We start from the raw sequence: 72,089 nt of genomic DNA on the forward strand, positions 1-72,089 counted from the left end.
ATGGCTGTAATCTGACACGTAAGGTCATGCCGTTTAAAAATGAGGACAGTTTTTAATGATGAAATGAAAAAGAATTGTCAGGTGGAAGGTCAGAGTGGAAAGAACCAGTCCCCTGAATGGTTATATCTTGTCCTTAATGCGGTTATGAGATGCCCAGACACCAGAGTGTCTGTCCACACACCAGAGTAACAGCCTGGTTTCTGTGATCTGTTTAAGCTAGTCTAAGTTCACATGGCCACTGAGAGATGGTTGTCATCTTCTCCCCTACCTGTTCTGGTAGATGCACCTGTGTTCTCAACTGGATCAGGGAGCTTGTTTCATCAAAACCTAATTGATTTATTATTGGTTGTGGCTGGATTCATTTTTTTCCTCTCCTTCTGAGCTGGTTTTCAGCCAGTTCAGTTTTCAAACCCAGATGAAGGCATGCCCAAGTAACCATGCTCTTGCCAGCAGTAGGGAGACAGTGGAATCATGCAAGCAGGGGAAGTAAGGGCTCCTATTTTCAGCAGCAGCATTAATATAGGTTAATTGTAACCCATTTTGATGCTGTACATTAAATTAAACCAAAACAGATATTTTACATATCTGCTTAATGCAACAGGTGAAGGCGGGAATACCATTATTTTGATATTTATCACAACCTTTACTGCATATGGACCAGGCCTTAGATGACGTTTCATTAATTTGTACAGCTTTTGTATATATTGCTTATCTGTGATGTATGGTTAGAAAAAATCCATTTACTTTACATATTTCAAGACATTAAAATCACTACACTATATTCAGTACTAAAATGACTATATGAAGTGACATCAATACTTTGTGTTCTGTCTACAAGTACATAAGGAATTTTTAGGAACTTGTTTTTTTAAAGAGAATAATATATGAACTGTAGGGAGCTGTAATGACACAGTTTCATCAGAAGATCCAGTAATCTTTGGTATATTTTGCCACTAAAGACTAAGGATGGAATTAATTTTGTCTAACTTGTACTAGTCCATTGTGTTGTTTCCCTGTGCTTTTGCAAATGGATTTGAGACAGATTTCAAGTTCCAAGGCATTTAAAACTGATAAAATATTTACCAGCACAACAAACATCTAAAAAGCTTGCAATTATTATACTGATTCTGGACAAAATCCTACAAACTATTGAAAAAGCATGACTTGGAGCCAGTTGAAAATGGCCTTCTGAATAGTACAGCAAAGGCAAATGTTTTAAATGGGTCTTGATCATCTTACGGAAATTTAAGTGTATAACCAGAAGAGAACATTTCTGACGCAAGAAATTCAGTTTGTGTTGTGGGTCCCTGGTTATCTGACTTTGTTTTCCCTTGGATCTATTAAAGAGAGAGGTTATCTTCCTGAATAGAAATGTCATCTTCCTTGAAAGAAGTCTGGATAACTGGGTTTTTTTGAGGATTTAAACTGTATTACTCCTATGCACCAGGGCATCCTGATGTTTTTCTGTGGATCAGGAGGGATTTTTCCTGCCCCTTTCTCTTCTTGCCCTGTGATCCACAGTGCTGTTGCAGCTGGTGGCTGTCTTGAGGCTTATTTCGTTTCCCTTCCGTTTGTTGTCCCCTGAATCAGCTAGACTGGTTGCAACTAGAGAGAAGCTAAAATTGGGGTATATGGGTGCTCCTCATGACACCGAATTGTCAAGTACCTGGTTGGTGTGCTTTTGTTTAGACTGTCATTGGTTTATTTGCGCTCAGCAGGAAATTTGCTCTGAGAATGGTATGGCTGATTTTTTTGTTTGATTTTCATGGATTTTTTGATTTGGTTTGGTTTTTTTGGCTGATTGGTTTGATTTTTGCAGTGCTCTGTAATATGAGTCATGAACCTTTTCAGATCTGCTCAAAGTGTTATCTAAATAATCCAGTGCCATTTCAGGGAATTTAGTCTCTTCTCTCTTCCTATGGCACATTAAATTTCTATGGTTTGTGTGTGTGTGTTTTACTGAAAGACATGATTTATGGTGCTGTGTGGAACAGATGTTGTGAATAAGACATCTCTAGTTCTGTTGCCTGTGATTGTGGGAATGTAGTCTCAGTGGCCACAGGGATCATTCCCAACCTATTACAAGAGATTCGTCTGAGTAAAATTTACATGCTATAGACATTGAACACTATCACCTCTCCTTACCCTTGTACAAGAAAGAAAGATGAGCCTGTTCTGCATGGAGTTTGGAGATAAAAGCTATTTCCTTCCACCACCTGCCTTCCTCCCCATCCTCTGTTAGTTCCTCCAACAGGAGGGGAATCTTTGGGGGAAAAAAGGGTATTAATTTAGAGGCAAACGTTGGGTCACACACCCGCTTCTCCTCTCTGACTTGTATGTGCTGAGATTCCTTGAAGAAACTGGCATAAATTTATGCTATGTTAATTTTTTTGGCGGGGTCTCCACCACAGCCATAAGAATCGGACGTCATGGGGGAGCTTTGCCCTGAGATCCCTTCTGGGTTGGGAGTTACCTTGGTATCCTACACGGTGCTTTGAGGAAGGCACAGGGGAAGAAAGCTACAGGAGGATTTTTCCAAACAGCTTCCAGCAGGTTTAACTGTGATAGGGGATAATCAGTGGCTGTTAAAGTCTGAATGCAGAAAAACTCTGGCTGAGATTTGACATCTTCTTTCTGAATGGGGGCTAAACAGAGAATACCAGCTTTGATCTTATAAAAATATGGAGGTTGTTTTTTAACTGAAGGCATTCAAACTATAATTCCCCAAATACTTGTGTAGTAGACACTTGTCACTTTATAAAAGTGGTATATAATCCTATTATGTGCAATAGTTGAATATACAAAGGCTGAGTTAGGGACCTAATTCAAACCTGTTTATTCAGAAAAGCACAAACTGTATTTTGAAACAAAGTCTGCACAAACTGCGGTCTGAATCCATAGAAACAGATACTGCATACTAGAGTGAGCACAGCTTCTGTTGAATCATACTGTATGTATCACATACTGAACAGAGCACATTGTATAAGGAGTTGTATATTCAGTGGTTACCAGTCAGTTTATAGCCCCATCAGGGGCTTCCTAGAGTAAGTGAACCTTATTTGAGACACTTGTTTTTTCTTAGATACAAAGTACAGCAAGAATATTAGATTAAATTGTGGCATAAAATACTTTAAAGTTTGGAAGTTATTCTAGTCCTTTTTAAAATTTCTAAGCCATCCTTGCTCCCTAAACTGCTTTGCAGTGATTGATGGCAGGTGGCATGGGGCTGTAGGTTGATGGAGTCCTTAAATAGAACACCAGACAGCTTCAGATATACCTGACATTGGGAGGCAGGGCTTATCAGCAGCTCTGTCTTGTTTTCTGGGAAGAGAGCATAGGAAGTATAGTACAGGAAGCAGAGACATTAGAAAGTTTCATTTTTTACCTGTGTAACTGTCAGACCCGAACAAACTGTGAACACAGATGGGAATCCAGTCCCAATTGTTTAAACAGAGACAGATGATAGTCTAAAATTATGTGTATAGTCAAAAATGTCCAGATAATCAAAGGCATGGAGCGCGTACAGTGTTGATTTACTCACTTCACCAGTACTCAAAATTGCCTCTGATTTAGTAAGTTTAATATGAAATTAAACCACTTTGTTTTGCTAGAATTTCTTTTGGGCCATTCTTTGTGCCTTTTTGATTAGTCACACTTTTCTTCTTTGTCTGTTTGTCCTTCGTTATGTTTTTATGCTTTGTTTTGGTTTTTATATTTGGGTGGTCCTTCGTGTCTTGTGGCTTTTTAATGTCTTGATAAGGTAACATAGGTCCATTATTTTATCTCAGTTTTCATCTTTTGTCTGCCTTTGCAGCCACCATCATCTGTCTCTTCTTTTTTCTCTCCTGATTCTTTGTCAGTTTTGATGCAATATGGACTAAAATGGTAATGATAGACAAAAGATAATTTGTTTTATTATCCAGAAGAAACAGCAGGTACTGGTAATCACCCATAACACTTGAGATTAGCACTTGGTTGAAGAAAAAGAGACTGACAGTGAATTCCAGAAAAAGTAAGATGATAAGGGTGGAGAAAGGAAGTCGCGCAGCACTCGCATATAGCATTTCCGACATTTCCACTTTGTCCTGGTTCCATCAGGGAAGTTCAGTCATGGTAATTTTCATATTCATGACCAGGGCTTCAAAGCTTACAGAAGGTATGGTAAGTCCAAAATGCCATGCACCACCTTTTCCATGATGCAAACTGACAAAATCCCATGCTGTATTAGTTTCTCTCTTCATTCCACTTCTATTGAGTTACAGGTTGAATTCAAGGTTTTGGCCTTGCGCTTAATTTAAAATTAATTGGATTCATAAAGAACGTCATGAACAGTATCATTATGTCAACTATATTCCATCTGAAGAATGGAAGTGATAAGTGTTGAAGTGAAAATAGTGTTTGTGGGAGATGGATGAAGTCCTCTGGGGTGTGATCAGAGTACTTATAAACTTTTGTGTTTAAACCTACATCTCTGTCTGCCTTTCCTGTGATACTAACACAGACTATTTAGCCACAGCGATACTACTTCACTTACTCCTTAGCTTTGTCCGTGCCAGTCCAGTGTCCAGACCATGATCAGTTCTTTTTACACATTATATTTATCCATGGAGGGTCATTCTATTAATAACCACATTGCCAGTTGGGTTAGATTTTGAATAAAAATTACTGTGGAGTCTTCTGCTGAGCTTTGTAAAGGTGAACGGGTTTCAGTGGTGGAACAACCCCTGAGGTAGAGCCAATTTCTGCATTGTTGTAGCAGAACAGAGCAGTCATTCCTGGGGAGGATACTTTTTGTCTGCTTTCTGCAGTCGGTTGAACAGAGGTCAGATTTGTTGGAAGCTGCTTAATTGTACAGGCAGCACTGCTCAGACCATGGAGCACAGCTTCATGCTGTTCTCTCAGCTGTCTGCTCCTTCTGCAATGATTGGCTCTGCTTCTTTTCAACTGCTAACATCTCACTACAGGCCTTCCTGTGAACGTGCTGCCTTATGGCTTGAGACCAATGTGTGGGCACTAATCACCATCTGGAGAGAGAACGAGATTGAGGGCCAGCTGAACTTGGCTGTAAGTAGCGTTCGAAGTGGGGCATGGGAGGCTATATACCAGGCCACTGCTCTTTTATCCTGAAAAGCTTTGTCCAACACTGTTCCCTAGCAGGAGGTGGCTCTCCAAGTGCCTGCAGGAGCCGTGGGAGCAGCTCACTTGTACTGGGGCAGGATCAGCTTGTACTGATCAGCCGCTCCAAGCAGGGCAGGCCTTCCTGCTTCAGCTGATTCCTTGGGGATGGTGTGGAGCAAACTGGTGTGGGATGGGAACAGCCCCTGCACAGAGGAGTGAGACACCATAAGTAAGCAAGAAGCTTTTGCCTCACTAGGAGGCCTGGTGGGCTATATTTTGCCACCAAAACAGACAGTGCTCCTGCTGAATTTGGGATTGTGTCCCCATCCAAAATACACATATCAATAGAATACAGGCTTCAGAAAACATATTAATGTATGGCAGAGTGTCTTAGTGCCTTTGAGTAGAATGGTTAATTTCCCCATTGCTCTCAGTTGGGGATGAGGGCTAGTATCACATGCTTGTGATTTTTTTTAATCCTACTCTGAATGCTTCCATAACTTAGAAAGGAAAATAAAATTGTATCACATATCATACCACTATTTTCCATCTGTTAAAGATATACTTCTACATCAGGAATAACTTACTGCCCAATGGCTTGTCTTACAATCTGCCTGTTTTCCTTTGCTTAACTGGGTCCAAGAGTATTTGCAGGGGAGAGGCAGGAAAGGAATGCAACTCTTAAGCTCCTTATAGCCCACATCACTGCCTGGCAGCATTCTCCAGCTGTTAAGATGGATGTTTTATGTACATGGAAGTAGAGGTGGATTGTTTTTTGTGTGAGATGTATGGTTTTATTAGAAAATGCATGTGTCTCATTATGTGAAGTTATATGCATTTCTGAACAGAAGCATTTGAATTATGTTCTAACAACCCATCATATATCGTGTTTGTTCTGATTTCAGTTAAGTTGTGATAATCTAATAGGATGTTTTTCTGAGTACCAGAGTTATTGGCACCATCCGTATTTTTCATACAGCTTAGATATATACCTGAAGAGTCATTTGTTTACAAGAGTTAAGAATATCTGTACACTTGATAAATCTATCATGAACAGCAGTGAATAAACTGCATAAATTTTTGATTGATTCTGATATGGATATTTTATCAGACTTATGGATAAGCCTTGTTCTCTTTTGCACACGCGCTCTCTCTCTTAAAATTTATTCCACAAGGTGCTTCATTATTACTACCTGGGTTTTCTTCTAAGGTATAAGGTGCAGTGCTACTCCAGAAACAGAATGAAATCACTTGAATGGAAAGCAAAGGTACCTTGTGTCACCTCTGATGAAATTCCAAAGTAACTAAGTTTGGGGTACATCAAAACATGCCTTTCTGTTTTCCTAAATTTGATTTCTTAATTATTGTAGATTAGGTAAAATGTTTAATCTGTTATAGGTTGTACCACTGGCAAAATCTGTGATTATGTTTTCTGTAGAAAGATCTGTATTCTAGCATTTTTAGTTTTGTGAAACTTGCACCCCTCAAACTGAAGTTAGCATAAGTTTAGTCTGCCCCTAATGTCCCTGAATATGTGCAGTCCCAGGATTACACTGTTGATCAGAACTTCTCCTGCAATTGCTGCTTGCATATACTGGGATTCATGCCAACTGTGAAAGTACGGAAGGAAGTGATACTTGAGAGCATATTTCCCCTAAAACCTCAGGCATTTGGAAAATGCTGAAGAATTCTTAATTTTAACATCCTCTACTATTAGCAAATGGCTATGAAAACTAGTTTGAAGGTCTGTGTTCCAAATACCCTTACGACTTGGTCCTCCTGAGCAATAATGGCCTGCTACCTCTGCGGCTTCATTAATTCAAGTGGCAGAAGCTTATAGTAAAATATATCTAGAGCTCTCAGTATTATGTATTGTTCTGCCTAAATACATTTGTTTTAAAAGCCCAGGCACTTTTAAGTGTAATTTCATACATTAAAACAATGCAAATGTTGCAAAAGTTAGGTAGTCAAAAGTTAAGAAATGCTGCAGTCAGTACTGTGCTATAATGCACTATTTTATTACATGCTTTTTTCCTCCAAAAAGCTCCAGCCTCATTAAGTGCATTGAATGGAAGTTGCTTAGTTCATTGTTGCAGAAACGAGAAGGTGTGTGGTGAAAGGATGAGAGGTTTGTTAGAATGGTGTCACAGATAAAGCAAATAAATGCCATTCCTATCCCTTGTAGTCTATTCCTGTATCTGCTACAAAATAACCTGGAGAAGTTTCTTAAATTTTGTTAAGTAGTCACTTTTTGTAGGTCTTATTTTCTACAAACCTAACTCAGTGCTGTAGAAGTGCTGAGCTCTCACAACCGCAGCTGATGTCTAGCGGAGTTTTGCTTTGAAATCCAAAGTGCTTTAAAAGGCTGTATAATCGGATAAATGAAACTTTGTGTTTCAGTTTAGACCATGAATTCTTGTGTTTTTCACTTCCACTGTACCTTGGTTCCCATGTCTGAAAAATGGGGATGGTAACAAAATTGACTGGAATAGCTGAAGGGATCAGGGGAGAATACTGTTGAAACACTCAGGAGAAAATCAGCAACTCTATAGTCAGCATAGCAAAGTCTATTGTGTAGCTAATAAGGCCAAGGGCCAAAATTTGAGTGAGCGTAACCGAGAGGTTATAATAACTCACTCTCTGAACTCTGTCTGTCCTGAGTGCTGAATGAGACAGGAATCCAGCTGAAAAACTGTATGCATATAATTAATAATGATATCATAACCTCTCTGTAGAGTGGAGCTGAATTAAGACTTCTGTTATTGCCTGTTCTGAACTCTTGACTCTTCAACTTGATGGCCTTTTTCACTTTAGACATTTTATTTCCTCTAATAAAAACTTTGTACGTATAAAGCAAGAGAATATATAAGTATACATCTGAATATATATTCCCTCAAATTTTTATGGGTACCTCTTACATGTAAAATATATGCTGGGTAGACATATAGATGGTCTTTATTTCAAAGGAAGTTCCCATTGGATAGCTTTGTTACTGTTAATAACCAGGTTGCATCCATACTGACTGAGCAGCTGCAAAGAATCGGGATATTGGAGATGATGCTTCCCTCTGGGTTGCTACAATAAACTCTTGTTTTGGTGCTTTGATTTAAAGCACTGAAAATCTCCAAAGGAATGTGTCAGGATGCTGGAGTATTCTTTTCCATTTGCAGTACAATGGAGAAAATATTCTCAGGCTCTCCTAAGAGATAAATATGAAATTGCAATACATTTAACTGTATTTAAAATGAAATCATGTTGAAAGCACTCTATTGAATATTAAGTAGATCCTATTATAATATACCTCAGATCAGAGTATAGTATTTTCCACTAATACTTTGAAAGCCACTGCTTATCTTAACTACAGAAGACACGCTATACTAAGGCTCATTTGGGGTATAGATTCAAGGATCCTAGGTCTGATATGCCCTGTAGGATGACTGAGCTGCAGTAGTACTTGCTGAATGATTCATTGAGCAGTGCTCACATCAGCTTCAAAGAAAAATACTTTTCCTTTCTGCTCACTGAACAGAAGGAGCTGCTGTGAATATGGGCATTGACAAGAGGCTAAAGGAATCAAATGGATAATGTGTAAAGGGAAGAGAAAGCACATCTATCATGTGCATGCAGTAGGTAATAAGTAATATTGCTGTAATACTTACTTTTCCAAGTGAAAATTGTTTACATTTATATATACCTCATACCCAGACTGAACCCCAAATATTTTTTTTTAATTCATAAACAGTATAGGAACTGTACGTGTAAGCAGAGAAAACATAGGTAGCAAAGTCAGGAACACAGAAATCTGAATGCCAGAAATGGACTTTGCAAATTCATGTATCACATGCCAACCAAATGAAGCACTTTCTAAATAACTGAATAAATACTATTTTAATGTACCATTATGACACATTATATGCTCCATAGGATTTGAATCCAAAGCTTCAGTGCTAGATTCACAGCCTTTGTTATTTTGTGTTGATGATGTTACTATTAGACTGCAACCAGTGTTGCTTTCCCTGATGGTAGCAGCAGTAAACCGTTACTCTGTGTGGAGTGTCATAATGGAGAGCCATACAGCATCGCAGCGGGGACACCTATTCTGCAGGTAGTACAGAGAAGCATTTGGATTTGGGAACTGGAAAATAAACGAATTCAGATGTTCTGAACTGCCATGTTAGCATCAATGGAGGGGAAGCTGTGCAGTGTAAATGGAATGTAGAAAAAAAGAAATTACTTACTAAGAGCTTCAGCATATCTAAAACTGGGTGTTTCATGTGTTTGAATTAGGCCAAATTTGGACACATTTTAATGGCACCAGAAAATGCACATAATCTTTTTCAGGATTACTAAATGTTAAGATCCTCCTATGCCAACATTCCATAAAGACCAAATCACTGAACTATCACTGACATTGTAGGCTTGAGCATCTCCAAGGTAGATTCATTAGGCCAGGTGCTCCTGCCTGCCATCTAGAAGAGAGCAGACATCATGACATCCATTACAAATAATCTTAACCAATATCAATTTTCTATTATGTTTGTGTTGGCTTTTGATTGTTCTCCATAGTAGCTCCTTTTCTTCTACTGAGCGGAGGTGGGAAAACTGCAACTTGTATGACCTCCAGCACTACCGCCAGCACTCAGTTGTAAAAGTGCCAGACCTTTATCCAGGAATTGAGGCAGCTCAGAGTTTCAAGGCTCTGTAACTGTCTCTTTTCTAGATTAGACTTTCACAGCATAGCTGACTGTTATTCAGTAACCTTCTCTCAGACACACTAATTTTCACCCTTTATATCAAGCCTTAGTGACCCACTCTGTGGAAGCTCATCCCCTTTATACAGTCTTCCAGTTATTATGCCTGAGGCCAGCAAAGTCAAATGATGAATGTTGCAGGCAGTCATCTAATCAGAGTGATTTGTAGGCACTCTGAGAGGAACCAAAGTCCAACTGGTGCCCCGGTGATAAAAGCCCACTGATTAATCCCAAGGCTACACTTTGCTGTGATTTGCCATTTGTGCAGAATAAATAAAACATGATCCATTTCACGGTAGGCTGCTGGAAAACAGTTGCTTGTTAAATTCTTTCACTCACAAAAATGAGAGAGAAAAAGAGAACTTGTCTGGGACTCTACCCTAGCCTTTTTTCCCCAACTAAGATTGTTAATGGGTGTTCCTAATGAGTACATGATTTAATATAGTAGATGGTGGTGGATTGACTTCATTATTTTTTTTTTTTTAAATTGGTTTAGACAGGATTATATACCCATCCATGAATAGCTTTACATGCATGACAAGCATATCAAAGGACTGGCTGGCAAAGAGAAAGCAATCTTTCTGGAAGCCTAAAAACTAGAAAACTCAGAATGTGACTTGTTGCATAAGCTACTGATTTCTGTCTATGAGTGTTTGTCTGTTGTGGGGCCTTTCTTTTTTTCTTGAGAGTTCTTTTGCCAAAGGAGAAACAAAATATTTACTCAGATACATTTAAATTCTTTTTTTTTTCTTGCTAGTTTATTTATAATCTTATTGTATTATAAGTAGGGCTTAAAAAATGTCTCCTGGGAATAGATGCGATGTCTTACATAGTCCCGCTTGTATTGCACTACAACATGGTTGTAGTCCTTTGGCCTAAGAATCAGACGTTCTTTTCTCTACAATAACCACTAATGAAATTGAAGAGGGTAATTTGCATAGGTAATTGAAGAAAGAGACTAGTTTGCATCACTTTTCCTAATTATTGTGCCTGAACTTCACATGAATTTTTTTTTTATGTGGGCATAAAGCAACAGAACAGTACTTACTGGATCCTGAGTGAGAAATACATTGTAGAGGAAAAGCAGTCCATTACTTTGGTGTGCTTTTTATGCAAACAATTTTTTTGCAGAATCTAGTTTGCTATTAAGCTGCCTTCATGGTTCAGTGAGAGTTGACATCCTGAATCCAGGATGCTGGTGAGAGATTATAGAGCGCTCTCAGGATACTCTTACAGTCAAACATGAGTTCTTTTGCTGCAAAGGGAACTGGCTTTTCATGAACAGTAGGAGTAGAGCTACTAAAAGGACTTCTGTGCTGGGCAACCACATGACTGAATGATATGAAAGGCAATGTTATGGTTGGAGGAAAGAGTGCAGAAATGGCATGTCATTTTATAGCCTGAAGTTAGGATGAGGCTCTGTCGTAGAATACAGTATTTCCCGTACAAACTAGAGCTGCTGGTGGGTATTGCTGCCCAATGGAACTCTTTAACTGCTGACTGCAAGCCATGACTAGGTGTGCCGCAAAGAAAGAAGTGAGAAATAGAAAAGCATTTTGTTCCACTAAGTGATTTAGTAGAAAGGTAGGTGGAGAAAATAATCAAAAGACCATTGTCCTAAGAACTGTAAGAAAACAGGCTTTAGTTTTAGTGTACTCTGAATTAGCTGTTTCTGTTTTCCCTAAGTAGTGCTGTGTTTCAGAAATAAATGTCTGTAACAGTTAGTTACATTTGACACTCTAGCTTAGTGTTGTAGCATGAAAGAATTGCCTATTTAAGTGGTGGGGATTTTTGGTCTTGGATTTCTGGTTTGTGTTCAAGCTAGTTTTGTTGCGCAATTTTATTAAGGGCACCTAGGTATTGAATTAGTCCTTTGTTCCTGTCAACAGCATGTGACAGAAGAGTTAGAAAGAAGGAGTCATTCTTAGTTCTGAAGAGACACTAACACAACCGTCTCCAGAAGACATGAGCACCTCAGTCTCTAAATCAGCCCAAGAGAGTTCCAGATGCTCAGGTTGAAACTAAAGACTAAAGTACTCTTATCAGTTTTCATGTCCAAAAAGATTTGCCTTCTCTGTGCCAGGGTAGACTGTAGGATCGATTCAGAACTGTAGGGGTCCTTTTCTCTCTCCCATTTTTCTCTCTGCTCAGTAGCTAGAGCAGTAGGTAACTCATCATCCAAAGCTAGCAGCATTCATGCTAATAGTGGTATGTCATTTTAGAGGAACAGAATGCTTTGTTGACAGCATAGCTTTTTGCTTTATTGTTTTAGTATGTTACGTGCAACAAGATGTATGTAGTGATGTCATGAAGGTCTTACAAGAGCTTTACCTACGTTTGTGACAGCTGTCAGAAATTGTCTGTCGTCAAACTCATACCCACATTTTATCTTTCTTAAGAGCGGTTCAGTCCAGTCTTTTATAGATCTTTACATATTTTTGTAACACCATGTTAATACTTCTCAGCTAGGAATTTTTGAAAATTAAAACCCCTGACCCTTTCCCTCTACAAGTATCTCTACATTCAGCAGTTCTTTGTTTCATACAAAGGAGGAATATTAAGGAAAAAATAAGTTTTTCAGGGTTTTTGATTTTGTCATTAAAAAGAAGAATCTGATTTTTCAGTTAATTCTTGGGGCTGCTTGGGCACCTGTACACCAAATTACTGTTACTAAAAAAACTTTTATTGAAGATAAATCCTTTGCTGTGTCCTGCAACACAATGTTAATAATACATAGCCTTGCTGGAAAAAAGCCTGCCAGTATGAGTTTGGTAAGCGTTAGTATCATCTTTCTACTTTTCCAGTTCACTACCAATAACGTATTTCTTGCGATGGAAAATTTTCCTCTTTTAATGAGCACAACTGTTGCAGTCTTTCCAGGTTTTCCTCCTAGTGAGATTAATGGCACTGAACTGTCCAAGAATGACAGGGCACTGCAGCCCCAGTCTGCCATCACAGAAGTAGCAAAGATCATCATTCAGAAAGAAAAAGGGATTTTACCTTTTCGTAAGGTCCTTCCTATTGACACACACAAATGAAACTCTCCATACAGAGAGGACAGAGAAAATGTCTAGCTTTTATCAATTAGACTTCATGTTTGTTTTTTTTTTTATTTCCCTGCACAGATGTTTGTTGACTCCCAGGTTAGAATACATTACTTTTTTTTTTTTTTTTTTTTTAAGTTTTACTCTCTATATTGTTAGCAGCGGTTAAAAATCCACTAGAAAGACTAAGCAATTGAGCTTTACAGAAATGGTACAGTTTATACATGGTAGTTCTGAATTACTAATTTAATCTGCAAAATATAGGTTTCTCTATTAGTTTGGTAACTAATTGGCAACTATTTCTGGCCAGCATCCCCAAATACATTTTTTAAAATGTATTCCTACCAACTACTGACAAGTTAGCCTTCCCCTTTCCCCTGATACCATATGCTTCTGCAGTGATATTGAACTTGGCATCAATGTTCTTAGTGGGAAAAACCTTTGAATCTGTATAAACGTTTTCCCTTTTTGTTTGTCCATGAAAACATCTTTCTGGAGAGCCATTAGCTGGGAAAGTGAACATAATTGAGGCAGTAATCGCACATTCTCTTAAACCTTTTGTAAGGACAAAATCAGATTCCGAAATAATTCTGAATTCTTACTAAATGTAGCATCAGGGTTTCTCCTAAGTGAAACTACTAATCTGCCTGTGTTTTCATTTGTTTTCTGAGCTGCACATCTCCATCTATGACTGCTTTCCATGCTTGAAATGAGGTTTGCTTTGTCTGGGTTGTACTAGCAGTGCAAGATGCTTTAGGAACTCGTATTTTTGAGTTTGTTGCCAACTGGTTAAGGAACCATCTGTTCCAACATGGCAGGTTCCTCCCTGGATGACCGATTGTGTGAAAAGGCATTATGAGATAGCTGGGAAGGAGCATCCTGCTCACTCAGCCAGAACTGAAGCAGCACTGATGGCATCCTTGCAGAATGCACCCATAGCTACCGTGTGAGCTCTGCTCATGCTTTTATTACACACAGTGCTCTTGCTGAAACTTTGCAGTGATGCTGCTTCTGGGAGGTCAGATCATCAGATCTTCGGTCTTTATTCTTCCTAGGAATTCTGCTATCCTGTAGGTAAATGCCGGGATACTGCTTGAAATCAGACACAGTATAAATGTATATATAGAAAAACACCTCAAGGAAAAAGATGTTCATGGGGGGATTTGTCATGGTCATGTGTCTACTTATATGTTCACTTCTTCACTGCTACTCCCTTTTATAGGATCACATACTCTATGCTTAATTAACCATGGCTTCAGATAAGCTATCGATACTGCTAGAGTAAAAAGTCTCTGTCTTCCAGGGTTTGCATTGCGGTGCATCCATAATGTGAATACAGTAAACAGTACACATCAAAGAACAAGGGCAGGCAAATAACCCTTCCTTTTAATAACTACCTTTGTTCTGAAAGTGTAAAAGCTGGATTTTCCTTTTTGTAGGAAGTTTCATGCCTTTAAAGTCTGTCTTGTTTCAAAGCAAAAACAGGAATGAAAAATTTGGAGAAAAACAAATAATGTGAAATGCCTTCCCAAAGCAGTGTCATTATGGAGAAACTAGTTTAATTTTAACAAAAATGTTAATGAAATTTTAAATTTGTCTTTATTTTGAATAACTGTTTTGTAAACAGGACTGTTTGTGGTGGAATCTGTGTATTTTCCCAAAACTGAGTACTACTTTAAAAAGATTAAATTTCAGCAAACAGGTATTTTCTAGTGGGGGAAAAACCCCAAACAAACCCCTAGTTGGGAATTTTTGAAAAGTCCTAGTTTTATGCAAGAGACATTGTGTCTTGTAACTTGTTCTTGGGCTCCACTAAGGGCTGATTGCAAAACATCAGCATGGTACATATCACAGAATCACACAGAATCACAGAATTTTCAGAGTTGGAAGGGACCTCTAGAGATCATCTAGTCCAACTCCCCTGCTAAAGCAGGATTGCCCAGAGCAGATTACTCAGGACTGCATCCAGGCGGGTCTTGAAAATCTCCAGAGAAGGAGACTCCACAACCTCCCTGGGCAGCCTGTCCCAGTGCTCTGTCACCCTCACCATAAAGAAGTGTTTCCGTGTATTTGAATGGAACTTCCTGTGTTCTAACTTGTGCCCATTGCCCCTTGTCCTGTCACTTGGAACCATTGAAAAGAGCCTGGCTCCATCCTCCTTCAACCCACCCTTTAGATACTTGTACGCCATAATAAGGTCTCCCCTCAGCCTTCTCTTCTCCAGGCTAAAGAGTCCCAGCTCTCTCAGCCTTTCCTCATAAGGGAGGTGCTCCAAGCCCTTAATTGTCTTAGTTGCCCTTCGCTGGACTCGCTCCAGCAGTTCCCTGTCCCTCTTGAACTGGGGAGCCCAAAACTGGACACAGTATTCCAGTTGTGGCCTCACCAGTGCAGAGTAGAGGGGGACAATGACCTCCCTCGACCTACTGGCCACACTCTTCCCTATGCAGCCCAGGATTCCATTGGCCTTTTTGGCAACAAGGGCACATTGCTGGGCCATGGATAATTTACTGTCTACCACAACCCCCAGATCCTTCTCCTCCAAGCTACTTCCCAGCAGGTCCGCCCCTAACCTGTACTGGTACCTAGCATTCTTCCTCCCCAGGTGCAGGACCTTGCACTTGGTTTTGTTGAACCTCATTAGGTTCTTCTCTGCCCAGCTCTCCAGCCTGTCCAGGTCACGCTGGATGGCAGCACGGCCCTCTGGGGTGTCAGCCACCCCACCCAGTTTGGTATCATCAGCAAACTTGCTGAGGATACACTCTGTCCCCTCATCCAGGTCATTAATGAATATATTGAACAAAATTGGACTGAGTATTGACCCCTGGGGGACACCACTGGTTACAGGCCTCCAACTAGACTCTGTGCCGCTGATCACAACCCTCTGAGTTCTGTCCCGCAGCCAACTCTCAATCCACCTCACTGTCACCTCATCTAGCCCATACTTCCTCAGCTTCCTAATGAGGATGTCATGGGAGACAGTGTCAAAAGCCTTGCTAAAGTCAAGGTAGATGACATCCACGACTCTCCCCTCATCCAGCCAACCAGCTATAACATCATAGAAAGCTATCAGATTGGTCAAGCATGATTTACCCTTGGTAAATCCATGTTGACCACTTCCAATAACTTCCTGTTCCTCAACGTGTTTGGAGATGACATCCAGAATGAGTCACTCCATTACCTTAGGTGAGACTAACCGGTCTGTAGTTCCCTGGGTCCTCCTTCTTGCCTTTTTTGAAAAGGACATGAGGAGGTCTGGAATCCCCAGAGCAGCCAGTGGTGAGAACACACATAAATCACACAGCTCCTAGACTGGAGGGGAGGAGAAATGGCACTGCTGGAGTTACAAATGAGAAATCTTAGCTAGGTTAAGTAAATGACATCCTAACTTCTTCCTGTCAATATAACGGAGCAAGAGGCAAAAAGAAAGGTTACTTACAGGAGTTGGCCAGCAAGGTAGAATTTTCTGAAGATTTGCATTACTTCATTACTATGTTTAAGACTTCCAAATTGGGCTTTTTTTTAATGAGACGCCTCTTATCTTTTTAAGCTCCTTGAGTCTATGCGATAATTTATTTTTTAACACAAGTAGTTAGCCTTTAACCTTTGAGAGAAATCAGATGGATTTGGTGAGCTGATTTAGAACTTATGCTTTTGGATGCCTCATTTGCTACACAGAATTGTAGGCAGAGGCTTTTTTTAATTCTCCCAAACTCTACCTGCATGTGTTCTAATGTCTCCTCTTATCTGCTTGAATGATCCTCTCTAGTGCTGTTTTATGCAAACCACAGCACAGCCAAACTCTTCTCAGAGATTGAGTGACTGACAGTACATATTTTCAAGGTACACTAAATGAGAAATGTGCAATTTAAGCAAAGCATTCACGCATTTGAATGAAAGACTGCAACTGTTGAAACTGCAGCTGCTGACAGGAAATTGATGTACCAGTTGCTATTTACCTAGCAGAAATTAGTTCTCTGCAATCAGTTTTATTAAACTGGATGGAAAAAGCAAGCATTCCCTTAAGAGGGTTAAAAATATGTTCCCTTCAAAGTTAAGAGTTAAACGTGCTTCTTCCCTCTGTCATTACTATTTTCTCATCATGTCCCTTGTTGGGTTTTTTCCTGAAAAATACCACTTTGAAATAGACTAATAAGCTTTCCTACTTGACATTTAACCCCATCCGGAGCCTCTCCTTGCACTTTGGGAACAGCTGGTCAGTGACAGGAGCGCCTCTAAGAGGAGTTTCTTCAGTCAGAACATTCCCCTTTGGGGCACAGGCAAATGCACTGGGGCTCCACCTCTCATTTGCTAAGCACACGGGCCAGACACCCTGCAGTAGAGCATAAAGTTAGGTCTGAATAAAAATGTTATTCCCTATTCCAAACTGGTAACTTTTTCCTAAATTGGACAAGTCCCTAGGAAATCTCACTGTCACAAAGAGGTCCAGGTGGTTTCACACTCAAATGCTTTCAGGGCTGTTTGATCTGTCAGAGTTTTCCCTACTGTGGGGATGCAAATTAATATTAATTATTAATATAGTACTGCAGTGTGCAAGATGCACCCCACTTGTTAACTTTGCCATGTTAATCTGTGCCTCAAAGCATTTGTTTCTAGAAGGGAGAAGATCTGCATGTGTCAGTTTTTTTGGAACACGAAGGGATAAAAGAAGTTCTTAAATCTGAGGCTGGGATAAGGTTTTTAGGAAAAAGAGCACAGACCCCGTGTATAGTCCAAAGTAATGGCAACCACTCCCCTTCCTATAAGCAATCAAGCATAGTGGGCTGGAGCCATAGTTTTGCTGAATGGGAATCCAGTGGTTGCAGCTTTTCCTAATTGTGCCCAGGCTCTCATACACATGTGAGGGTAGATACATGATAATTGAATGATAAAAAGTGCCTCATGTTAGTATGAAAGACCAGAGTGGATCTATATTATTTAAGGCCAAGATGGCTGTTACATGGGAGATGTTACAGAGTCCATTATTTTTGCAGAGTGAGGGCTCTTCAGTAGTTCACTAAACCAGCTTTATCTTAACTGTCTACTTTCCTAGTAAAATGTAAAGCAGATGGATTTTTGTTTTTTGTCTAGCTGCAGTAAATCTATCTGGGAACTAACCCTGGAACTAATCACTTGTATTTTTCAAGTCTGCATGCCTAAAATTAAACGTCTGCATCCACATCAGTCACTTCAGGCACTGGAAGGAAAAAATGCGTCTTACTTTTCAGAGCAGTTAATTCAGTGATGGGACTTGCAAGTACCAGGGTAACAATTAATGACAGATGAAAGTACTCAGCACTTACAAAATTCAGGATTCTAGGCAAACTTTTAACAGCCATTTTTGAATGTTTGGGCCACTGTATTTCTTTATTATAAAGATTTTCCTCCTTTTTATTTTTTCCCACCACTTATTTTAGGGATTTTTCCTTCCTTTCAGTCTTTATTTGAGTTGTCTGGGTTATTGTTAGTAAATCACAGGAGAACAGAATAATGGAAATATGGCTGGAAGGGTTATTGAGAGATTGCCTAGCCCATCAGTTCTTCCTAGTGAAGAGCACTGATAGTAAACCTGAAAACTGCAACAGAACACAAACTAAAAGGCTCTTCCTGCTGTGTTAGCTTGGGCTGTGTACCCATGACCGTACTGTCAGAGGAAGGCAGTGCTACCAGGAGATAACAAAGGGATGCAGTCTGAAAAAAAAACAATTTGAAGCAGCAGGGTATCTTTTTCCAAACCAAGGAGGCCTCAGCATCAACTCTAATTTTTTTTTTTTTTTTCTCATAGTCCTACCTCAGTTTTAAGGCACTGCTGTGAGGAGGTAGCTGCAGGGCTTCAGGAGAACATGGAGATACAGGGTCTGCAGGTTGTACATGAGGCTGAGGATGCATGAACTCAGAGAGAAGGTAGAGATAATGGAGGCAGGCAGAGCAGGAGATAAGGAGTGATGAGGAAAGCAGAGCTAACTGTCAAGGAGCTGATGGTGGTTACTCTGGAACTTTCCCCAGGAAACGTTGGAGACAGCGGTTTTGTTTATTTTTTCTCTGCTCCATAACAGGATCAACTTTATCTAAGTATTCTTGAAAGATGTTTGCCTGTGTGTCCTGGTTTTAGCTGGCATAGAGTTAATTTTCTTACTAGCAGCTGCTCCAGTGCTGTGGTTTGGATTTAGGATGGGAATAATGTTGATAGCAACAACTAAAATATTAGTGTGTTAAGCAGTCAAGGACTTTTCAGCTTCTCATACTGGCCTGCTAACAGGAAGGCTGGGGGCACCCCAGAAGCTGGGAAGGGGACACAGCTGGGACAGCTGACCCCAACTAACCAAAGGGGATATTCCATACCATATGATGTCATGCCTAGTATGTAAAGCTGGGGGAAGAACGAGGAAGGGGGGTGGGCATTCGGAGTGATGGTGCTTTTGTCTTTTCAAGTAATGATTAGGGATGCTGGAGCCCTGCTTTCCTGGAGATGGCTGAACACCTGCCTGCCAATGGGAAATAGTGAATGAGTTCCTTGTTTTGCTTTGCTTATGTGTGCAGATTTTGCTGTACTTACTAAACTGTCTTTATCTCAAACCACGAGTGTTTTCACTGTTACTCTTCTGATTCTCTCCCCCATCCCACCAGGGGTGAGTGAGCGAGTGGCTGTGTGGTGCTTAGTTGCTGGCTGGAGTTAAACCATGACACTATGGAAACAGCGTAGTAGTTGTAGGCATTTAAGAACAGTTTAGGCAACCTATTCCTTACTTTACTATCCTTAGTATTCAGAAAGTTTTCTCAGATAAGCCTGTCTGTCCACAGCCTGTCTCCTGTTACTGCTATTGCCTTCTGAAATAAGTGTTTTATTTCTGTAATGGTAGTCAGAACTCAGCACACTTGCTTTGTTTGCAATGTTTCAGCATCTCACCCAACTCATTCTTGTCTTTGACAGTGTCTTTGATGTGTATGGGCACGATTTTAATGGGCCCAGTTGTCTCTGGCATTGTGACAAATGAACCTATGAACCTAATTTTTCAAACCGTTACAGTTTCTAAAGCTGGATTACATGTTTCCAAGAACATCTAGAATCTTAGAACAAATATTAATTTTATTAATTCAAAGTAATAAACAGCTGAAGAGTATTTTTTTAATGTACTTGCCATAAAGTATCACTAAATAGATATGTGCACAGCTCATTCACAGCTCACGATTATGAGACTTTTCAGCATTGCTTGAAACCTTATGAAAATAAAACATAAATTTAAGCCACCAGTACACAGGTAAGGGAGCAATTGAAAGTGCTGGTTAGTTGCTGTTGTTACCTGTTGGCCAACAAAAGGGGCAGGCACTGCCATAAATGTTTTCGTGGTTCGTATCATGCTGGTCAGGTAGCTGAATTCCTTATGCTCAACTGTGCTGCTAAGCAATGGGTCAAGGTTGGTGGTGTGAATGGGCAAGTGTAAGCTTGTTTCTGAACAGATGTGTAAACAAGTAGTGCCCTGTCTGTTTCCTAAATGGCATTTTTTATTTCCTATGCAGACCAGTTACTTCAAAAGCACTTCATTCCATCCCTTCAAATAATGGTAAACATGCTCTTTTTAAACAGCAAAACATGGTCAAAGCAAATGTGGCAAACCCTGTTTTGGAAAACAGCTGTGAACTCCATTGGGTGCTGATACTACTGTTTTGGAACTGCTGCTCTCTTAGTTCTGTCACTGAAGATAGAAACAGGTATTTTTCAAAAATGCAGTGGAGATTGCCAGAAAAATGTGCAGATGTATGTTTTAGGAAAAGCTTAGTATATGTAGTTGTCAGCTAGCTGCAAGTGAAACTGAGGATAAGGCCAATACTAGGGGCAATAAAAGGCACCGCAGGCTTGCTTTCATTCGTTCCAGGACACAAAGAACATGAAACTAAGAACAACTTTTAGCGCACAGCAGCAGAACAAAGGCATCTAGAGAGTACACTGAGCAGACACACTCCCTAACAGTTTCCTCTACTTTTTAAAGGAGCCCAGAGTCTCAGACCAAAGAAATTCTGCTTAGAGGTAGCATCCTCACAGGTTGAATTTCTCCTGGCTACTGTTGTGGACAAGCAGCTTGACCAGGGCCATAGGCAAGGCAGGGCTGTATGAGAACAGAAAGAAATGCAGCTTTTGAACAGCAGCTACAACCTGACAGACTCCAGGCAGATACGCCTTAGGTGAGAAGCAACAAATATTGGAAAACAGAGTTGTTCCATCAGCATGCTTTAGTCCCTTATATTTGTGAGAAGTTGTCAATTCATATCGTTGATGGACTGTGGGAGAGAACATTGAACACAGTCTGGTACTCCAGGATGCTGAGCCCTCTACGCTTGACAAACAGTCCTGAGGCTTAATGCAGGAGTAAGACACTAGGGAGAGGAAGTGGATGGTATAGATATGTATGTCTGTCATACAAGGTTTGAAAGCAAACCAGATGAATGTCGTACTTGTAATTCAAAGGGTGCAAGGGAAGGTCCCAAGACAGAGAGCTGATGACAAGCTCCCAAGGACGAGGCAACAGTGTCGGTCAGGAAACACTCACCCACCCACAGGATTCTCTGAAAAGTGAAGAAGGAGTTGTGTCCTAGAGGGTGACGTGCTGAGTAAACTATTTTACCATTCTTATTGACACCATGAATCAGAAGCACAGAGACTCTTTAGGGAAGGGTGGTTTAGGATCCAGATGCAGAGCTGTTACCTTTGAGGTGTTAGTTTTGTTCCTTGTTTTGCTGCAAGTACTTTGTGAAGCTCAATTATTTTTGTATTGGTTTGCCCATCCATAATCCAAAGATTAATAGTATTTTGTGCTTTACAGAAATTTGCAGATACTAATGAATTAAATTGCTTAGCCATCTGTAGGTTGCTTGTGATCTAGAAGCAAAACATTTTGTTCTACAAAGCCTGAGAAAGTTTCTTTCATGGGAACAAACTTATCATCCCACTGTAAGATGTAAAAAGTATGAAAAAGGATGTTGTTTACTAAATAATACTCTAAAAGTTGTCACCCAGGTGAGACTGTAGAGGAAGAGGGTTTGACCAACCTTTTAAAAAGTGTTTGAGTCAGGGATATAAATTAGCTTTGGGAAATTACTAATTCTCATCTAAATTAAACACATTTCCTTCCTATTATTGCCAGGAGCATCAAGGCCAGAGCCAGGTCATATGTGATACTCCTCCATCCAATCAAAAGCAGATAAAAAACACTTAAGTACCATTTTCATAAATAACAACGATGGAAGATTAGATTTTCATCAGATTTATTCTTTTGGGCTGTAGAGGATACATGTATATCTGTGTTGACTGTGTGTTTGAATTGGCAGACAACACATTAGGGGCTGGTTTCCTTGCCAACCACTGCTTATATGTAGTGTTTCCTACAACAAAACAATAGTAAATGTGTGTGTGTTTTTTAATAAAAAAAAAAACAACTAAAAATAAATTGTGCTAAATGTTTGAATCCTCCCTTAGTATTCTTAAGTCTTTAAAAACAAATCTGAAATAAAGGGCACAGTTTTTCCCTGCAGTGTGGACTCATAGACCCTTCCCCCAATATTTTGTTTTGATGACTTTGCAAGACAAAGTGGCAAAAGGTAGACTTGTGGATCAAGCATGAACTCGGGATCAGACTGTTGAGCTTTTTATTCTTTGCTGATGGAATTAGAGTATTATACAAATCACGTGGCTGCGCTGGTTTGTCTTCCTGCTTATGGGTGACCTCTTCTCTTACCCCAATTAGGGATGAAGGGAAAGCGTAAAAATAAATACATCCCTGTTCTAAAATACTTCTCAAAAGCATTCAGATGACAGATGCTGTAGCAACACATTGGAATAAGGGTTTTTTTTTTTCAGTTGTTTACAGTTTTAATGGCTAGTACTTTCTTGGTTTTCTGTCTGCACTAGTCTGGTCACAGAAGAAAGCCAAGCAAATTGCGTGTACTAAACTCAGAGTGATTGGTTCATGTCTGCTGTTTGAGGTCAGGATTCTTTCCTCATTTATGTATTTCTGCTCTCCAGTTGAGCTCCCTGTTCCTAAATCAGCAAAACAGATACAGATACCTCAGGTCACTCAGCTTCCTTGTCATTTGGCATTTTCACCGAGCTGAAGCACAAATAACAATTTTACTCCCACTAGTAAATAAATGCTAAGTCAGTGTCTGGTGATTCCTCTGAAACCTGAAGATGTCTCATAGCATGACTGATAGATTTGATTAAATGGCACCCATAAGACTGTTGTTGCAGAAGAATGATTAAGCCTAAATTATCTGAAAGACTCTGACTCAGGATATAAACAATGCAAGAGCAATTGAGAGACCCTGAATCACGAACTGTGACATGATATATCCTGGAGTTCAATAAGCTAATGGTGCTATTAATGACTAAGCTAAAGCAAGCAGAGGTTTTGTTTGCTTCTGATTTCACGTCTTCCACCCTCAGTCTCTGCAGGTGGCTAAACACGCAGAAGTACTTATGAAGCTGGGGGGAGAAGAAAGGGAAATATAGAAAAGAAGAAAGTAGGAGCAGAGAAGCAAAGGGATTTATGTTTTTGTTTACATCTGGAAATTTTCCTGATGTCCCTGGGTAATGGCATTCACAGTGAGGGAGAGAGGGAGGGAGGAAGGCCCACAAGCTCTTGTGGGGGAGGGGATTAAAGAATAGGGGGCAGATAAGGAAATAAAAAGCAGAATATAAAATGCAGCCAAGGGAAAGAGAGCATTTTTTCTTAGGCAGGAAAAGGAAAAAAGAAGAGATGTCCAAATGGTTGTCAGGATTCTTTATTGTCTCTCCCAGAAATACTCTTAGCAGTACTGGCAGTAGGGCACGGAAGTTCCTATAGGGGAAAAATAAGCCAGTCAGTAGGTCGCTTACAAATTGTTCTCCTGAATAATATACAAGAAAAATCTTACCTGAAATTTTCACGTTTATTGGCACAAAAGAATTTATTGATCAAAAGTAGGCAATTCTCCCTCCCTTTTAGTGTCTGATGATGACAGGAGAAGCTGAATAGCTTGCTCCCTTGGGAAAACCGTGTTATTTCATAACAAATAAACTGAAATTTTAGTGACAGACCTGACAGAGGGTTTTTATCTTATTTTCATCATATCTGAAAGAGAGGGGAAGAAGTGGAGTTAAGTCTCTCTTATTGTTTTCCTTAAATTAAATGAAAAGAGTAGGGAGGGGGAGGGAGAGAAGAGCCCACTACTGAGCAACTAAGTTATCCTTCCAGTCATTTCTATGGCAAATGAAAGTGCTTCTCAAGGATAAGTAACCTAATGAAACCTTATGCAGTGGTCATGGGGAATTGCTGCCAGAACTGGAGCAAAGTGAGAACAAAGAACTGAATATTAATGGCAAATGTCATTAGGTGTTTCGATGTAACAAGCAGGTATTTTTCCTCATGCATAAATGCTAATTTCATGGAACACACAGTAGTGACAATCATCTTTCCTTAACTTGGTGTCCTTTAAATCATGACAAAACTTAATACTAAGGGGAGAAGAATGCTCAGTCTGCTCTTAATGAAAAATGCTAGTAGCCAGGTCCTTCTGTTTGCCTTCAGGTTGGCTAATATGTAAAAATGTTGGCTATGCGTGAAGTATAAGCACATATTCATAATGTGGAACTGTCTCTTTTTATTAGCGTTTAAATAAAGATAAAACTACTCTGCATGACCGTGTGCAGACAAAATGAACAGTGAGAGAATCTTTTTTAGTTCTTCTGACATTAGATTTACCTGATTAGAAGCTGACCAGACATCAAACCCATAAAGCATTCTCTAAAATTAAAACCCTTAATGGCTTCATTAGTACTGTGAACTGACATCAAGCCTCAGGCACATGGCTTTAGTGTACTTTGGCATCTTAAAAGGTGCTGTCTGGGGAGCAGACAAGCAGGGAGAGCTTGTGTCAGAACTGCTGTCGCCACTGGTATACTTAGTGTCATGATATAGCGGGATATGGCCGTCTCTAGTTCTTGGGAGTATGGCAGTCTGTCCCCTTTAGTGGTGGAAAGCAGGGCTTTACTTTGCACATCCTTTTCAGAGATGCTGCACGTAAGTGATAGCAACAGCATAAGCTCACTGACTGCTGTCGGCACGAGTTGTCTGACTGCCACCAGGTTTGTTTGCATAATCGGTGCTGGCAGCCTCCTCTTCAACAGAGCAGTCACTCCTGCAGTAAGTGGCGATCGCTTGCTTTTTTTGACTAAAAAAACTGGGAGTCTCTTTTAATCTATCTGTATATGCAGTGGGATGGGCCTTAATCCAAACTGGATCTTGAGGAACTAAAAAGCCATATAAAGTCTGAGCACTGATAATCTTATTGGTTGCTGATCAGAATCACCAACCTGCAATACTGCCACTCTGGGCATCTCTGCAGAGGAAGATCAAAAGGAAGTTGAGAATTGTAAGCAGATCGGACTAAATCAGAGGAAACAAAAAAAAGCTGCTTTCAAAGTTCAGATTGCATCTTAAAAAATGATGTTTTTTAATTACCATGTCAATGTTGTGATAGGCAGTGGAAAATCGAATTAGTACACAGGATATTTGTAAATCTCCGTGGTTTTCAGAGAAGAGATACAAAATAAAGGAACTCCACTGGGATGGAGCTATGCTGGGTCAGCCAATATCCGGCAGGCTTGAGAGCCAACCATATCATCTGCCCTGTGGTTTTCCTTTCAAGTGTTTTCAGGTTGGGTGTCCAGTAGTTGATCTGGGGTGCCAGCTGCATCAAGGCGGAGAGCGTCAACATGCTTCAAACACAGGGTGACAGAGTTGGAGAACAGGAAAAAGGCACAGAATTCAAACTGAAATTTCACCTGGCGAATGTCCAAATATGATTTCGTTTTCTCAGCATGAGATGCACTGACTGGACAATGAGCTCATTGCAAGCATTCACTATCAGCATAGCTACCTATGAATACCACATTGCATTTATTAGTAGCTAAGTTTAATGCCCTCTGGGGTTAGATGGATTTGGGGCATATATTTCTGGTCTTAGATAAACAGTGTTCTTTTAGGCCAGTATCCTCATGCTGACAAAATCCCCTTATGTACTGTAAGCAGTTTTAATTATGTCTCTTGCTGTATTTAATTGTCTGGTTTGCTACTAGTGACAAGTAGGCAGGTTTATATATATAGTTGCCATTTGATTGAGTACTCCGGATGCAATGTCTGTGTTTTTGTGTGTATTTACACCAGCTGAGTATGTATAGGCCTCCCAGATCTCCTTGCCTAGCAACAGAGATTTTGGGGAGCAGACTTTGGTAGAGGAGGACTAAGTTAGGGACTATGTAAGTAAGTTGGATGTATAATGTCCATCAGATAGGGCAGGTTGCATCTAAGGATGCTGATGAAGCTGGCAAATATAATTGTAAAGCTGATGCTTATCTTGGAGAGATCATGCAAGTCAGGGGAGGTTTCTCTTGGAAAAAAGGAAATGGTACACCCATTTTCAAAAGAGACATAAAGGAACATCTGGCAAACTACAGGTTGGACAGCCTTATGTCTCCTGAGCCCTGAAAATTATGGAGCAAATTCTCGTGGATACTATTTCCAGGTATGTGAAGGATGAGAAGGGGATTGGGAACAACCAACACAGATTTTGAAGGGCAAATTGTAGGTGATCAACCTGAATGCCTTCTGTGTTGAAATGACTGACAGATTTATTTTAGCAGGGCTTTCAACACTGTCTTGTGTAGTATCCCCATAGTCATACATACTAAAATGGATAGAATTCGAAAACGGGGTTAAGATTTCTCACTTTGGAGATGACAAGTTTAGATGATTACACATGCAGATGTGTATGCATACACACAGGGGTTATTTTATTTTGCCTTGAACATTTGCTGTTGTAAGTTGTGCCCACATGTCCTTCTCAGGCTTGTATATTTGATAAAGTTATTCGTAGAGTAGTCCTATTTTCAAGCTCTTGTTGACTTTAAAACCTTTTCACTGAAGTGTAGTTAGATGCAGTGATGTTGCAGCATTTTGTATCCTTTTAATTCCTAGGGCATGAGTCTTTCCAACCCTTTCATCACGCTCACTCCCATTTCCCTGATTTGTTGTTGAAAAGTTTGTTAAAAGCACTATTCATTTCTATAACCCATAACAGAGCTTGCCATTTCTTTTGTGGTTTAGTAAGAAGAAAAAAAAAAAAAAAAAGAGGTTGTATAAACCTAACTCCATTTAAAAAAGAAAAGCAAATGCACCAGCATGTTGTAATGAGAGCTATTAAAATAATTAGTCCCTATCCTAGGATGATTGCAGAAGAAAATAAGTAATGAAAGTGAAACATATAACAACTGGATTCTAAAATGAACAACCAGCATAAAAATTGAATGAGTCAAAAGTTTAAACCAGAATGTGACTGAGTTGCAGGATAGTGTAGGAGGAAATGTAATTGTGCTTATTCCATGGCAGTTTACTTGAACTAAATGTCTCTGAAAAGTGTCTGAGACGTGCATGTAGAGCTTGTACTTTCCACAATGTATCACCATATTTGATTTCAGGACAGTCAGTGGGTCAAACTGCCTAAGGCAATCACAGCAGCTTTAACAGCCGAGTGCTTAGGGGAATGGGATAAAATGTCTGCATTTCTGCTTTGATTTGATCTCACTCCTTATTTTATTATGGCCTGGTGGACCAGTCTGTGTGCACTCATGCTACAGCGTCCAGTGCTGCCCCACACTGAGAGAAGAAAGATGGGTAATGCAGGCTCACCCCCAGTGCCAGCAGTTCTTTCAGCCTCATGGATGTTATCAGCCACAGTCTCACTCTGGTGCTTCCAGTAAGCCTTTTTGTTGTTGTGTGTGTCTCTGTATAACTGTCATACTCTTGCCTTAAAACAGTATAAAACAAGAAAGATATTGTTCTGTTGATGCTGATAGCTCAGTATTACCAATGTCAGAGATGTCACTTTCCCATAGTGTGTTGTCTGAGGCCGCAATATGAATATTGTAATGAAAAAGCTCTAATCTTGGTTTACATGCGCTGAGAAAACATTCCTGGTAATGCTGTGTGAAATCTCAAAGCATATACTGATCAGATGGATATCTTGTCCTTTAAATAATTAAATATAAATATTATTACTATTTATGAAATACTTTATAAAACAATTTAGAAATGACCGCAACTCTTTTATTACATCTGATGCCGTAGAAGCCTCTGTTCAGAGACCATCTTTACACTGTCAACCTGTAAAAGGGTTGAGGTGTGCTTGGGCTGTAATCAGCCAGTCAAAGCAAGTTAGACCAATCCGTGCACCCAAGATGTCCATCTGTAATCTTATTTCCCAAAAAAACTGTATTTGTGCACAGTATTGTGTTCAGTATACAGCACTAGAATTAAAACAGTCTATTTAGAAAACTCTCTCCATGTGTATATTTCCCAGCAAAGGTTTTGTGAAAAAGTGTAGGATCAGGCTAAATAGAATTTCAAGAATCACAAATCAGAATTCCTGAAGAGCTGAGACCCAAACCTAGAAAGATATCTAGACAGGGTCTTGTAATTTTGCCCAGATTTTTAAAGGAGAAGAGTGCTTAAGCTAATCTTGGGGAAGCCATACTATTAAGAACAATGTTTTCTGTGAGTTAAAACAATCTAGCACCACCACACACTATAAATAATGGTTCTTACATTTTTTTATTCCTGAAGATAGAAAGATTATATTCATGTAATAATAGTTATAGCTGTGTAGACTTGTCCTGCTTATTCGAGGTCGTCTTTGAAGTTTCAGAAAGCACTGCTGAGTGTGCTTCAATGGATTTTTACTTGTCTTGTCTTGGGAAGCCAACCGACTGCGGCAGGTTTAATCGGAACTAAACCTTGTCTCAAACGGAGGCTACAAAACTGAACATGCCGGACAAGTTACAGCAGAGTTAAGGCCTGTTCTTTCAGCTGTTCCAGGGTGTGGTGTTTGGGGAGGGGGAGAGTGTCTATATACATACTTACACAGACTGTATAAAGTATCCCTAGTGCGTAGGAGGCTGGCAGTCATCCTGTATCTACTTGCCTATGTGACCTTGCTCCCAGGGAGATTTGCTGCTGGGGATGCTCTGTTTAGCAAGGTATACCAGACACCAAAGGGACTGGCAACGAGAGTTCAGCAGTGGGCTGTTTTTGAGTTGGGTTGCAAATAGTGGGCTGTGAATTAATCCAAGGATTTTCAAGTGTCACAAAAGCCAAATACTCACTGGTCTTCAGTGCCTGTTGCCCAGTTGCTGGCAGAAAGCCAAAGAATCTTACTTGCATCATGGTTTGTAAGATAAAATGAGAGGCCCTATTTAATTTAAATTGACATGTTTCTTTCAAAGTGCCGTACTTTCCCTATTATTTACATTCAGTCTAATCCTGTGGCAAAATCAGCTTCAGGGGAGGTAGCTACAACCACACTGACATTTACATTTCATTTGTTTATACTGGATCTGAGGTTATGTCTCTGCATTTTACCAGTCGCTGCAGAAGACGAGAATAGCTTTAGGAAAGAGTCTGCACATTGATGAAAGAGTGGGATATGTGCTTTTCATAACTGTATTCCTGCCTCATTATTCACAGCACAAAGAATTCTCATGTGGCTTTCCACTTCTTATGTGGTTCATGTACCACTCCCACCTTCCAAAAGTCTCAGTCGCTCAAACGCATAATTTTCTGAAGTATAGGCTGTAAAATGAAAGGTTACATTTCAGTTCCACAAGCGAACCAAGTTACCTGGCAGTTTTAGAAGAATGTATGTGTGCGTAATGTTTCAGAAATTAGACACAGAAAAACCCACCCTAAACCAACCTAACAATAAAATTCAGATTAAAACCCATTAACAGTAGAGAATTCAGAAGCTGATACTCTAATCCATAATTCTGCCCACTGTCCTGCAGCGCATATTTTACCATATATAAGATCAACCAGTGCCCTAAGGGGGCTGCCCAGCTAGGGTAGTAGAAGGGTGAAGTAAATACTATCATGCCTGTTAAAACTTTGGATTTCTTGACCTTTATACCTTTTACAATTTTCTCCGCAAATGCTTAATTTGTGACTAGCCAAGGACTGCTAAACCAAAACATTTTATTTGCCGAGATTATTTTTTCATGCAGTACTCTAGAGAATGTGTATTATCTCTGTTACTTTGTAAGTAGGATACCTCGCAGTTTTGATTTTCATGTTCCCGTGAGTTAGGGAAATAACTTTCATCCTCATTTTATGGCTGAAGAACTGAGGCACAGGGGTTCTAAAGGTTCAAGATGCTAAGCATGGTGACCTTCTCAGGTAGCTAGCTTTCATCGTTTTGTGGGCTAACAGGCCTTCAGTACCCTTAAGTTGTCCTAGAAAAATCCATAGGCTCAAGGAACTGACCCTGAGAACTCTGTACTGCTGGTATGAGAAGACCTCTGTATTCCTCATTTCTCCGTAACATAGGTACAGGGGATTTGTGAAAGGAAAGGGGTCCTACATCAGGATGGGGCCCAAAATAAGGATCGCAAGTCTGCTTCGGTGTCCCAGTGACACAGCTGTGGTGCCCACAGTACCTCTGCAGAGTGCTTCCCGGAGCACCCTGCTGTGGTGAAGCTATTGTTGTAAGCAGCATGGTGGAGAGGACAGTCCTGTCTCCCTCCATAGGGAAAGGCTGGATGTCTGGGAAGCTATTTTATGCAATTGGAATACCAGAGAGAGCTGATCCAGTGACCCGTAAGCAAGAGTTAATGTGGTCCAATCCCATGCTAGTATGTGGGATTTGTGAATGTCTGGATGCTATTAAGATTTTTTTGAAAGGTAGCCTGGTGCAAAGCTGATGGTGCACTATTGATAAAATGTTGGAGGTTATTCATAGGTATTGATGGAATCTGATGTGTCATTTTAATGGAACCTCTCTACTTTTTCTTCGATGTTTTAATAGTTTATCATAAACACACAAATGAAACAATTCAGTAAATGCAACAGAAGTACTTTGAAGAAAAGCTAAGAAAATGCAGGAGCCTTGAGATGTGAGTCCAACCAGTAAATCAACAAGGCTACTTTGAAGGTTTCCTCAAAGTGCTGTTTCACTGATTCTGAAATTAGTACTGTTTTGCTGTAGGGGTGATGGGAGGATACCAGTGAGGAGCTTGACTAGTCTGGAAAAGAGCAAGTACTGTTGTTTAAGGCCATTTGCACATCAAGACTCTTTGAGTGGCTTGTTAACTGAACCGGGTATGAAATAAAGTAGAAGTACATGGGATCAAAACAAATAATCTGTAGCCTGTTGTCCACTATTACCACCATTCTGCTTTCACTTTTATTGCAAACTGAAAAAACCTGCGATGTTATTCTCTCACAGCTGTATTATGGGTCTTCCCCTTGTTTAGACTGAGACACATGTTGTAATAACTGGGAGAACACGGACTCTTCTACCCAGGTGAGGGTACTCGAGCAAGGTGTTTGCGAGTAGTCAGAAGCCAGGTCCAGATGCTAACAGGGGAATAGCAAGACCGTGGTGTCAGAATTGCTGTGCTTGCATCTTTCCACAGAGAAGAGAGCAGATCCTGCCCAAGGACAGCCACCCGGTTGCATGTCAGACTGAAATACTATTAGCAGTAGGCCAGGCACGTGCCTACGTGGACTGCGTGTGGTCTACAGGCTATAAGTTGAAGCTCAGTAGTCACCCTGGTTATTTTGGTAGACAGAAGAGGTTGTGGCGGTTGCAGACTCTCATGAAAGCCAGACTTGACTGCTTTCCATACTGACAGCAAGACTAGAGGGACTGCAGCTCTGTCTGGAGCCTGCCTTCCTAAGCAGACCAGGCCTTGTATGCTCTTGGAGAGCACAGTAGGCTAACCTGTGCTGGAAGTCTAAAGCTGCCTCAACAAAGTAGGCTGCAGAAAGGCAAACTGTGCTAACAAGCATGTTCCTTAAATAAAAAGGAAACATAACCAACCGATGTTACTGGTGGTTCTGCAATGCACTCTTTGCTATTCTTCTGATTTCAGGGAGTATGCTTTAAAATTATGAGAGCTGAGTTTCTTGAAGACCATGTGGCCACAATTTGTTCCACAGTCTTTTCTTGTTCAGTATTCTTGCCACTGATTCTCTGGCTCTCACAGTGCTACAGCTGACAAGACTAAATTTCAGTGGTGTCCTTTACTTTTTACTCATATTTTGGTGAGGAAAAGTTATAAAGTATATTTTTGAAGGGTAAAAATGCTTTATCAATGAAGAAATATGTCCTGTGTATATACAGATGGGAGCTATGTATACAAAAATGTTGATGTGTCTGTGCATGTATTTTTGCCTGTAGGGCTTTTAAAAAATCTCTTTATTTTAATACTAGGCTGAAGTAGGAAAATTAACGGTGGTAGAAGCAAAACTTAAAAAAAAAATTCTGCGGATTCAAGAGATTGATTTCTGGGCAGTGAACAAACATTTCTGACTTAAGGTGGATTTAATTAAAATATGAATTATAATCGCCTTCAAAATGATGTTTAAAATAGAAGCATCCATTGATCTTATGTGCACAGAACACGATATGATGCATCTTACATACACACAATATAATAAACGTATAACATTCATCAAGTTGTAGGATGTTTAATCTCTGAAAACAGTTGTTATATTTAACATTATTGGTACTAGGACTATTGCCCAGATTTATTTGTAATTTAGAAAGCAAATAAAACATGTTATATATACACATAGTTCCATATTTTAAATTAACTTTATATTATTGAAAATATCTATTGATTATTACAATTTTATTACCAATAATGAACAACAGCTTTAGAACGGTTATAAAAAAATAAAAAAGAGCACACAAAACCCCAAAGCTCTTCTGTTTCTGTGTCCTTGCATTTGGAAGAGCTTTATATAGACAAAGAAGGGAGTTACTATAATGTGTATTTATGGTCTTCTCTAAGGAACCATATATGTTGCATTGTTTTCTGATGAAGTGGTGCATTTTTGTGGGTAGCTTTCAGTATTAATCTGAGAAAAGGTATATATTATATTCAAGTTGCATACGAAGAGATGTTTCTATGAAGACCTCTAAATGAAGCCCGCTGGTTATATCATTCGTTCACTCAACCACTTTCTCCCTTTGGTTTCCCATAATTATTTAGAAAAAGCTGTAGGTTTAGATACTCTAACCTGGTGTTACTCAGCTGCTTTGAAAATCAGCTAACAGACATTTTAGCTAGATTTCCAATTTAGTTATTATAATTTGGTTTGGATAAAGCTGTAACTATGGAACTACATAGGGTGTGTATATAGAGAGATTGTCAACAAATGTAAATAATCGTAGCTGACGTCAACAGAACTACATCAGCTTGCAGTAGCTGAAGAACTGGCCCAGGAAGTCTGTAATACAATTATTAAAAAGGCACTTTACCTGATCTTAAGCTAATACCATGTAAAAACCTATCAAAATGTGAAAAATGTCACAGGTTTCTAATCCCATTTCTTTCTGTCTATCTGTTGGTCTCTCAAAGCCTTTGAGTATTAAATTGCAGAATGAATATCACAGTGGCCCAATTTAACTTCAGAACAAGGAAATATTTTGAATTCTGGAACTGCTCTTGGTCATGTGAGACAGTTGTGACAAGTAATGTCTCTTTAATGTTTCAGTGTGTACCCTGTTCACAGCTGTTGCAAGGTACAAAATACACTGCATCCAGACTCTGCCACCTGTTGTAGGCAATTTGGAAAAGAGCAAGTTAATGGAGATACAAGAACACATTTTGCCTCCTTGCAATGATATTATCTGCATTTCATTTAGCAGCCACTTACTGCCTTTCTTTTTGCAAGGTAAACCCTTGTTTGTGCAGCAGTGAGAGTAGGTTAGTAAACTGAAAATTCATAGGTGCTTTTTCCCCAGTCCTGTGTCCCTTTTTCTTTCTCAGCTGCAGTAGGCCCAGCCCCAGCTGAATCTCTTTGCTTCTAAATTAAAAGCGAGCTTTGGCAGTATCCAAGCATCATCTCTAGTTTCACCTCTGCAAGCACTCTCTTCTGGAAATGGAAGGGAACGGGGTGCTGATGACTGTCTGCTTTCTGTGCAGCTCTGCTCAGTTAGGTGCAAGACAAATAGATCTGTGTCACTCAGAGAGTATGTGAGAATTGCTGATATGTGAGGAATAACACTCACCTGAACAAAATTCCCTCCCTTGAAATCCTTCCCATTCTTGAACATCGTCTGAGTTCTGGCCAATGTTTTCAGAGAGGCCAGAATGTCCTGCCTCTGTTCCTCTTTGCTGAGTCTGTTACACCTGCAGGTGTCAAGACCTTTGTTGTATAGGCTTTCTTTTAAATCAGTTGACATATTTTTCTTATTTTTCTGAAATTTTGTGGGTTCTGACTCTTGAGTGAGAGTGCTGGTAGGTGGTCATTAAAGGTCAGTGACTAACGCTGGTCATCACCTAGGGCCCGCTATAGTAGGGCCATTTCAGCTGATAGCTCAGCTTTGCCCCTTCCACCATTGTCAAGTTTTTCACCACAAAGTAGCTCTAGTCCACAATGACTTGCTGACTATCAAAGTACAAAATATATTCAGAGCATCCAATAAAATCTGTACATGGATAGGCAGATTACTTGACTGTCCCAGTATCCCTAACCTTTTGTCACTGAAGCCTGTAGTCTGCAAATCACCTCCAGCTCTTCTTTTTCCTGTCCTTGCCATATAGACTGGATCTAAATCTTAATGTGGCTCACCCCACTACCATGAGAATAAAGCTTCTTCATTCTGTTCAGAGCTGTAACTTTTGTTCAAGGCCCATCTGTTTTCTCACCTTGATTAATGAAATCCTATTTTCTCTGACCTCCTTGATTTCTTTGTCATAGTTTTCTGAGCAACAGAAGACACAACGGCTAAAATCATCCTTCTCGACTTTGAGCAACCTGGTCTAGTGGGAGGTGTCCCTGCTCATGGCAGGGGGGTTGGAACTTGATGATCTTCAGGTCCCTTCCAAGTGTAACCATTCTATGATTCCATGACTCTCACAGTTGGGTGTGATGGCAATGGCAGTTAGAAAAGCTGCTTTTCTCTTCTTACTTATCTTATAGAAATCTGCCTCATGTGCAGAAAGAAACTACGTTTGTTCATCTCCTCATCCCTTAAGTATGGCAGAAGACTAGGGAGGACCAGGGGCACTAAAGTGATATCCCCTCCTCACCTTCTCCACCTCCCTTTCATTCTCATTGTATGTTACTCCTCTTCAAATCTGAATTATAGCCGCCGCTAAGGTCTAACATGTAAAAGCCAGTCTGGGCTTAGAAATTGCTTATAACTCGAGTCAGTGGGTTATCTTTGCCGATTACGGGTGCTTGAATGAGAGCCTGGATTAACTGTATGGCAGAGACGTGCTTACCAACTGCCAAAAGAGGAACAGTCCTGTCTTCTGAGGGTAACAGAAGTAGTATGAACTTTCAGGACCCATATGTCTTTTTGTTTCTTGTAAATACTTTCATTTGGTGCAAAGGACTGTGGTGAGTTTGAAGTGAGATCTGCAGAACTAATATAGGGGAGACACCAGATAGTCATGAGATGACAACAATTATAATATCTACCCCGGTAGTCTGGATTTGAACTTGAAACCTACAAAAGAAAATCTCACTTGGTTGTCTGTTTCCTTGTAAGAGCTAATATTATAATTTCAGGAGTGAGAGGGTTTGTTTTTTTTTTTATTTGAAAGATATATTTACTAATTCAAGGTTTGACATCTCTTCTGTTTATACCATGTCTTTTACATGGTCAGCTTAAACAAATTGTAATTGTTGGTTTTAGTGACTTCTTTTCCTCAAAGTTATCATCAGTGACCTAGCTGATTCTTAACAAAACAACCTGAATTAAGCAAAATGTTGTAACTGTAAATGCTAAAAAGACTAGAAATCAGTCATTAATGCTAAATCTAAATCAAAGAATAAATAGCTCTACATTATAAAAATACTTTCATAATGATTCACACTGCTTTGCAATCCAGTTGAAGTTGAGCTGCATTCAAATTTTTAATGAAAAACAGTTGGTACAGAAAATGTAATATGGACTCAAACCCCATCTTTCTACATTGGATTGTGTGCCATTTCTTTTATTTCCTTTACAAAGCCGAAAATCTGTCTGTGCTCATGCTGTTATATCTATTATACAATAGTGTTACTGTTGATGTGTAAATAGTCTTATAATTCATGGGGTGTATGTGTGGGAAGTTTTCCTGTAGGGTCTGATTTATAAGGTGGCTTGCTATAACTTCCTGTACCTTGGACATCTCTGCCCTTAGCTGATATGAGTGCTGTGCATGTTAAAAACAACAGGCATAAACCAAGAGAGTAAGAAGTTGCAACAACTCACCTACAGATAACGGCACTACTCAGAAACTCTGCAGGGCAATGTGATTTAATACAAGTGGCTCTCAAATACCTCATACTATGGTGCTCTCTCAGCTCTGGCATACTGTACGACACGGCTTTGGCTAGGTACTTAGGAGAGGTTTACAGCTGTCTTTCACAACACCTATAGCAGGGGAATCACTGTCAATCCGCAGAAGTGTTTTGAGATCTCAGGAACAGATAAACACAAAGATGAGAACACATCCAGGAAATCTTCAAATTCATTCTTGATCCAACAAAGGAATTATGAGTATTTAGCAGTTGTGGGCATGAAATTTGCCATCTACAAGAATGCTACTCTGTGTGTGTGCATGTGTGACACTGACATTGAGTGTGCCTATGACGTGCTAGCCCACTCTGCTGAGCTCTTATTTAAGATTAGTATACTTAGGATCTTAATAACTGCTGAATAGTGTAATTAATTTCTTGACAATGAACCCTTTGGTTCTTGGCCTTATATTTACGAATTTATTTGTCACCAGAAGAAGCAAGTTTCAGTCACACAGGAATGAGTTGGTAGATGGGGTGCAGAGCCTATGGAAGGAATATGGTGATTTGCCACCTATCCTGGAGTAAAGCCGCTGGGATAAGGGCTGAAATGCCTATACCAGTCACCTGAGCTATGAGATACGGGGCACGTTACTAAAGGTGTGCCAGCACCCCAGTGATACTGAGGGGTGAAGGCTGAAGCTGTACAAGTGCACATCTTTAGAGTGCACAAGCGGTTACTCCTTATGAGCAGGATAACTTTGACATACCAAGGTACAAACTATGGGTACTAGTGCTTCCCAAACTTTGAACCTATGGACCACTGCCAGCCCTCATTCTTATGGACACCAGTGTAACCGCACGGAACTGACAAACTGGTAAACGTTATTGTTCTGTAGGTTTTGTGAATCGGATGCAGAGCACATGGTATGGCCTTACACGTCACACCTGGGACCTGCTCTTTAGAAGCCTATCATATACCATGTTGCCTGGCATAACAAAGAGTGTATATGAGCACACTGCATTTGATGTACATATGCGTAGATGAGTAGGAATGCAGGATCAGCAGGCAGCATCTGGGCAACTGAATTCTCTCTTTCTTGCTCTGGCAGACAACCATACAGTAGATACTAGTTCAGAGGAGCCCATAGATCATCCTATGTCACCAGACATCATAATTCTCAACACTTAAGAGAGATTTAAGATTTAGTAAGTCTGAAAGCTGCACCTGTAATGTGTCACATGCAGAAAGCAGGAGAGCGGAGGACATAACTAGCCTTTCAGGTATGCGTGCTAGCAAAATATTTGTAAAATTAACTCCTGTGTGATCCCAAGAAGCTGATCATGCCCTAAATTACTGTTGGGGCAAATAAAATCCCTCTGATCCCTGCTAATCTGAGTTGGAAGACAGATGTCCTCCTGATCCTAAATCTGATGAATGGCTTAATCTTTTGTGTGTGAGCAGGACACCATTCATCTGAGAAATTTACGTCACTAGGAACACAGCTGTACTCTGTTTACATCCTGTTTTTTGTGTCATCCCATTTCCAGAAGCCAAATGATAGACTAAGGAAGCAAAAGAAAATTTCTTTGTGGTCCACGTAAGTTAGAGTCTTGAACCATGAAGTTAATACGAGTATAGCGCAGACACCCAGCAATCCAGTTGGCTCTCAAAATTCTTTGCATATGCTTGAGGATTGGATTCCCTAGGAATCACATCACAGAATTAATTTCCTGGGTTTATGAGTTCTCTTAATTTAATTTACAATTCTTTCTGTAAGTATGTCTTGCTTTCTACATTTCTTGCTCCCTGATCACATTTACAAGGCTTTTCCAGAATTTCATTCTTGAATAAATAAAACCCTTCCACTTTCTAGTCCAGATTTACTTGCGACCAGTTTATTGCAGCAAATGAATCTGCCAGAACAAATGCTGAGAACTTCCGAGCGGAGATCCTAGGAGGCCAAAATAACCCTGAGACTTTTTCCATGTGTTCCTGCACACAAGCTAAATGATGAATTCAGATATGTAACATTTTAAGGCCTCTGTGATATCAAAACACCTGAAACTTTAAGCAGGAAGATTTGAATGGAAAGCAAAAGAGAGGACTCGAGGATCTTTTGTATCTGTTCTCCCAGTTCTCAGCAAGTGCTGAGTTCCAATAATCTCTGTCACCTCACCGTGTTTTCCACAATGCCATGTCATGGCTATTTTATGTAATTTCCATAGACAATATCTGCCAGCAAATGCACTTACTTTTTCTTCAACTATTTTTAACCATTTCTAATGTATTTATTAGTATTTCTCACTGCTGTAAATTGTTTCTTTTGTCCCTGAAATTGTCCACTGACTTTAATTAAACCCATGAGCCTAGAGAATTTGACAATTTAATTATTTTAAATGCAGCCTTATTGCCAAGCAGGGTTTCCCTGCAGCCCTCCCAGCTGTCGTTTTTATAGAGGAAACAGCTTTGGGTGTCATACCGTTAACTGCATTCAGGTACTTTTCTTCAATGGGCACGGCATTTAGCGATAATTGAAATGAACTAATTTAAATAACCAGCTAGTGAAAAACAAATACAAACTAAGCCTAGTCTAAATAAAAACACATTCTTCAGTGTAATCACTCTTTATAAAAAACCCCTAATAATTAATCAAGGCCTGTTGTACAAAAAATATAATCTGTACAGATCTGTATGATCTGTAATTGCCACACTTGAAAAGAGAGAGTTCTACAGTTTGGAATTTTTGTTTTCTTTTTTCACACAGGATAAATTTTTTATCTCATGATCCAAACCCTTTATGTTTTCTGTAGAATACGTGAAGTGAAACAATGCATCTTTTGCCACTGAAAACAGAATAAATGGGTCCCTGAAGGATTTATTTTAAGTCAGATGCATTTGTCATTCTATATTGATAATCTTTGCACTTCATTATCATATTCAACTCACCGTTTATATGCAGATGACACAATCATTTATGGTAATATATTATACTAGAAGAAAGCTTAATATTATCTTCAAGCTGATTTAAATGAGCTTTAAGATCATCTGGCACAATCTAAATTACTATTAAATATTAATGAAACAAAGATCATATTATTTGGCTCAAAACAGAAGTTGGGTAAACTGAACAACTGGCAATCAATGCGACCTTGGAGACAGTTAGCAAATGTCAATTGTGAAGAATATGGATACATCATTTTTCATCATATGACTAAACTATTGATTAGCTGTGAAGATTTGAAAGAAAGCCAAGAACTTTATTTGGGCTCAGAAAATTTGTTGATTTAGGGGAAAAGAAAAGATGTGTTTTCTTGCGTTTTCAGTTTGCATTATGTACTTTGGGTTTTGCCAATTGCTGCATAATGTTTGTTAGGAAAGATAAAGCATCTTTAACTTGGTTATCTAGGCAAATTTGCTTTGAATTATACATTTCATAAACATCACTGTAATTTTAGCAACAATTGGCAAAAAAATAGAAAACTGTCAGCATTTCAGTGGTACGTTGTCCTTCTACTCCCTCCCTCCTCCAATCCCCTATCTTCAGATAAGTTACAACCTTCAGTCTTCCAACTTTTCTGAACAGAAAAAATAATATGAAAACTGGTATCTCTACTTCTTCATCTGGAACCATACAGCTGTGAATTTGATAAAGTGAGTCGCGTGATTCAGGTAGATGCAGTATTTTGTATGTGTTTATTTTTACATAGGTCTGATCTTGCAATGTCCTCATCGTGTTCTAGCAGACACGAATTCAGTGGTAGTTTATGTCAGTTCCCAAGATGACAGATAAGGGACTTAGTACTTTCCAGGAGATGTTCTTACTCTTAGAGACTCAAGTTTATAATCCCACAGTGAAAAAGAAAAAACCCTCACCTCTGTATGTTTCAGTTTATTAAAAATGCAGAAGACCTCCTGCATTTAAACACTGGAAACTCACCTCCTCTAGGTGAAACATAGCAAGATGTTTCACACTAATACATCCATTGTGCCAGAAATGCCAGCTCTTTTGACATTATAATGAATCTCATGGTATGAGATATTGTTTGTTGTTACCCTCTTTCTGCAGTAGACATAATCAAGAACAATGTGGAAATGTTTTCTGTTCAGGACCTCTACTATTTCCTCTTAACATTTTGCTAGTCTGTGCTGCATCAAGCTGGGCGGGGTTTTCTTTGGGCATTCGCATTCAGGAAAGGGGTCACAGCTGTTTATTTGACCCTCGTCTGGATCTTTACTACCCTCCTGGTAAAGAGACTTTCATGTAGTTCCAGGAGATGGAGGGCTACTCTGACAGCAAGAAAATATGCAGGGAAAGAGGAGGATGCAGACATTCGATTTGTATATTTGGGAATCAGGCAGGCTTAGAGGGGCAGAGCAGCTGTAGGTCAGGACAGAAAAGTGAGTTAAAAAGGACCGTGAGGGTTAGAATAATATGATGAGAGGAGAAAGCAGTGAAGTAGAGGAAATGTGAGTGAGAGTGAGTGTTGGAGGAAATGAGGCATGGGCAGGGTAAAGTTTCTTGCCGAGATTAACGGAAATTCAGGTCTAGAGGAGGGATTTATTGTGTGATGACTTGGGACAATGAATACCAAATAGGACAATCTGATGTCCAGTTCATTAGCTTACCTGGAACAAAAGGTCTGGATAGGACCTGCTGAAATTACGGGTGGAAGAAAGAGCAGGGGCGAGGGAAGAGTTTGTATCTTCCCTGCTTCAGGCATTTGAGAAAAGGTGCTGGAATCTACGTCAGAGCAATTGCAGGGAGGAGGAAATTTGTGTTTTATTTATCTATTTAAAGTTATTTTCTAATTCAAAGTTAGTATGTCACATGTTTCAAGTACAGATGCCTTCCCTAGGAGGTGTAAGTGATAGTGAAGCGACCAGGCTGCAGCCCCCAGCTCAGCCTGGCTCACCATTGCAAAGGGGAAGGAGGCAGTCCCTCTGCTGCCAGCTTGCTGACCTCTCCGTTCTCCACTGTCTTCCGATGAATGTTGAATGCTTCACATGGAGCTAGAAATCAAAGAAAGTTGTGAGGGAGAGGGGAAGATAGAGAAGAGGGCATCTGGATAGAGTCTTACTGGGGCTCACGTGCCTACTCAAGTCGTACATTTTGGCAGCGCGCTAATAATGCTGCTTACACTCCTTTATTATAGAGAAAATTGAAACCTTTTCAGACTGAGATGCTTAAAATAGGCTCCTAAATCGATGCTTAGGCATATAAATAGAAGCACTTTGTTTTTCAGCAATGCTGAGTGTTCTGGAGATGCCAGTGTGGAAGAAAATGCTTTGTGTACAAAAGTGCATTATTAGAAAATGTGGAAGTTCAAGGATTGTTACTTACAAACAACTATTAATCTTTTGGGGGGTCAACTGAGCTTGGCTCACCTTTGGCCTCTACCTTTCATGTTTTTATTGATGATTTGATGTAAAAGTAGCATCTGTTATTAGTAGATATTTACGTCTACCATTTGGATCTAACTTTATCATGAGATTGGAATGAGAAAGTGAAAGTCTTTGCAAGTTTCATAGTATTGCACTTCTGTTGCATACAGCTTTGTAGAGATGAAATGTCTGTTGCCATACCTCACTGATCCTTTGGCTGACTCCAGCTCTCACAGAAACTGCGTTTCACGAGGCCCTTAGTTTTTAACATAGCAGTCCCTGCAATCCTTTCTAAAGGAGTGCAAGAGAAACGTAGTTGAAGTTATTGTAACCTTAACTTGTGCATACCGCTGTCTACATCCGGAAGGACCTTTACTTTGGTTGGTTTTGCTTTTCTCACATGGGTTCTGGGGGGACCTCACAGTAAAGCAGCCACCTTCCCTGATTCCTTCTGCCTCCTCCCTGTCAGCCTCTATGAACATTTTCTGTAGAAATTACCCTACTGTGAAGTGAGCAGGCTGCTGTGAGGACGCACATGTTTTTACCTGCACAGTCCACTCCATGCAATAATGCAGGATGGTGAATGGACCAGGATGCCGGATCTAAGCACTGATGAATACACCCTCAGATGTACCTGATGCTACATGAGTTATGGGCACATTTACCTAAATACAGGGTTTGGCCCCAAAGCTTAGTCACTGAAACGAATTTTTGAGGTGTCTGGGAATGCTATGAAATTACAGCTTTTTTTTTGAAGTCAATGCCGCTGAAGTTGTAACTATGAAATGCAGCAGAAAAATCAAACCACTCAATAGAGAACTCTTTCGCTTGTCTGTGTAAAAGACAACTTAGTAAAATGAATATATGCCATAACAGCAATTAAAAATAGGGTGGGGTTTTTCATTTCCTTTGGAAACTGAAAGCAACCTGAGGCAGGTACTGACAAGTATGAATCCTAAGTTGTTTCCCTCCAAAACTTCTGTTTGGCTCTGATTAATTCCTCTTTTAGGATCATGAAGATTCTGTTTCCATTTGCTTTTTGTTTCTTCTTAGAACAGGTAATTTCATACCACAGCCTTCATTCACGTAAATAGTTGAATCCATGAGGTTATTTGTATTAGTATAGCCTGCAGGTTAGACTCTTAAAACAGAATATAACCAAATTAATCACAGCTCAAAAATTTACAATTTTTATATGCTTAGCGTATTTTATAGAAAAATCTTTTTGTATTCTTTCTACTAAAGCAAAACTTCAGATAGATACCAATCAGCTGCCTCATATTCAGGAGCCTAGATTATTCTTTAAATATATTCTATTCCATGTGTTGCTAGAAATAAAGGATAAGAGTTCTCTCATATTTCCTCATGTGTTTAAAAATGTTCTTATGTTGTAGAATTATGAGAATATTTTGTGTTTTATTTGGAGATGTTTGGGTTATCTGTTTCTTAAATGTTTAATGGCAAGTTGAAGACAACTTTTCAATGTTATAAAATTTAAAAAAGTGGCAAGGAAATAACTTTGAAAGTTCACAAAGAGGTTATAAAGAAGATATAAAGTATGTAAAATGTTATAGTAAGATTTATAATCATTTGCTGAAAGCATTTAAATATATTGACCTTTTTGTTAGTATAGTACTTTTATTATTAAGTGAATACATGCTTTATTTTAATTGCTTCTTTCATGTAAGAGTGATTTTATGAACTTGAGCTTATAATGATTAACTTAGAAATCTTACATATGACGGGCAGTTGAGATAAACTTAATTTTAGATGAAAGAAAGGTGAACCCATTTGTGATTCAACCAGGGACATAAAACAGATGATACTGATTATATCGGTGGGTATAGAGCTAAGCCATATCCTGGGAGTGACACCGCATAGACTGCAGGGCAGGTTTTCTTCTAGCTCAGATCGCTGGGAGCCCAAACCAAATATCTACATCACTGAGCTCAGCAAGAATAAGCCAGCAGACCAATGGCCTTTTTAACATAGATGCTTCCAAAGACATAAAAAGCACCATTGCCGGAGCGGTCAGACAGCAAAGTCCAGATCCCTGAACATCTGCTTCTGGCTCTGTATGTGTTATTGAATGTCTCAGTGCCTCTGGTTTCCATTTATGAAATGTGACTAATATTTATTTACTTTTTCAAACACTTCAGGATGCAGAATTGCTTGATATTAATAAGCTGTTTGCAAGCCAGGCTCTGGCAAATCTGCTTTGTACTTCTGGCATTGGAGTCACTCTGGTAAGGAGGTGAGGTTGGGGTGACCTGACGTACCCTTGTAGTACTGAGGGAGCTCAGGACTGCTTTGCAGTCGATACATGCTGTCCACCAATACAGACATGTATTTAGTGCAGAGCAGCCCTGAGACAGCTGGGAGCAAGGCTGAGGGCCTTTTAACACACTAGGGGCAAAAGGAGCATGCCCTTCCCATTGCTGCATGCAACAGCAGGGCCGTAGGTGGGCAGCACGGACCCTGCCCGCCTGCTCAGCTCAGGAGAGGGCACCTCCCCAGGCCAAGGGGTTGAAGAGGGTGACAGGTGAGAAATGTGGCCAGTTAAATGAAGGTGAAATACTGGAGACTGTCAGGCAGACTCTTTTGGTAAAAGCTGTGCTGCATGTAGGGTTTGTTCATAACAAACTGACAAGTTAAGCTCTATCTTGTCTGGTGTTTTCTTAATCTTTTTTGGTCCCTGGCTAGGCTTCTTTATACATATCGCTCCTTGAAACCCAGTAAGACTCTCAGGGGCCTTACATGCCCTTGGTACCTCAAGGAAAAATGTGCAGAGATCATGACAGTGGGCAGTATTTGACTTTATGTGGTCCCCTCCCACCCCCAACTATTTCATACTTTCTGGGCTGCTTGGACCACGGCTGCTGAGTTTGAGGTCTCCTTTCCGTTCCAGTGCTGCTCAGTGGAGGCAAAGCAACTCAAGTAGCTGCTAATGCAGATCCTCTGATAAAAGGCATTATGGACACGCAAAAGACGATGCTGTTAGTGTACTTAAATATCAGTACTATTCAAAGTCTCACACAATAAATGAGATGATGTGTAATTCTTGTTTCTCTTTTCCAAAAAATAACAATCTTCTGTTACAGTGGAAATATTAATTAAATTGTAAGTTAAATTGCTTCTGTTGGACAGCCCCATTTCCTAATTCAAAACTTTAAATAGTGGCATTAGGCTCATTCTACAATAACAGGCCAATATGATGTCGAAGGGAACATTACTTTTCCTGGCTGTTGTTTCAGAGTGAAGAAAAACAGCAAGAACTTGTTTACATGCAAATGTCATCTGTATAAAAAGCAGGGAAATGCTCTAAAGAGAAGATATTATTACAAAGGCATCATTTTCTGGAGGCAGAAAAAACAGAGGAAACATTTTATGGTCATCAGCAGTCTCTCCATAAAACTGTACCATCAGGCATGCTGTGAGGTTGGCATGTATACTGGTCTAAAAAAAGCCTGAGACCCTCAGCCTGGAGACTAAGAAGAAGGGGAAATGCAAGCAACGTGTCAAAGAATTTGCCGTCTGTGCTGAGCAGAAACCAGATGTTTTTGCTAGTAATTATTATTATGATAATTCATTTAAGTAGGAATAAAATAGGGCATGATTGTTTACTGCAGCCTGTTTTCCCTAGACAGGCTGGGAAATGAGAAAAAAAAATCTCAGAGGTTTTACTCCTGGTTAAATGAATATTTTTTTCATTTAACCAGGAATGAATATGGCGACAAAAAATAGTTTTCATACATAGTGCATGGTAGCTGTGAATAGACATCATACGCTTTTTTTCTCCTACAAAGTTGCCAGGTTGTTGAGGAATGTTAGGGAAGGTCACCTTGAATTTATTTTTTTTACACATCTTGCCTCCTGCTGAAATGGGAGCTGAACAATAGAAAAACTGGAATGTCCAAAGACTGGCAAAGAATCAGGAATAATGTACCTTGGCAAGTCTAGGTGGTCATTTCAGGTGAGGATCATCTGTTGGGAATGGATAGCACAGGAAAGCCTGTTGTGAGCCAGACTTCTGTGGGTTATTGCAGGATATCCATTGCATTTTGCTCTAGCATCTCTTACAAATGCTGATTTCATGTCTGCACAAAAGTTTAGAAATATTAAATCCTTCTCAGTTCCTGGTCTTTGAGTAGGAACTCATAGTAAGCAGAAAGTAATTTTTTCCCTCCTCCTTACTCCCACAAGATATAAATAGCTACTGGTGGTTTTTTATATAGGTTAGAGAATAGTGTCGATGAAGTGCTCAGCAAATATAAATCTGGTTGATCTGTTAAGTCTGAGAAGAAAAAGTATAATTTTCAGCTGGTATCCCTTCTGCTAGCATTAAGGTGGAAGCTTTGAGAGAGTTAAATAAGTCCTATAGAAAAATTAAAATCTAAACAGAGTCTGGAGGAGTTTAATCGAGCAAGTGCATTATTGGGAGTCTCTCTGACGGTGAGGGTTAATTTATCACCCTGAATTCAATCACTTTATAAAAAGCCAGCGTGGGTTTCATTTACTTTGATGAGGTTTATTGCAAGATTCCAGAAAATCAATTTTACTGTGAGCCATATTAAACCCAGGGGAATATAAACACTATATGTACTACACATAACTTTTTGTTATTGCTTACTGGATCACTGGGGAAATTATATGTTTACCATGAAGAAGGGTTATGGCTACGTTTCTTGTCTTGGGTAACTCCCAGCCTGCCCATCGTAGTGAAATAAAACAAAATGGTAGAGTTCAGAATCAGCACTTAACTTGTCTTCATATAGCCTAAGGTATAGAAACGCTCAGCAGTAGTGACTTGATGTTCCAAAGGGCTTTAAATAACTGTTATGTTATACACTATCACTTTGTTCTTTCTCAAACAGATGGTAAATGCAGGCAATACATATGCTGCTGCCGGTTGACCAAGCCCAGGCAATTCTTGCTCCCAGAGCTTCTTGAGATACAAAGGCAGAACTGACAGGCAGTTACCTTGGAAATGGTCACGTTTGCCGTCCCTAACCAGCAGATCAAAGAAAATTTGCAGTTTGCAGTAATTTCTATTGTGTTTACTCTCTTTCTGTCTTGCCTCCCTATCTGTTTTACATGCTTCTTGAATTTTATGTGAATTAAAAAATTATAGGAAAGTAATTTTGCACAAGAAGATTATGTTCCCTCTGGCGATAGCAGGTCAGAAACTCATTTGGGGTTGCGCTGAATAGATGGTTTCCTGTTTTACAGTTTTGCACATATCAGTAAGGTCATAACATCTTTCAATTATTGGTGATTTTTTTCTCCTTATCAGGCCTTCCAGATGATGACATACTACTTCTGTCAAAGCTGGCATAATGGACTAAAATTAGTGGGTTTTACATGAGGAAATTTAGATTGCAAATAAATATACAGAAGTCATTTCCCATATAAAAAGGCATCAGAATTCAGGAAAGTAAATTTCAAAATCAGATGTGTGTAGCCTGTTTCATGGTGATTTTCATTCTTTATTTTCCCCAGTGTTGGGCTCTGTTGTACTGTGAGTGGAAATGAGCAGCTCTCTGTGACTTCAGTGGCTACAGTGAAAGAGCAGAGCAATACACCATCTGTCTATCTATATTTCTCCATGTGAGTTTCTTAAGAACTAAGATGGGATACCTGAAAAGTTCTAAATGTAGATAAATACTCAATTTTGTCTACTTTTCGAGGGAAATGGAGAGCCCAACTCCCTTATTAACTTTTGAGATTTCTTCCCTAAGATGTAATACATATTACTATTCGTAGCTTCATTTGCACATCATATTTGGTAGTGTTGTGATCCAAAAGCTCTTGGTTGGGCAAACTCCTTGTGAAATATGCTTGGAGTAAGAGAAGAAAGAAGTGAAATCTACCCAATATTTAAAAGTATGAAGTCTATTATTGTTTATAGATGGTTGTAAAAATATTGTAACAATAAATATTGAAGAACAATGGGAAAATTATCTCCGAAAATACTTATCTTAAAATTCCTTCTGATACCTATGTATCTATGTGTGTTTATTTGGTGTTTCCAAGGGGTTGCACATGTATGAGTTGGAAGAACAGTTAACGACATTTGATTCACGGCAATATTGACAGTAATCCTTTTGTCTCTGTGTATGAAAAAAGTTACTCTTCTTAATGATCTCTTCTATTAAAATTTCAGATGGCGAAATTTTTAAAAAATCCCGTGACAGACTAAGTATAACACACAAATTCAGTAAAAGAAGAATTATCATGAAGCTTACCAGTTAGCACTCTCATTATCTTGTTGCCACTCTTCCCCTTTCCTCTGTCTTGTATGTTGTATTTTTAAGTGTGAGCTCTTGAAGTCTCAGCTCTTTCTTTCAGTGCTATCTTGCAATTGTTTTTATTATACAACTGAGTAAAAGTGTGAAAACATACAAGAGCGGTTAAAAAGGAATGAGCACTTGTTCTTATTTTGTGGTGTTCTTTTGAATCTAGTAACTGGGACTTTGGTGCAGGGTGAATTTCAGAAAAAGGATGGGGATTTGTGATGGGCAGCCCTGGATTTGGGTTTGATTTTGCAAATCCAGGGTAGAGTGTGCGGCTTTGTATTCTGAACTGCTGAGTTCATTTCAAATTATATTTAGCTCAGTCAAAGGGAAATCAGGATGAAATACCAATGAAATACCAATAGCTTTGAATATCCTATCCACAACATTTCTTCTACTCTTTATAGGTGTATTTTTTCTTTGTATACAGAGCATTCGAGCAAGGACAAACTAGCCTAGAGCTGCTGAATACAGCAGAAGATGCATTCTGAATCTGGAGCTTGACTATGCCCAACTCGTATATCTCTGAGGGTACAGCATGTGGCTGGGGGGATGTCAGTATCTTCAGCAAATGAACAAAAGCATGAAAACTTAACACCGTACACATTAAAGATGCTTTGGTATTGATATCTGTACATATCTGTTTATCTCTAATATCTAAAGACTAGTTTGTATGCACGTGGATATCATACACCACGCACAATAGAATAGTAAAAATCTTTAGGTTTTGTAAAGTATTTTGTTCTTTCCATCATTCTTTTCTTTGTATCTGTGCACCAAGGAACTAAATTATGCTTCAGTAGCTAAACAAATTATGCAAAATTATACACCATGAATGTTTTATATTCCAAACCCTGAAGCAAGGACTTTCAATGGCTTTGTGTCTCCAGCAACCTGTGTCATACCCAGATGAATTCCACAACTGATAAATTCCCCTTCTTCCTAAAACTTTACTCAGTTCTTTATTTCATTTTTTTCTTTGCATTTGTCAGTGATTATTAATAGGAATATCTCAAGGGTTTTATTGTATGTAAGAAAATGGAAGTTACTGCAGTCGGCCTCCTTTCTACTACCGTATGAGGCAGGCAAGTTATTCCCTTTACAATTTCTGAATTTATTTAAAATTTCATAGAATCACATAAAGAAAGTAATGTGGCCAAAACCAGGACTAAGTTTGAAAAACTAGCTAAACCACACTTCATCTGATGCTGGGACTGCACCTACTCTGATCTATCTCTGTTTTAATTTTTTTTTTGTATGCCAAAGTATATTTCCTCAGAAATATATTTCCCCCTTTTCTATAAGACTTTAATTACAAAACTGCACAGATTTGTGTAGGGCAGACTGTAGCTATGGTGCACTGGAAAATGAGAGCAGTTTATAGAAAATATTTGGAATTTTTCATTATTTAACTAGTTTTAATTAATGATCTCGTCCTGTTTCAATCTAATACTAAGGAGCTGGCATCTTGAGATCACATGCATCTTCCCCTGAAGTGGCTGGCAAAACAGAAATCTTGTAATTATAACTTAACAAGGATTCTTTGGCACTGCTTACTGGTTCCTGGGATGCAGAGCCTGTGAGTTAATGCCATAATTTTGACTCCAAGTGGCACTGAAACAGGGGGTGTGGGTACATTTCAGTGTGCTCATTAATCTTCAACGTGTTCCAATAACTGCATGTCATATATTGGCAAATGCTGGAGTAGGAGTGTAATATTTTGGGGTAAAGTGTACTATTTACTATTCGTTTGATACCACTAACTTTTCAAGAACACGACTTGTACAAAGTTTCCACTAACTTATCCAAAGAATCTCAGCGTACTCTTGGAAACAGTTTTGGAGGTAGTGTACCTGTTTTTTGTCCGTCCCATCCATTCCATGCTATTTTTTTATGCCAATGTAGTTCAAAATAAGGTGAAATTTATCAGTTACAATAAAAATACTCACTGCCACAGGTAATGCTAACATATTAAAACATTTATGCTTTTATATCGTGCCTACTGTTTTAGTATTTTAATATTAATCTGTTTGTCCTCTTTCACAGTTGAAATTGAATGTGCTGTTACAGACAATGCAGATGATGACAGAGGTCCCTGTTTTGAAAGGTGTTTGAGTATTTATTTGTTTCAGGTATATACTGAAACACTTTCTTTAGCTGGAGCTGTAAAGAGTAGCTATATGCTCTGATGTCTTTGGCTTATACCTGCTTTTATGGATGTTCATCACAGGTGTGGTCCATGCCAGTCAATTTGAAAGTACTGCATAGCTGTAGTACTCCTAGATTTGGTCTCCTTATTTTGGCGAAATTTGCAAGGATTGTTACTCAATTGAAACCTGTATTATTGTTACTGTCTGCTGGCCATCATGAACAGTACTACTGCAAAATTAGTTAGCCTGTGTTATTAGGTAAACAATAAACAATATATATAACTGTCTCTTACTGCTTGACAGATCGTATACGCCTGTCAGTTTAGAATCCAGTATATTTATAGAAAGCAGGAACAATATATTTTGTTTTCGTTGTACAAAACTAATCTATGTTAACGACAAAGTGTGTAGCTCAACAGTCTTTCTGTAAAAATGGTCTGATTGTGCATTTTTCTTTGTGCATTGTAGTGATGTTATGGCTTACGTTTGACTATTCAGTGTTTCAGGGGAACATAAAAAATAGAATTTATATTGTTCATTATTTTTACAGCTCAGTGGAAAGTGCAAATAACATTTATAAAACATAGATGGCCAGATAAAATTATAAAATATTATTGATGAATTAACCTGACATCCTGATCATATGAACACAATGTTTGGTTTTTACTGCAGGATGTCAATTCAGACTGAGAAAGCACGATGCTAATATTACAATCTCCTGATGATTTTATGGTATTTTGCCTTTTAAAATGGCTTTTACATTGAAATGTGGAATGGTCACTAATGTCATAACTGATCTCATATACAGTATTGCAGAAATACTACCTCTAGACCTGTGTAACATAAAAAACCTGATGAAGAAAATTCTATTTAAACAGTTCTAAATATGGGACCTTTTTGAAGAGAGAAATGAAATGCAGTGTTTTTAAGAGGGAGCCTCTGGCTTAGCGTGTGTAACAGAAGGTGTAAGGACAGTGGATGTATTTTAAGTGAGAAATATTAAATGCTTAATCTACTGACTTGAAAAAGCAAATTGCAATGTCCTGTCCTTTATATACTTACAAATGCAGTATTTATTTGTGTAAATTAAATATTTCAGAGGAAGGAAAAATGTGAACAACTTTATTCAGAATAATTTTACAACAGGAAAGTGAGATTTTGAACAGCTTTTAATAAAATAGTTCATATATTGGTTGCTTTCTTTGATGGACTTTTTTAGAAACATTTAAGTGTGAGCCAGTTGGAATAGCACACACAGCTGCAGGAAAATAATGCAAATGTTGATATTTGAGGTTCAGTAAGTTGAAGCTTTGTTAACTTTTATGCCAAAAGCTAGTATTTTGTTGCAAGCAAGCAGTGGAATTAAAGAGACTATGCACTGACCCTTAAAGCAAAGAATGTCCAGGGGTGTTTGGTTTTCCTGAAGCCTGAGCGTTTAAGCCAACTGTCAATTACTTACCTTTTTCTGAAGAGAACTAGTATTTCTACATTTTTCAAAGCTTTTTTTCTCTGTCTTTCCCACATTATATCTTTGATATATAGGACCCAAGATATTCAGAGGATTGTAAAACAAATAGAAGCCCAACTCCTGTTGGAATCCAATGGAAGTTCAGTATCTTCCTTCTTCGAAAATCCCAGGCTTTGTTATCCATGTATCTTTTTTTTTTTAATCTTTGGCATTGTTATTAATTGTAACACAAAAACTTTAACAAATACACAGTCAGGGAGTGTAATTTAGATGAGGAGGAGTTTGGATGTTTGAAGGAGGATGATTAAATGGTCTGAATTAGGCTGTGAAACATATTCTGGCTGTGGGAGGATAGAATTTGGCAAGAACGGGTTGGCAGGACAGAGGAATCTGAAGCTTGATTCTGACTTCACCTGTGATTCAACTTTGTACCAGGGTGGGGGGAAAAAACTTGAAGAATGCCTGTGAGGATCATGGAGGAATGAATACCTGCACAAGGAAGAGGATTTCAGTATGTCACTGATGCTCACCTTTTTGGCCTCATGTGGGAACAGGTGAGAAGATAGGAAAGGAATATTACCACCTAGATGGATTTATTAACAGCTATAATATAGAGGCTCTTAAGAGAGAGATTTGCTAAGATATACTTGTGCTACAATTCTTCTAGGTATCCTAAGGGAATTGAACATGTAATAAAATCCTTTTGAATGTAGATCATTGGAACTTGGGTTCACTGATAAGTTACTAAGTTCAAACCAAAATCAATGTATTCAGTGATAATTACGCATTAATGATGTGTTCCAGGGAACTCAGGTGCTCAAGTAGTTATTCCAAGCCTCTTTATTTTTTATTCTTGAGATAGCAGTATGGGTTTATTTTTAGACTATATTCTTCTTGTTAACTCGAATTTAAATGGCTCCAGTCCACCCTAGCATCAAAATAAATGTTTGTATGTATTTGATACATGTAAGATCTCTTCTTGTCTTTTGAGGTGCTAATGTGTCGTTCTTTGAATGATACTTTCTAGCTCTAGGGACAGCATTGTGTAAGGAATTGTGGCGTTTGATATTTACTACCAGTACCATTTAACACTGATTCAGCATTTAAAACTGGACAGCTTCACCATCTTGAGTTTAATATTCTGTTATGCGAGGCTTTTATTTGTAGTGAGAAATCAAACAAGAATTTCTTACGGATGTGGAATGCCAAGACAGTGTCCTCTTTTACCTTTTTTTTCTGATGCTCTAAGAAGGGAATTGGTGAAGAGGGTGTGAGGAAGCATAGCAGAGCTGTAGGCCCCCCCCTTGGTCAGGCAGACCTCCTTTTAGGAAGTTGCTAACTCATACGGTACACTTGGGATAGCTAAATTCCAGCACCTAAATGTGTAGAATTATAGGAAGTATCTGATTTCCAGTCTTTAAGGATGGGGCAACACACAGAAGTCTCTAGATCTGTGATTCCCCGAGGTCATCTATTCCCCGTAGCAGCTTGCTATAGAGGGAAAGATCCAAGCTAAAATTCTTAGTAAAGAAATCATAGGATAAGATGCCTTCAGGTCATTTTAGAAAGCTTTCTTCCTCCCCAGCTCCCACAGAAATTCAGCTCTGCTACCAAGTTGAATGTTGTACCGGTTTTCAGCCGGGAGAGTTGGAAGGACTGGGGGTCACTGATCAAGGATGTTTCAGAGAGATGAAATCCGGTAATAAGCTTTTTATAGTGAGACTCTGCTGTTGCTCACATGACGTGTTGAAGGACGAGGTGTGTCCTGAAAGGTAGAAGCATTTGATTTCATTTCCTAATGTGTACATACATATGTAAATGGTGAAAGAATTTTGCCTTTGAGGCACAAAACTTGTACAGAATGTAAATTAACTTCAAACTGAAATAATTCATGATTCTGAGGAAAAATAACATAATGGTTGTTATAACCATGTTTATGAAATGCTAAACTTTAACACACAGCAATCAGCCAAAGCTATAAGGCAGTGTAAAAGACTGCACACTTAATAATTGTAAATGTTACATGAGTGCGAGTCGCTTGATTAAATTTATTAGAAATGTGTTACGAGCATTTTAAGAAATAAAGCATTTATCACAAAATGATGATTTCTTCACTTAAGCTCATTAGGAAATCACACATCAATTCATGCATAATTACAGGGGAATTTCTGCCACTCACTACAAATCATTACCACATTAGCTAAAGTTGACTTAATTTATCTGTGATTTGGAAAAGGTGGTATCTAAATAGGAAAATTAGCTTATACAGAGCATGAAACTATCAACATCGGCACAAAGGACTTAGCCTCCCCTTATTTGTTAGACAAAGATGCACCTTTTAACTCTTTTGTTTGTAAAGCTCGTACTTTTCAATGAGCTCTAAAGCTTTTCTTTCCATGTCAGAATCCCATATTAAGGATCCAGTGCCAGGTACTTAATGAATCGTTGGTAGTCAAGGCACGTATACTTGCGCCAGACATACTCATTGTTTTTAATGATCATTGCAGTTTGAGATTGAATTGAAAGGGTTTGGGGGAGGCTGGGAGATGGGGAAGGAACAAGTTTTGCAAGTGCTGGTAAGCGAGTCCCGCAGCAGCAGAGCAGAAAATGAGCATTCTGCCAACACCCGCAGCATTTATGCTGCACTATGTTTACATTCCCGCGATGTTTACAGTGGGCATAGCTCTCCCGTGGCCTGTTGCACCTTCTTTATTTCCCAAACTTTGCATAAGTTTGAGGATGGTGTGTAATCGACAGCATCCAAGCTAAAGGTGTGACTGGTCACCAGGTGTTTCTTTTACAGATAGTCTGCATGTTTTCGGTTTGTCAGTTTGCAAATACTCTTGTGAAGGGGTACATTAGGCTCAGAATAATTAGGCTCTGTGGTCATCTGTCCAGGAGGTGTGTAGAAACGTAGTCTGTGAGACTCAGGCCTGTATATTTAGGGAGAAATTGCTCTGTAACTTTACAGCCTTTCATTATGTGAGGCATGACTTAGTTCAGGCATTGCCCTATTCTGTATTCAAGTGCTGTATCATTCTTACTTTGGAAAGTATTTATGTCACAGTTATTGACTCTAATTAGAAGGTTTTTTTGTCTTTTATAATCTGGGGCATTTCTGGGACGCGCCTTACAGTTATACCTCAAGCAGTCGCGTTGGCATCTTGCAAGAAACAACGGGGCTGTGCATGGAGAAGTGAAGGAAGGCAGATGAAGAAAGGATCAGCAAAGTCGGATTCTTTCTAAATTGGCTTCGCTGTCAGAAATAAAGTACCTGGAAATACACTCTCAGTTTTGTAGTAAAGTACTGATACTTTGTTTTCGGCAGCCCTCCTGAGGGGTTCTTATGTGTCCTTTGTTTGGGGCTTTTGTATAAGCTTGGGATCTGCAAGTTGAAAGTTATGCTCCTCCTTCCACATTAGTACCTCACATTTATAGACTGAAGCATTGTTTCCTGTTTCTTTCTGAATTTATCTCCCTGGCAACGTGAGCCACTTGTGATTCTTTTGCTAGTAACTTTTTACTTCATTTATGGGCTCAAATACAATTTTCAGGGCTGTTATTTTCTGAGTAAGATGTAATGTTGAATCATATGCGGTAAATTAATAATTTTCAGAGGCATTAGCACATTTTCATGTTGTTTTTCACATCCCTTAGTGAGGTAGGATGTGAGGTTGCATGAGTTGGCTGTGCCAATGAAATGGCTTGCTGCTGCCAAAAGGGGTAGTCCTGCTCCCTCCTCCTTTCTGGTTCCTGTCTGACCCTTTGTTGAGCTGACTCGACATACTAAACTGACAGAGAAACGTTCACTTTTTTAAAAAAAGAAAAAGCTTTCCTACCAGTGTTGCAAGTCGAAAAGCTCCTTGAGAAGTCCACCCATTTCAGTGCCTTTGAATTAATGGATTGGTTCAGGTGTCTTAAGAAACCTCACATATATAGTCATGATGTCTCTTGAATGTTTTAATACTTTTTTTTTTTTTTTTTTACTATTGTTCCTCATTCTATTATGGTAAATAATAATTTCACGTAAGAATGATGATTGCCATTGAAATGGATGAATATGTTATAAAAATAAAGTAAATTTGACAAGAAATCTGCCACTTCCACTTTCAAGAACTGTAAGGTATCCACCTACATCCTAAATTTATAAGCATATAATTATATCACAGTATCTTGTTAATACACACATTGTCTATCCATTTAAAAACAAAGGTTAGAGAAGGGCTTCTTAATTTGTGCAGCTCTTACTCTTTTAGGGAATTTTCTTTCTTAAATCTTGGAATAGTCATTTGCAACCAGATTAGTGATTTGATATACTGAATGAATTAGGTTCTTAATCTCATTGCACGTAAAACTCATGCTATATGCAGAATTCATGTTTTCAGCTTTCATTGCTACTGGAATTTCAAGTTGGTTTTGATTAATCTTGAAGTGGGCATTGCATCCTAGGTAGGAGGCAGTATATTTGACAAAGAATGCCAACTTTGGCAATGGTGAAGACATTGTAATGATAAAAAAGAAGGGGGACGGGGGGGGGGGGGGGGGAAATCCAAGAAACCAATCTGAGCAGCCATTCTGCTGCGGTGACAGCAGCAGTTTAGTACATTGTATCAAAATGAATGGGCTTTGCATAATTGATTTCAACATACTAGTAGCCTGAGGTCTAAACTGCTCTAACCCAGAATTTATTAGCCATGCTACAAAGACAGGAGAAAACTGTGCAATCTGCTACAGGGGAGGTAGAGAATAGCGTTGCTATTAGAGTAAAAGCTTTAAAAGTAGGACAGAGCTACTAAGAGAAAGCCCTTTTGTATATTTATTGGGGTTATTCTGTTAATCTCATTCAAATATCATAAAAAGCTGTTTTAAAATCTTTGTGCAATACCAAATACTGAGAATTAAAATCTTACTACTCACTAGGTTTTATTCCCTAATTTGAATGGCATCCCTGCGCAAGGGTAATAGCTGTGTTGTGAGATCTCTTGGAACTGGGATGCATTTTGAATAATCTCAGCAAAAATACAGATGCAAAAATAAGTAAGATGCTCTTATGGGATCCACTTTATTTGCGGTTTGTTGCACATTCACACACTTATGGATACTAGTTTTATTTAATAATGTTCTGCTCTGCTGCGAATCAACAAGTGCATTTCTTGGAGTTTCCTAAAGAGAAGAGGATTATGTGCATCACAGAAGCACATACAACTATATTACAGAATGTGAAAACGCTAATAGTTGGATGTGAAGTTATTGTGTTGAATGAATGAGAATATGTAATTTTAATGCCCTGTTTCCTTGAAGCATTGTAAAAGTATGTTACTGCATGTTTTCTGTTTTGCTTTGCCTCTTCTGGATGGGTACTTGTGAGTGTAGGGAGAGACCAGATTCATGCAACAGACTCCTGAAAGTAAAGTGATATATTTGATAGAGGAAAAAATAGATTAATTTTTTTTACTAGAATCAGAGATGGGTAGTTGCAGGTGAAGGACTGGGAAATGAGATTTGAATGAACTAATGTGTTCAGTGTCAGGATTCCCAGGCTATTAGACAACTTCTTTAGAAGACCATGACAAAGCTCTTCATTAGTGCTCGTTACGCTTCATCCAGCAATGTGAAATATTGACAGTGGCTCCTTTAAACATGAGTATTCTGCATAGATCAGCATCAAGCACCTTAATTACGCCCTTGCTCATATAAGGAGCTAAATGGTATTAAGAAGAATATTGTACATTCATCAGTAGTGGTAATGTTTATTTTGAGTGGATCCGGTGCTGTGATTGACTGAATGAGGTTCAGTACTCTATAATTAGCAGACTTTATAACCTATTTTTAAAAAGTTTGACTAAGGAAAGTTTGAGTAAATAGAATTCGATGTTACTGGAAATGTTTTATTCATTTATTTCTTTTATTTGCACTACTTTCACAGAATCTTCATAACCTTGACAGAACTGTAGAGGTTGCTGAAATATCCTATATTGTTGAAACAGAGAGTACCTCAGAAAGACAGTGATGTGAGTCTGGTAATTTTTGTTCAGTCTTAGGCTACTTAAGTTTGTGACATCCCTCACAACAGAGTTATGAATAGGTTCAGGTGACCCATTCGAGTGGATGTATTGATCTATAGGACCCATTTTTAAGTATCTTTTCTGTTCTGGTAAAGCCATCAATTTGTTTCAGAGCTTGAATCATGATTTTTGAGATTCATGCTGACATTGTTGAAGGGGAAGAATATAGACTAGGTTGTAACAGTTTTAAAAATATTCTGATATTGTTCTTGAGAATGTCTGGCAGAGCCCATCAGGAAAAAATTGTGTGGCAATTCAGCTTTGCCTTGCACAGCAGGTTTGTCTGATAGTTAGGGGAAATCACTGTTAAAAATAATAGTGATAATAATAATAGCAATAATAATAATAATATGATGATGATGAAGGTCCTGGATGTCTGGTTGGAAGTAGCAGCAGGCCTGCCAACATTTTTTTGCTTGTTTGCAAAGAAATTTAAGGTAGATTTAATACCTTTTTACATTAAAATAAACATTAATGGAAATTTTGGGTTAGTGTAATGTGCTTTTTCCATCAAAGAAGCTGTGTCAAACATTGGTGAAAAAACTCACAATTCCAGTAATTCTTGATGTGGAATTCTTGCTCTGTGGAGGTCAGTATGTGACATACACAGATAATTTCTTAAATTGTTTTCACATCTTTTTTCTGAAGTTTGTCCCTCAGAAGAGGAAACAGGCAAAATAATCAGGTTCAGTTTTGAAATGCAGAAGCCAATTGTGCACAGTTTTGAGCACCATCAAATCATACTAGCATCAGCGGGGAGCCAAGAATCCTCAAAATGAGTGGTCACAGGAACATCAAACAAGAAGGAAACATACCCTTGTTTAATTCCTTTCTGTTTCAAGTGGCTTGCAACATTTGCCCACATACAGACATCTTTACCAGCTTCATCTTGGTGAAACAGTCTTCTAAATAACCGTTTTCAACTATTTTGATGAAACATGGGAGGGGAAATACAGAGAATCTTTGATATGAATCACAGTCTATGCCTTCTTGCATAGCTGGTCATCAAATCTGTTTGAAGACCTAGTAGGCTGGCCTGTGCTCGTCCAGCAGAACAAAACAGTGCTGACATAAAACAGTGGCTAGATTTTCAAGGGTGATGTTTACAGTAGCTGTAATGGCAAGAATGTGGAGAAAGAAATTAAAAAGCTGAGTGTGTATGTGCTAATTATGTATGAAGATAGTGTAATCTGGTGCTTTCTGTTATAGAGACCTCGTTTTAAATCGTATACAACTTTTCAAATTACAAGCATTTGGGGTGAACTTCTTCAAGCCAAGTGTCTGCCTCAGGCTGCATTGTGGGAGGGTTTCAAGTAAGTTTGTCCATTTCTGAGAACGAGTTTAAGCAGTGTAGATGTTTTGCCTATCTCGAAATAAATGCATACCTGTTTTGCTTTTGAAGCTCTAGTCTGTTTTCAAGCAGAGACTCGAAATTTGTCAGGGCATCCATCCAAGTCTACGTTTAGCTATGTCAAGTTCTCCATTTTTGGTCAATTTCTGAGCCTCTGAAAATTGAAGCTAACTCGCACAGCAGGCAGATTTGTCAGAACCTAATGGCCGAGTTCAAGATTCACAAAGGTGTTCAGTCTTCTGATGAGCTGTAGATTTGGGGAACAGGGAAGTAGACATTTAGGTAGGAGCTATAAACCTAAATACGTTTGTGCATATTGCTCTAGGGCTCTGAAGATTCTGTCTCCACGCAAGCACGCCCTGTCCCTTCGGGTATTTTTGATGCCCGCTCAACTGAATATGCTTTGTCCTAAGGCTTTGGGGTCTGAGTTGGTTGCTCTCTGTGTTTAATCTTTTCCCGTTGCAGCAGTGTGGAGTGCCAGGACTGATTTTCCCCTTGTCTTCTCAGAGCTCTTGCTGTTGCAGCCTGAAGGAAAGCTGGCGTGACTGCATGTGGAGGGGGGGAGGTTGGGTGCAGGAACCCCAGGAGGAGCCTCAGGAATTAGGGAGAGCAAGGAGGGAGAGGCAGGAGCTGGAAAGGGGGAGGTGGGGGGGAGGGTTGTAGGTGGAAGAGAAGGTAGGAGAGGGTCTTTGGAGGAGTAGAGGCTGAGGAGGGGGGGGCTGGTGTGTGGGAGAAGAGGCAGAAGGCGGGGTGAGGGCAAGCAGAGCTGAGATTGAACAGGGCCAAGGGGATGAGAGGGCAGGAGTAAGCAAGATGGTTGCAATAAGAAGAAAGGAGCAGGAGCTGTAGTGGGTGGGTGGGAATGGAAATAGAGAAGAACAGGAATTGTGGGCTGGGGTACCAGTTTTTGTCTCAGCAAGTAGAAATTCAAGAATGAAAAAACCCCCACAGAATTAATTACGCTTGCTTGGTGACATCTCTCATGTCCATGTTAAATATTTGGTTTAATGGTATATTTGTAAATATGTGCTTCTGTTAGAGTGTAGGATCTTTGGTGCTCTAATCCTGCTTGATTGTGATTGCTAAAACTTTGTGTATATTTTTGTCACAGTAATGTTTTTATTCTGTGAGAATAAATATACAATCATTACCGTTTCCTAGTTGCATTACAGTGTTACAAGTTAGCAGTTTTACTGAATCTCTCTCCTGTTCATTATTTTTGGTATTTAGGTGTGAGGCTCTTTGTGTAGGCCTGCAACAGTGGGCTTTCATAGGTGTTTTTGTCTCTGCTAAACACAATAGCTGTAATGAAAAGCTCTTTCTTCCATGAAACCATCTTGGTTTTTTCCTACTCTACCCTAGTTGCAGGGAAAATTAGTTTAACAAAAACATACATGTGTACCCAGATTAAATCCTATTTCTATTCCATGATCAGCAGCAAACTGGTGCATTAGTAATAAAGCATACCTCTGCCATGGGGCAGAGCTGAACTCAGAGGCAGGCTCATCCTCCCACACCAGTGCCAGCATTGCTAATTAGATAGCTGCCATGAAGAGCTGTTTGGGGAGGGGGAGCTTGTGGGAGTGGGAGGGGAAAAAAAAATCCTCCCGTTTGCTGAATACAAGAGTAGATTGGGTTCCCCTGTCAGCTGCTGCTCCAGTGTTTTATATTATTTGTTCTCTTATCATTATTTCCCTCTTATCCACAGCTAACTCCCAGTAAAGATGCCTTACCTCCAGCTAAGAAAGCAAGAGAGAACAGGTATTCTGCCCTGAGAGCGGTCTGACAAGGATTAGCGTAAGAGCTGTGCAACTGGCATTCCCCTTCTCCCTTCCCCAGACTTCCTGTGCTCACTTGTGATTTAACATTATTTCCTTAGGCAGCAATTGGTCTGGGATGTGGAATATGGAGTTTACATCCAAACAGGGGGAAGATACGTGACAGTTGGTGCAAACATAGCTTGCAGTGTGTCCCCCCACTCAGTCAACTCTCCTTGGTTTTCTGACTAGTTTCTTATTGACTGTCTCATTTCAGAACACAAAGAACCAGCCTTCTTGAGGAATACCTGTGGCCTTCTGTTGTCTTTGGCATGATACAAATGGAATTCTACTGGAAAATAAAGTTACTTACAACTGACATATACTCATTGTGCTAAGAATGTCGGAAGTGATGTTTCCCTCGGTGTTGGAGGACTTTGTTTTTCAGACCTGTTAAGAATTAAAGAGAAAATTTCCTTATCATGGCTTCTCTCAGCATAACAATGAGTTTGGCTCTGCCATAGATGATTTTCAACTAGAAACTGTTGATCTGTTTATGTACTCGTCGTATACAGTAACAGCATATAAAAATTAATGATTTTAGCATACTTACCTTGAGCTGTCTTGCTTTCAGGTATTCGTACACAAAGCTGTCTTAAGGCATCTCAGAATTGAAGGCAAAGTTGTGCTTCTCTGCTGTGAGGATGAAGGCCAGGACAGGAAAGCTATTGCCGCAGTAAGGAGAGAAGCGCTGATGTGAGCTACCCTTCCTTCCCTCTCCAGGTAACTGCTGCCTGACATACTCCAGCCCCTTCCTTGCTCAGTCGTGCAGGAGCAGTTGCCAGCATAGCTGTCCTTGCAGAGGTGGGGTGAAGTAGGAGTTGGAGTTATATTGCTCCTCCCAACAGTATGGTACCCTATGGAACAGCTTGCTTTTCCCGTGGGTAGAGACAGCCCTCCCTAAGCAAACCTTTACACTGCAGTTATTAAGAAAAAAGGAATTTGTTGTAAAGCAATAGCAAATAAGAATAAGTGACCAGTAATTTTTAGTGCAGTCGTTTGGCTTAGTTGTGCCTAAAGTCTCTAAATCAAGCTACTGGAATCCTTTAAAGTCCTTGAAGTAATGGTTCAAAACAGCTAGTAATTGGTGATTGACAGGCAGGATTTCTTTTTTCTACCCAAGTCTCTCTGCTGAATGTTTGTTTCTGCCTGTTGTTGTCTGTATGCTGTTTCATCAAGTAGTAGTTGTGAGCTGACTAAACAAGACGTGCATCATAATCTGCTAGGGAGGGTGGTTTCCTTGGAAGCTGTGAAAGTCTCCACATAGCTCAATTGATACCTAAGCTTCAGCTTCCAAATCTGTATGCAATATCCTGGTTTTTCTATGGTTCTGAGCAGCTGTTGGTCCTTAACAGTTTTGATACCCAGCCCAGCTGTATGCATGCCTAAGTAGGACCATATTGCCCTTTGGTGTTTAATGATATTATTGTTGCTTTCAGAGCATACCTTACCTGCATATGTTCTTAGTTATGCATGTATTGAGTTTAGGAACTGGAAAAGAAAGTGACTTTATAACTGCCTCTGGGTTGTACTCTTTGAGCATGGAACTAGAAGAAGAGCATGCAGTCCTGCTTACTTTGCCTTTGTTTTTGCTAATTTAAAGGAAGAAAATCTCTGAAGAAGCTAAAGTGAGTGAGGATGAGCTTCTGCATATTCAGTTACTGGCAGGTAATTCTTCTGAGAATTTCTTGGATATATACCTACTTGTGGATCTTTAACTCCAGATGCTAATTGAGAAGAGTACTAATTAAACAATGACTATCCTTCCAAACTGCCCCTCTAGAGGGATTTCAAATCCAAAACGGCACAAAGAAAATACCAAGGTGTTAATTTCCCTAACAAAAATGTTGCACAAAGCTGCCCTAAACCTCCAGTCCCAAACTCTCTACAAAATGTGGTTTATTTGAGAAAAAAAATTTTAATAGGAGATGATACTGAGGATTACATAGTAGTCTGTTACTGATGCTATAGAATAATGTGTGTAACTTCACAGATGCTTGCTTTTCCCAGACAATGATTTAACATCTTGAAATCAAGTTTATATAATCTAGTTTCCCCATATAATGGATGTGGTTTTGGGAAGAGCACTGATAAAAGCTATTCATTGATTGAAATGGAAATTCTAAACCACCTTCAGCGAAAGTGTAGGTATAGGATATAAAACCACCTGCTCCCTGTGGAACACAGGAAAATGCAAGTCAGCCATTAAACCTTTTAGTTCATCTATTCCCTCTGCAGATTTTACAGCTATTAAAAAGACCATCTTTAGGGCTAAGTGCTAAGGAGACTCTTACCCCAAGCACTATCCAATCCTGCATCTTCAATGTGGAGATGAGGGATGGAGACCATTTATGAACCTTCGGGGAACAGGTCAGTGCTCCCTTCCCCTAAGAAATTCTGTAAAAATCTTTCTGTAACTAGAAAAACCATGAAGGAAGTGCCATGCTAAAATAGTAAATTCTCAGATAGCAATGGCTACCTTGTTTAAAGAGATTAGTTTTTTAAGGACAGATAATACTAAAGGATTATATGGTTAGCTGCAATCAGCTAGTGGTTGACTAAACAAAAATATCTTCTGCTGTGATAGTTAACTGACTCTGAACAGTTCATTGCTAAATACTAATATTTTGGAAGGACTTCTTCCTGATCTGGGCAACCACATTTCCGTAGTTGATGGTCTGCATTCAGCAGGAGTTGCTGCTGGCCAGGAGCAGGGACTCCAAAGTGCAGCAGAGAATTGCCTGGGGCAGTTATGGGAAATAGTGAGAAGTTTCTGTTGTCAGAAACTGCAGCAGTGGTTTGAGAATATCATAATACCCAACTGGAGCCTATAGAAATCATTGTCCTTTGGTTTTCCTGAGGACATAAAGAAGAAGGTGAAGCATGTGTGAATTAATTTCCCTCGCTCAGTAGGGATCCATGTTTCTGATGACCAGTTTTCTTCCCTGCACCTGGATAAAAGCAGGTGTCAAGGGGGGAATAGCTGTATCATCTCCTTCCCTAACAAGATGAGTAGGCCAGAGTGGTTCAACTGAGAGCCCACAAGATGCTTTTGCCCCATTGACTGCTTTATTTTCCCTGGAGGAGAAAGGGAGTTGCCTCATCAAGAAATATAGCTACGGGGGTGGCATGCTCCCTCCTTTGCTTATTCAGTCTAACAGGGAGTGTCGGGTGATGTCTGGAAAGCGATGAGGAAGGGGCTGTTGCTGTGCAGCAGCACCTACTCCCACTAAGAGAAGTAGTAACAGAACCCTGAATCTCTGGGGTGGCAGCAGCAATCCCACCATTTGTTAGAGTGCTGAGACAAGACAAGAATTCCTCACAGGTGACAGTGAACATGTCTGATCAGTCAGAAGTATTTCAGACACATTCACAGCGAGTGCACCTGTATCTGGTGGGATGGTCTTGTGAGCATTGTGTATTTCTGGTTTTCGCATCTGGCATTCGCTTTGTCCCTGAGAAATGGCAGAAGTTTTTGCCTAGTACAGGCAACCTACAAATCCCATCTAGCCTTACAACAGGAATGTCAGAGACTTCTTAAGACGAGCCTGAAGACTGTAAGTACCTGCTTGATAGAGTGTGTAGGATAAGTGGAGCTGTGCAGAGTGACAGCGCGGTTTGCACAGTGTGTGAGTGCACCTATGGAGTGTTCAAAGGACAGAAGGCACCTGGCAATGTTGGGGATACCAGAAGCGCTGCCCCTGATTTACCACCCCCCCAGACACTCCCACTGGCAAGTAATACAGCCAGGCAACTGTTTTGGCTGCTAGGAAGCCCTCCAGGCTTTTTTACAAACCCTGCCTACTTATCTGAATCAGCTGAATAAAAAGTTATTTTTGTACCTGTGTGCTAACATTGGCTGCTGCTAAAATGATTGTAAAGGTACTGGAGACACTCTTAGCACCAGCAGTAGATTAGGAAAGGACTGGATGTACTTGTTGGTCAAATGTCTTTTTGTCATTTTAGCAATGTGTGATATTAATAAGGCCCCGCAATATTTCCAGGTTGTGTGCAGCTATGTCCTAGGTCAATGATGTGCAGAGAAGAGAACTTTCTTCTGCCCAGAAAAGGATGGTCAGGTATCTGCAGTTTTTTTTCTGGACTGACAAGAACCTAAAAGATGTATTTTCATGCTAGGGGAAAACAATTTGATTGCAGTTCTGTATCAAGCTGGTTTAGGACTGGCCCTATAATTCACAGTTTAGATTTTCCTTATCAATTAACAATTTCTGTGTACTGCGAACATTTTGGTTGAATGCTTATAGGTCATTTCTGTTGATAAATGTTGGTAAGGACTTACCAACTATGCATAGTAGCTATTTCAAGATTATTTTTTGTTTTGGTAATACACAGACTTACTTATTACAAGCGTCATGCCTTATTTGGATATCTCTACCTATCAAGGGAGCCAGTGGGTAGTCTGGTCGATACTGTAGTAAAAGTAATGTTGCTAATGCAAAAAATGAAGATGTTTTTTATGTAGTTGCTATGGACCTACTGAGTCACTACGTACAGAGCTTGAGCTTTTGCTGCCTTACATGTTGTTTATACGCTGTAAAGATGGTAGTCTTAACCGCTACCAAATCGGAGCGGAAGCATTTTGCACTTGGGTTTGTTCAGGTGTGAAGCAGTGCTGGAGGGAGGAGGCTCTGGAGAATATAACCATCAAATTCAATCATTATCTATGAGAAGAACAGATACTGCAGTCTAGAGGCAGGCAGGAGTGTGAACTGATGTGGTGCACATTCATCACAGTATGCTGCTGATACTACTTAAAATCCTGGCTTACAGGCACACTATTCCTCGGTGCTCCTAAACAGTGCAGTGCTGCTCAAACTGTGTGGTGGGCAAATGGCTTCAGATAGGGACGAGCATACTCATACACTCAGGTCTCACACCTGCAGGTTTTTGAGTGTAGCTCCCCAGAGAGGAAAAAATAATCTGTTAACTAATTTCACAACAGAGTACCAAAGATTTCATAGCCATTAAAGTCCTTGTATACCATAGCTTTCTGGCTGCGTTTCAGCTTTTACTGGCAAACACTTCCTTTAAATTAGCTGTCTTTGAATAAACTACTTTTGTAAGAGCCTGGTGATGCAAAATTTCAGTTTAAAGGAATATATGTTGTTGGATTTTACACTTCTTTGCTATGTATATTGAAAATATGCTTGACAGCCTGATTTAGCTGGAAAGAGTTGGGGGGGGAGTAATCAAACAGAATAAAATGGTTGTTCTGATTGTTAAGTACTTTGTGCCTCAAAGTACTGAATCCTCTTCTTTTGTACAAAGTTAGATGCTGGTGCTGCGCTACTGTGGAGGAAACCGTTATGCACCCACAACAGTAGCTTGCACAAATAGCCTTGGGGATTGCAGTCATCTTTATAAAGGAGAGTTGCACTGCGTATTGTGGTTTTGTCTACAAAATCTTGCAGAGATATGCTGGAAAGGCTTGAATGTCTTGTGAGCAGGGTGGCACTTGTGATAATGATCAGAGCTTATCTATAGTACTGCTTATTTGAGAAATTAAGCTCAAGACGTGGCGCAGACTGCTTATGGTACAACTAACTGCATCTTGATGCTGTCTTTCTCAGAGAGACCACTGTATCATATAGCAAATTCAAATTGGATCATTACAGCTGTACAAAAAGGTTAGAGGAATAGATACAGAATATAAGCAAAGTAATCATCATAGCAGAATGGGAACATGAGCTCACCTGCCTGTTTAGCTGTGTTTTTCAGGAGCTTTGTTAAATACAGGCTTACATTTCAGATGATGTGGATCATCCTTTCTGGAAAATCAAGGCCTTGTAAATTTGCCTCAGGTTAGACATCCCAAATCAAGACTTTGATACCAATGTTCCTCTTATTTTTCAAGGCTGGGAGAGATGGGATAAGGTCTTCCCTTACATACATCGCTATTGCATCAGTCTCTTTGGGCCTTTGTGTTGATCAGAGATTTCTCAGGCATTGATCTGTACTGGACAGGTCTCTTGCCTTCCCTATCTAATTGCCCCTTTTCTTCCTTCCTCTCACAAGACTACTGCCTGCCCAGAAGCTTCTTTGCAGGGCATAATTTTCAATCCTTCTGATTCTAGTAAGCAAATTGGGGAAAAAAACATCCTAAGGTAATACTGAATTATAAAAGTTAGCTAGAAGGTTTTGATTATGATGGTCTGTTTTCCTGTTTGGTAGAAACATGTTCTTGATAGTGAATTCTATCTCACAGCATGGAGAAGTTTGGGGATTGCTGTTTGTACTTGGTATAATTAGACACATGCAAAATTGTGTAACACTAGAACTGTTCTCTACTTAGCCGAGACTAATGTTATTAAAAGAAATGGTGGATAAATTAGGAAATGAACATCCTGTTGCCAGATCAACCACATTCCTTATTTGCAAGTATCAGTGTATGTAGTGAGGACAGACAAGAGCGGCAAGCTCTCCACAGCACCGTGGGAGGGAAAGTTGTAGAAAATACTGCCTTTAGCAACAGTGACCTAAACCCTTCATTCTCTTATCACCCTGTGTACATGTCAGTGAGAAAGAGGGAGAATTATTAGAAGGATCAAAAGGCAAAATTCTGTTTCTTAATTAACTGTATCTCAGTTTCCTGAGGATACACACAACATATTTCTGTGTGTTTTCTCAGATTTCACTGGTGATGAGACACAGTGGATCAAAGATATTGCCTCACTTAAACTGTTCTCAATTTCTTTGTGTTTACAGTAGATGGATTTACTGCTTTTCCAGGTTTTGACTTGAATCCTGTAAATGTGGGGGTTTTTTAGGGTTTCATTACTAACCTTCTTGTGAAATCTACTTGCTATGCAAAAAAAAAAACAAACAAACAAACAAAAAACCTGTGCTGTTATGATGACAAAGTATAGTGGTAAGAGTCTTTCCTCTTTCTAGGCTGATGGCATTGGAAGTGTAAAGAGCAATGGTTCATCCGTGGGAGAAACAGTGATGTTTTAAATAGAAAGTTTAAAGTCAGTCAGTTGCACTGTTAACCCTATAAAGTGCTTATTAGGGGAGTATGCCTCGTATCTTATTGGCACTGTTTTCCAGAAAATTAAGTATGATTCTAGCTCTGGTCTCTTATTGCCTATATGCATAAGGGCTAGGAATACTGTGGTGGGAAAAATGTGGTCATGCTTGAAACAGAGGCAGTGCCTATCTCTTTTCAGCAGGTATTCTTGCAGCCTATTAAGAGTTGCACACACGGACTCCAAAGGGAGTCTCTTTGTCCTTTAACTGTAATGATACGAACCAAGATAAATTTTTAAAAGTGAAGTGTGAAAGTTAGGCTTCCAAATAAGTGCAATTCTTTTTCCTGCGTGGTACCCAGCGGTTCTTGTTTTAATCGGCAGAGGACTACTAGGTGCTCAGCATTTAAGAAAATCAGGACACTTACGTAAGTAAGTGCATGCAGATATAAGTCTGACAGGCACCCAGTTTTCAAAATCTTGCCTACTGGGTGCAGTGTGGGTGGTTGAGAAATTTGAGGTAGGCTCCTTGGGGCTGCAAGATGCAACTGTTGATATAGAACGCTTGTTTTCTAGCTGGCAATAATTTTATGAAAAGTGGCTGTTAATCTTTTCTAGTCTAATGTGTTTCCTTTTCCTTTCCTTGCTTCATAAGACATTCTTCATTTGACTGTGGGGAAATCAAGCCTAAAGTATTGTTGTATCATGTGTTACTGCTCCCATATAAATTTCTGTTCTGTTTGCATGTCAGAACAGCATTGAAGTACTCTTCTTTCCACCAAAGCTTTCTGTTATGGTGTGACGGAAAAGAAAACCAACATCTTGACTCATAGGTTTAGAAACCTGTAGTTTCATCTTTACAAAAATGCTATACAAACAAAGGGTAACAATGACTTTTGCAGAGATTGTACAAGAGAGTACCCAGGGGGAACCCAGGGTGTTTTATTATTTCTGAAATGAAATTGCAGTGAAGAAGGGACATTTTTCTATACATGAAAGCTCTGTCTTTTTTTTTCTTTCACCCAGCTCTGAAGGTAGTAATACAGTATTTGTCTTCTGTTTATGATAAGCACATGATTGACATTAAGTGTTCAAGTGCGTGTCTGTCTTTTATCTCCCACAAGTACTGTTTTCCCTCTTTCTATTCAGTTAAGTCATGTTCTGTATTTTATGCAGCCTAGAAGAGGCTCTGTGTTCCTAATCTTGTTATCTGCTTTCTCAGCATTTATTTATTTTTCAATTGCCTATGGAAGTGGAAAGGTTAAGATACAGTGACTGGACTCTGTGATGGCAGAGTCTTTCTTTGTGAAACTGCTGCTTGCATTTTCTTCTCAATTTGCCTTTTGTTCTATATACTTCAACTTTAGGATAATCACATATTATGTTAGATACAGGTCTTCTGATCTTCCGTAGGTGCATGCAGTGTGTTCATGGAGCTGAATATAATTATGATGTATGTAGGCAAGATGTAACAGATGCGCTAACCTGTAAAATATATGACGTTATTAGTTGGAAAACATGAACTAGCATAAGTTATTCATTACAGAAGGTGTCATGACATTGTCCATATCCTCTTTACTGAGTTTGTTATAGTAGTGTGTGTACACAATAGCATGTTACTGAGGCACCAAGGTCTTTGTTTTGATACCCAGAAGTGTTGTTTGGGCTTTGATTTGCTTCCCTGTGTTCTGTCACACACATCATTATAAAGCTTTGGGTAGAGAATGTTCCCAGTAAAACAAATTAGGTCTGCAGACTGTGTGCTTTTACTAATTATTTTCTATATTATCTGTTAGATGGATACTTTTCAGGTTGGTCTTACTCTTATGGAAAATTGTCTTGATAGATGAGTAGCTGAGAGCAACATCTGTAATTTATGGATATAGAAAACGCATGCAGTCTCTCACTGTCTTTACAGATATGCTTTAGGGCAAGTGAGATGTTCAGATAATGGAAAGGGGGAATGTTAATAAATCTCAGTCAGGAAGACAATACTTGTATCTTTTCTTTAAAATAAACGCAAAGCTGAATTCTAAATTACTTTTTTAAACATCATTGGTGCTTTTTCTTCATGCTATTGCTATTGTTAAATTGAATGCTAGATAATATGCTTGATGTGTAATTTAAAAATACAAGTAATTAGATGGTGAATTTTTTTCTTCCGAAACAGAACTAGTAAATCACTCAGACTTCATAAAAATGTAGACTAGTGCTTTTGATTAGTTGTTGGAATCATTCAAGTTGCTATCAGTGTTTGTTTCAGAATTAGAGAAACTATTACTGTATATTGGGAAAATGACTGCTGCAGTATTAATAACATTATTGTAATCTGTAAGGACTGTGAAGAAAATGAACTACATAGAAATAGCTGCTCTGGAACAGACCAGTGATCCGTACAGTCTAGTATCCTGTCTCTGACAGTAACCAATATGTGATGATTCAGAGGAAGAAATACACGCAACCAATTGTATTATAGTGTACCACAGAGGGAAATTTCTTTCTGGCCCCAGATGGTGCTCAGTTTATGCCTTAAAGCATGAGGATTGATAGCCATTGTAAATTTTACCTTAGCTAGTGTAACCAAATTGAATTGCTCCTTGTTGTCCATAACCTGCCCTTCACCTGGCCTTCGTAGAATTACAGTCTTGTCCCTTATTGCTGGATTCATAGCTTTTATGTTTGTTGTTTTAAGCAGATGCAGTAGTACAATCCAAGGACTTGTGCCACTATTTTACGTGATGTCACACACTACTGTATTTGTCATCGATAAAAACCTGGCTCAATGCTTTTGGTTAAACTGAAAATCATACTTTTCTGTGGGGCAGAGACGACACTGCACTCTGTGTCAATTCTCTGCCAGCTTGATAGCAACTGTCTCCTATTCTGAACACAGGAGCCTTGAGTCATGAGAAGGGTTGAAGAGTATGCCTAGAACTGACACTCTAAGGCTTTTGTGTCATTGCAGTGGCCTGGAAGGATCAAAATTGGGTTCAGAGTATTACCCCACACTGCAAATCTTGACGTCCGCAGCCTTTGAAGGGAAAGTCAGTGTTGTTCTGTTCTTTCACTTTCTACGGCCTGCAAAACTGACATTATATATCCCCGGCTGAAGACACTGGAGTGCAAGGTGATGTTAGATAAACTAATATTGTTTTATTGCAGTGCATATGTGACATTTGGACCAAAACTTATGAAAGTTCCCTGGATTCAGCTGCCACAGAAGCAGAGACCAAGGTCTTTGTATTAACCCTTGGTACATTTCATTTGTTATGCACCCATCTAATAAAACCCTGTAGTCTGAGAGGAGCTTTCTGACATCCGACAGTCTAGTAAAATAGTTGTTTATTGCAGACAAAAACTGACCTGATTTTAGGCTGCCATTCATAATGCAAGGCAGTGCAGGCTTTTGAAACTGCTTGCACTGATGCTGCTGCCCTTCCAGGTCTTCTTGGGTACAGGCTAGTTTGATGGATAACTGCGCTGCATGTCTTACTGGTTTGTGCATTGCCTTTTAGCAAGTCCTTCCCTGTGTCCGGGGTACAAAGAATCTGCAACAGTACTTATGCAATCACTGTCCTTCTTGTCTTTGCCTCTGTGGGCGAAGAGCAGTCTCTGACTTTACAGATAATGTTCAAAAAGCAGCAAGCAGTTATCACAGGAAGCAGATTTTGCTCAGCAGCTTACAGACTTGTCATTAGGTGCTGCCTTTCAGCCTTCCAAATGCATGCTCCACTGTCATTTTGCTGCTCCTTGGGAGATAATTAAACAACTCACGTCTCCTTGCCAAATGACCAGTCAAAGCCAGGGAATCTGGGTTTCCTGAATGACAGTGGAACATCATAGCAATCTTGGGAGAAAAAAATTCCCTTTTTCACTGAAGGAGGGAGGCCAAGCTTTGTTTTAGACTCCTTCAGTATTACTGCTGATGAATCTTCCAGAGGGATCATCTAAGCTTTAAATCAGCAGGAAGAAATAACCCTTTTGTTGGTTGGTAAGTGGCAACATGTCACGTGGCCCATCTGTGAACCTCAGCTGATCAAATCCAGCAGAAATTGTCCTTGAGTTGTCAGGCTGTATGAGCTGGCGCGTTGCCTCCTCCTTCATAGCAGAGTCCAGTTCTACCAGCACTGCGGTAGTTGAATGCTTACTTGAAGTCCGGACATTTTGTATATTAGTGAGGAAGTCTTTCTTTGTTCTATGAAGGAAGGGACTTGTGGTGGTGACATGCTGCTGCCTAAGGAGCTTTGGAAAAAGCTCCTGTTGTCCTGGACTTCCATAGGCAGGGCTGGTCCTCATGGGCTTGCAGGGTCATGCCCCCTCATGCCGCCTTCCTTTTCTC

Source organism: Vanellus vanellus, assembly GCF_965231255.1.
Source record: "Vanellus vanellus genome assembly, chromosome: 4".
Lineage (NCBI taxonomy): Eukaryota > Metazoa > Chordata > Aves > Charadriiformes > Charadriidae > Vanellus > Vanellus vanellus.